Source organism: Aethalodelphis obliquidens, unplaced genomic scaffold, assembly GCF_003676395.1.
Source record: "Aethalodelphis obliquidens isolate GAN/ISIS:26980383/991018 unplaced genomic scaffold, ASM367639v1 scaffold19, whole genome shotgun sequence".
Lineage (NCBI taxonomy): Eukaryota > Metazoa > Chordata > Mammalia > Artiodactyla > Delphinidae > Aethalodelphis > Aethalodelphis obliquidens.
The window spans coordinates 818,905-890,993 of NW_020837963.1; the positions used below are offsets into that span (position 1 = coordinate 818,905).

At 36.1% G+C, this 72,089-nt stretch overlaps 1 long non-coding RNA gene across 2 annotated transcripts; it reads right to left on the reverse strand.

The window, feature by feature from the left end:
- Positions 1 to 16,512: 16,512 nt before the first annotated feature.
- On the reverse strand, positions 16,513 to 36,913 carry LOC113626879 (uncharacterized). Of its 2 annotated transcripts, none has more exons than XR_003435323.1 (3): positions 36,902 to 36,913; positions 30,075 to 30,090; positions 16,513 to 16,649 (listed from the first exon to the last, which is right to left on the reverse strand). It is a non-coding gene; the product is annotated as an uncharacterized LOC113626879 (long non-coding RNA). The 2 variants fall into 2 exon arrangements; XR_003435322.1 differs by lacking the exons at positions 30,075 to 30,090; positions 36,902 to 36,913 and adding exons at positions 23,604 to 23,607; positions 25,829 to 25,839.
- Positions 36,914 to 72,089: the final 35,176 nt, after the last annotated feature.

A 72,089-nucleotide genomic window follows, 5' to 3' on the forward strand; every position in this document is an offset into this window, starting at 1 on the left:
CATGCAGCCTAATGTTCATAGCAGCATTATTTACAATATCTAAGATATGGAAGCAACCTAAGTGTCCATCAACAGATGGATGGATAAAGAAGATGTGAGATATATATAAATATATATAATATAAAATAAGTAAGCCACAAGGATATACTGTACAGCACAGGTAAATATAGCCATTGTTTTTTTTAATAATTTTAAATTCAGCATAATCCATAAAAATGTTCAACCATTATGTTGTACACCTGAAACTAATACAATGTGGTGAATCAACAAACTTCAATTTAAATAAAGAGTAAAATAATTGGTTCTTTGAAATGATTAACAAAATTTTAAAAAGATCAAGTGATCAAGAAAAAAATAAATTGCAAATGATATCAGGAATAAGAAAAATAATGTAACTGATTTTACACATATTATGGATAAGAAGTTACTATGAACAGCCTTATGTCATTAAGTTTGATAGTTTGGATAAAATCAACAAATTTCTCAATGACATAACCACTGCAAAATCACAGGAGAAGAAACAAAATTATAATAACCTATTATTCATTAAAGAAACTAAAATCACTCTTTAAAACTTCCCAAGAAGATCCCAGGCACAGATAAGTCTAATGATGAAAATCTCTGAACATTTTAGGAAAAAAAATTCTCACATATTACATAATTTTTTCCAGAGCATGGGGGAATACACCTTAACTCTTTTTATGACACAAAACCATATAGAAACACTAAAAGAAAGAAAAATTACAGAACATTCTTCCATAGTCATAGGCTCAAACACTGTAAAGATATCTAAAGATAATATAAACATAACAAATTTAGAGCTATATTAAATAGATAATACATAATCATCAATTAAGTTTTATTCAAGAAATACAAGGGTGTTTTAGAATTTCAAATTAAAGTAATTCAGACAGTAATGTAGAATGGAGAATAATTATGATCATCTCTATGGACTCATTTTAAAGATATTTAGTTAAAACATACCTATTAGTTATTAAAAAAAAAAACTTCAGTAAACTAAAAATAGGGAATTTGATAAATAGTATAAAGATCTACAGTAGATACCATATTTAATGGTAAAATATTGATTAATTTCATCCTAAGATTGTGACTGTGACATGAATACAAATCATCGCTTGTATGAAGTCTCCAAACATGGACATAGAAAAGGAAAAACAAATGAAAGTCAATGATTGGAAAGAAAATTTTTTTAAAGTTGACAATTTGAACAAGGTGATTGTGTATGTAAAATATTCAAGGAAATAATATTAAATTATTAGAATTAATTATTGAATTTAGCAAGGCTGCTAGATAAAAAGAGGAATTACATTTCTGTATATCAACAACAAACAAAAGAAAGCTAAATTTAATCCAAAAAGATACAATTTATAATTACAGAAAAATGTAATATTTGTCTTCTGAAGACTATACAATATTAATGATCAAATCAAAGAAGACAATAAATGGATAAATACCATATACATTTATTGGATGACTCAGTATGATAAAGTTGTCAGTCTGGGCCAATTGATCTATAGCTTTAATGCAATCTCAATACAAATAAAGGAACAGAAAAACATTTTTAGAGGGAATTCATATGGAATTACAAAGGCCAAGAATAGATAAAGCAATCTTAAAGAAGAACAAACCTGGATGAATTAAATATCAATATATATCAAGACCTATTATAAAAATATATTAACCTTGGTAGTATTAATCTTTTGATAAATAGTGTTAGTTAATCGACTATCCATACAGGAAAAAATATATCTTGATCCTTACCTATACCCAAAAAATCTTTTGCAGTTAAATTTTAAATATAATTGTAAGAGGTAAATCAAGAAATTTTTAGAAGAATACATAGAGAACATCATTTTGACATTAGTAGAATAAGTTTTCCTTAAAAAACACAAAATCTGCTAACCATAGTGGAAAATAAAAATTAGCTGTGCTACATCAAAATTAAAAACTTTTGATCATTAAAATACATTATGATTATAACATAGTGTGCCACAGCGTGTGAGAAAATATTCAGATGTATATATAACAAAGAATTTGGATTTAGTATATTTAGTCCACTTATCAATAAGAAAAAGACAACCAAATAAAGTAGTGGTGGGGAGATCTTATATAAATGCTTCACAAAAGAAGACATTCAAATGGCCAACAATCAATAAAAAGTTGCTCAACTCCATTATTCTTCAGGGAAATGCAGATCAACACCACAGTGAAATGCTCCTTATATATGTACAGAATGATTAAACTGAAAAAAGGCAATTCCCAGTAGTTTTTAAGTAGGAAGCAGTCAGAAATCACATACACAGCTGGTGAAAGAGTAAATTGGTACAACCAGTTTAGAAAACTCTTTCACAGCATTTACTAAATATACATATTTTTTTATAACACTACAGTTCAATTTCTGGGTATATGTCCAACAGAACTATGAACATTTGCTCTACAAAATTTTCATAGCAATGCTATTTACAATAACAACAATGAACAAAAACTGGAAACTACCAAATGCCCTTCAATATCAAAATGGATAAGCATATTTTAGCATATATCTACAACTGTAAAGTGATATATGGATAAATCTCAAAAGCATATAGTTTAACAAAGACACACACCATAGATAATATGTACAATATGATTCATTTTATATAAAATGCAGTAAATAGGAAAAACTATGGTATCAAACTAAGGATATTGGTTATCCTGAGAGGGATACTGACTTGAAACATGCTCAAGGGGTTCTTGTGGGCTGCTGGTAATGTTTTGTTTACCAGCTAGTTGATCTAAGGGCCAGTTTTTATGGACTTGTTCAGTTTGGAGAATTATATTTACTCTTTGCTATATCCATTTTATACTTGAATAAGTCTTAAAAATAAGGTACACAAAAAGACAAAATGATATGAGCAAAGACCAAACAAGAAAGTAAATGGATAGAAATTATATACTGTGCAATTAGAGGCATAAGAATGTGGAATATATTTCCATATATTTCTAACAGCCAAGTATGAGCAAGTATGAGCAAAGATAAAAAGTGATATTGCTTAATGTTAGGTCAATTCATCAAACTCACATAACTATTATAAATAGGTATATGCCTAATAACTGAGGCTCAAAATACATAAAGCAAAACCAAAGAAAATAGACAAATCCATAATTATAGATGAAGACTTTAGTATGGCTCAGTTGTTTATATAATTTCTAGACAAATCAGATTAAAATTGTCTGAATAACACTAGCAGCTCCTTTGACAAAACTGACATTTATAGAACAGCAGATCTTATAAGTGCAGAATACATATTGTTTTTAGTAGCATGTGTAAAATTAACTGAGAGAGACAATCTTCTGGGCTATAGAACAACTATCAACAAATTTCAAAGATTGTAATATACAGAGTTGCTTCCTTAAAAATAATAAATTTAACTTATAAATATAAAAATAAATGAATAAAAATTTATATGTTGGAATTTTTAAATAATTGACTTCCAAATTATATGAGTCAAAGAAGAAATTAAAATGCAAATTTGAAAATATTTTAAACTGAATTATATGAACTCACAAAATATCAAAATTTGTAGAATCCAGCTTTACAGTACTTATAGGTACATTTGTAGCAATGCTGATATTAGAAAAATAAGACATGTCTTATTGATTTTCTATGTTTACATCTTAAAACAATAATAAAAGACAAGCAAATTTAAACCAAAATAAGCAACAGGAAGAAACAAAGACAAAAGTGGAAATTTGTGAAATTAGTGAAAGGAAATAAGATAATTTAAAAAGCCAAAATTTGGTAACTTGAAAGATTTATGTGATTGATAAATATCTAACAAGACATCAATATTGGAATATAAGATAACATACTCAAAAGATCCTAGAGGTAAATCCTAGAGGATTATTATGAGTCATTTTATTATAATAAGTAGTCAACTTACATGAAATTAACAAGTCCCTTCAACTAACCTAAACTGACATAAAACATAAAGAAATTTGAATAAGCCTACATTTATTAAAGAAATTTTACTCATTCACAAATAATAACACATAGAAAAATGTAGGCCCCAGTTATTTCATTGGCAAAACCAAGTAAACATTTAAGGAAATAAATGATACCATTTTTACAAGAATGCTTTAAGAAAATACTTCCCCTTTTATAAAGTGAACAATGCCTTGACAAAAAATACCACACACACAAACACAGTACTAAAAGAGAAAACTACACACCATTATCTGCCATGAGAATACACACAAAATTTTAGTAAAATACCAGCAAATAAGATCCAGTAATAAACCTCAAGTGGGGTATATCCCAGGAATATAAGTTTGGTTTAAATTTTTTAAATCAATGTATTTCACCATTATTACAGAATAAAGAAAATTTATATGATGATCTCAATAAATGCAGAAAAATCATTTCACAAAATTCAGTAAGCTCTGAAAGTCTCAGAGAAAGAAAGCAATAATAATAATAAAAGTCTTAAAGATTGAAATGTAAAACTGTCTTTGTATGACTATCAATATAGAAAGTCCTAAATAATGTACAGAAGTTATGCTGCGAGTAATAAGTATATCTTGCTGCATCATAGGATATAAAGTCAATATATAAATATCATAGTTTTATATACTAACAGCAAACAATTGGAAAGTAAAACAATCTATTTGGAATAAATTAAGAAATCCAAGAAACTTCTCTACAGAGAAAACTGCAAAATATTAAAAGAGAAAAAAAATTAAAATTAAAGAAAAATAAAATCAATCTAAAATTTAATACTCAGCAGAAGCTGCTTTGAAAATGTTTATTTTTTAGGAAATATTAAAAGTAAAACAATTTTCTAGTCAAATGAAAACAGTAGGCACATACAGCAACACACAGAGCTCTTAAATATTCAATTTAAATTAATATTTCCTATGAAAATTATAGCAAAGTCCTATTTAATTTAAAATATGCAGAAACATGAAAAAAAGTTGGATATTTGGAGTTAAAATGTTAAAAGTATAATGTCTAGGAAGAGGTTATAGGAACACCAGTTTGGCTCTGTTGAAGAAACAGAATGAGAAGATGAGACAAAGAGGGCACAGGAGACATTGGCAACAGGTAAGTCCCTAGCTCCTGAACAAATGCTCAGTTGCATCCTTTCCCATAGTTGAAGTCTCTTTAAAACATTGTGTCAAGCGGAGTCCCTGTCACCTGAAATAATAGAAAAATCCTTATTATTAGAAGTTTGGACATGATCTTTTGCAATTAATGGAGGTTAGGAGTTACTTAAATTAGTAAAATGAGGATTGTCACACCTACTTTGAAAGATGTCCTTGGGGATTAGAAACAATGTGTGAAAACTATAGTTATTTAACTATCATATAACATCTTTATACGCAGCACAAAATCAGACATAATCGTGACTCACCTTTTCATCAAATAGGGGGAAAGGGGCGGAAAATGAATTTCTGGAAATGATCTAAAATTGTTTTTGTTGACTTGAGTCTCTGGGTATTTTATGACCTTGCCTTCTTGTGAGGTTCAGGATAAAATCTAATGGCAGTTTAGATGACCCTACAAGTTATTTAAACACCACCATGGGATCTCCAGTGAAAAGCTTTAAAGTTTGACTCTTACATATGGAATACAGTTTTTTAGAGCATAAAATTCTCCCTAGGAGGAAAACAGTATGCTCTTAGAAATGTACAAGATGAATAAGGGAATTTTTGTGCTTCACAGTGGTACAAAGAAAAAGAAGTGAAAAATGAATGTTTAGGCAGATGGAGATTCATTTCAGCAATGTAGAATTCCATGCTCAAATTCTTAAATTTGATTTCACCCCAGATTAAAGCAATTGCCCAATTCCCCACTGCCACATCTCTATATCAGTTATTTCGAGTGTGCTTAATAAGAACTTTTAAGCCTTTAAAAGAAATGCAAAAGCATAATTTGAGGTGCTATTTCAGTATATGAAATATTCACATCTAATTATTCCAGAAGTGACAATATTTTAAGAACATCAATAATAAGATTCTTAAATATTTTAGATAGCAGAGCTCTAATCCATCATGTTCAACCACTCTGGATGTGCCAATTGAACTGAAAATCTGTTCAAAGAGAACTGCAAGAAATATCAGGCTTGATCTACAATTGCATGGTTCCATAGCACATCAGAGTTGACTAGATATGACCCTGATGTGCAAGGATATGGATCATCTCCCCCAATGTCATCCAGCCCCATCCACAGAATCTTTAAGTTAGATAAAGTCTTATATGTCATTCATGTCACCCATGCAGTAATATTTTCTCCAACATTCCTGAGAAGTAGTCTTCAGCTTTTGGCTTAAATGCCTTTGGTGACAGGCTGTTCATTTATTTGACAAAGCAAAGTGTTCCTTAGTTAGACAGCTCTAATTGTTGAAAAGTTCCTCCTCAAGTTGCAGCAAAATCAGCCTCCCTGTAATTTCTACCCACTGATCCTTGTGAATACAAAATGAATTGACTTTCGAGTGAATATAGAATAAATTGACACTCCCCCTTCAAATGATAGCCCTCTCCCGAGGCACACTGATTTCTTCAGTTGACTGCTTAGTGTAGGGGCTGTGGTTAGGTCTGAAAATGTGGATTCAATTCTATGGTCTCAGTTGTTACTTCTCAATATCAAATGGCTTTTCAGGAGTGTACTGTAAATAAGGATATACATACTACACCTTTCCTTAGGTTTTTGTGTGTATTATATTGAGAAAATCTGTGGAATATACTCTTTTCACTTCAATACACACTGTAAACATGGCATATTGTTAATGAGTCTCAATTCACACTGAATAGTTCACTTTTGAATTTTTTCCTGGAGAACTCTACTTCCATTGTTCTCAAATTTATTAGATTATTTTCAATGTCACATTCCAGTGCTAAAATCAAGTCCTCCCTAATTGCCACTGCTCTGTGTAATACAGCTAGATTTATTTTCCTATAGAGAACATGGGCAGCTAAGTTACATCAAGCCAAGTGAGAAATTGAAGTCTTTTCTCAATTATTTTGTTCCTTCCTCTAAAGCTGAGTGTGTACAAATTATAGAAGGTATTACATTTTCCTCATTCCTCGACCCTATTAAAGATTATTTTCAATGTAAATGAGTTCATAGTGTTAAGGTGTGAAATTTAGACAAAAGTAACAATTTCTAAGGATTAAAAGAATATGTGATTAGTGATTATTTTCTCTAAATTTCCCTGAAATGATTTATACATGGAGAGACATGCCTGTATCTTAAACAAAAAAGAAGTCTGCTTAAGCAATAGAGTAAGCTACAGTTTCAAAGTCAAATGATTTTCTTACGGTAAATGACACAGGACAGTAATTTAATAACACAGGATTCACTTAAAATACATGTGGCTTTATTCATCATTTCTAGGGAAATGTGATTATTAAATCTGAAAACATTTGCATATGTAAACTACTATAATTTGGTGGAAATTTTATCTTTCTAATTCTAAAGGGCATTCATCAAAAGTGCTGAGGAAGGTGAAACTGTCAGATGTAAGATACATGGCATGATATACGTAAATGAAAATGTGCAGCATTCTATTTTGATATTTAACAAGTAGTAGATTGCTAATGTTAAGCATAGGACACACAGGAAAAAATATTAATAGAGAGAAAGAGAAAGAAGTGATACATTTTTTAAAAAAGGAAAAGATAAATGTGAAAGAGGCAACACTAAGGTAAAAAAAAAAATACACATTAAGAGCTCAAAGTTGAATATGAGAATTGTCAATGGAATGTCCCTAGTAGACCAACAGGATCCAGGGGTCAAGGTTATGTGTGTTACCTGGTGACATACGTTACAAGCAGAATAGAACATGGATAAAAACCAGACAGATAAGCATAAATGATGACAGACTAGAAGTCAGGCTAACTTGGTAAGAAATAAAAGAACCAGCAGAAAGAAGAGTAATATCCTAACACAAAAACATTCCATATTGGCAAAAGCCAAAATAAGTACCCTAGGAAATAGGGACATGTAGAAATTGAACAACAAAATAAATAATGCCAGAAGCTCAGATAAGCAGGTAGGGAAGCAAGGATTAGAGAAAGCTAAATTTATCAGTTAGTATTCAACTGCATAGAATAAAAGAATGAAATAATTTTTAAAAAGTAACAAACATAATAAAAAACGTACTTTCACATTTTTTATAATCCAAATATAGGCAATTCAGGACAACTATGGGAATCCATTTTATTCCATCTCACCTTCCCTAGGAGAAGATCTTGTCTTAGTGGTCAAAAATGACTGCTGGAGCATCTGCTATCATACAAGTGTTTATGTAAGCAAGATGAAGAAGGGGGAAAAGAACAGTGTTCCTCCTCTATTTAAGGGACCATCCCAGAAACTACATAAACATGTCCATTTTTATTTCATTATATAAATACAGTTATATGGCCACACATTTGCAAAATAACTTAGGAAATGTGCTCAGGTAAACTCAGCAGAAAATGGACATTAATGAAAAATGGAAATTAATTTCTGCTGTACATTATTACATACGAATAGGGAAACATAATATTAACTAACATATATTGTGTTCATCATGTAGCCAAACCCTGTTTAAAATATTTTGTATCTATTATTTAACAATGATCCTAAGAATTAAAAACAAATATGTTCCCCACTTTATACATCAGGAACTAACAACAAAGGGTTTAAAATCTAGTTCAAAGTCATAGACTCAGTAAAGGGAAAAATAATTTAAAGCCTGGGTCTGCCACATCCTGGGGATGAGGGAAGACTCCCCATAGAACTGTTTCTGTGAGTATGTGGAAGAGTAAAAGACTGACGTTCCCAAAAGGATGTCTTTTCTAACTTGGGCAATAATCCTTCCCAGCCAAGTAACATATAAACATGTCCTGTTAAGCAGAGGGTTAATTTTAAAATAGGAACATCTTAAAACTTACAGGAGAGAGAATTTATATGAAAGAGAACAATGGATAGATATACAAATACCCAACTCTAGAGAGAAGAAAGAGAAGGAATTAGTGAGGGACAAATGTAGAGAGGTAAAATAGGAAAGAAGAAATGAGTGAGAAAAAATAGAAGAGAGTCAAAGAATTAAGAAGAGTTAATGAATATGGAAGAGGGGAAAGAAAGGAAAGTGAAAAAATATGTGTGCCTGTTTGCTTGTGAAGGATAGCTGCTTAAGTTCATTCTCTGTAACTATCAAAATGGCTAGAAATATTCTTCTATAGGCAATGCATGAGTTTACATGGACAAAAGATTTTAAAACGGAAATGATAATGGAAATTTTGTGATCCATTTGGAAGAGAAATTTCAAGCATTTCATTTCTTATGAAAAGTAACACTCCAGCTTCACTGTCTTATGACCAATGTCTTTGTGTGCTGGGTCTGACCTGACAGTCAAACTGGAAGGTCTAAATTATGCAGTGAGGGAGGGGAAAAGAAAGAATGAAAGAAATGGAGCAATTACATTTTTATCTAATGTAAAATCTGTAATAATTGCTGTAATCTAAAAGCTTTTATGTTCAACTTTTGTTTGATAGTTGGATTTGCACTGACACTTGTAAAGAAATGATAAGTAACATATCCTCCTTCATGTAATGGCTGGATGTAGAATAAAATTCTAAGACAATTCCAGCATTTCTGGTGTGTGGGCCTTGGTTAAATTAGTTGCAACATCTTAAACCATTAGAATGATTACAGTGGACTATAATACAGAGTAATAGCAGCCTGAAGGCAGTAAAAACTCCTTGATAATGTGCCACACTGTAGTACCTAGAAATAATTAAGGGAGTTAGTGAGTAAGGATGACTCTCAGTGGTTAGCTATCTCTACTTCAATAAATCAGAGATAGGGTGGATATCAACAAATGACAGTGGTCTTAAGGCTTACTATTGTGGAACTATCAAGAAAAACTCATAAGCAACCTTCTTTAGTTGACATTGTCCTTAGAAGGGTAGGAATGAGCAGTTTTAATGAAACTTGTATTCAGATACTAACTAAACAAAGCTTTCTGTATCTGGATGACATAAAAATTACAGCCCATCAACACTTCATTTAAAGTGGTACTTTCAATAAACATGTGTTAGTCTGTTCAGGCTGCTATAACAAAATACCATAGACTGGGGGGCTTATAAACAAAAGCAATTTAATTCTCACAGTTCTGGAGGCTGGAAGTCTAAGATCAGCATGCTAGCATGGGCAGGTAAGGGCCTGTCTCCTACAGTTGTGGACCTTTTGTTGTATCCTCAAGTGGCAGAAGGGTCTAGAAAGCTCTGTGGAATCTTTATTATAAGGTACTAATCTCATTAATGAGGGCTCCATCCTCATGACCTAATCACCTCCAAAAAGTCCCTCCTTTTAAAACCATCACATTGGGTGTTGGGATTCTAACAAGTGAATTTTAGGGGGACACAAACATTCAGACCATAGCAAAAGGGTTAAACATACAGGAAAAATGCTTGCAGCATTGCAAAACCCTTGTATATGAAGTCCTACTCCCTGGCTTATATACCAGTATTGACTTTGGATGGAATTGTTGAGAATATGTGGTTTTGTCCTCAAGCAATCAAATAAAATGTATAGGAAAATAGAGGTCACTGTCATTCAAAATTTAAAGGGAAGGAGAAATGAGATCAAGATGGCAGAGTAGGACGATATGGAGCTCACCTCTACCCCACAAACACATCGAAAATACATCTACATTAGAGCAATTTTCACTAAAAACAAACTAGAGCTTGGAAGAAAGACTCTTATACAACCAAAGCTATAAGAAAAATTCACAAGTGATCAAGTAGGAAAGGAAGAGAAGCAATCAAGTCAGGACCTGTCCCCCTGGGAGGGGACACAAAAGAAAAGGGGAATTACATGGACTTGGAGATCCTCCTGGGAGAGTGAATGGTTCAAACCACATATTGGATGGCCCAGGCCTGAAGTCTGACACCAGGAGGACAAGTCCCATTAGCTGGTTTGTAAACCAGTGGGACCGACAGCAAGGCTGTAAGAAACCTAGCCTCTACTGGTGAAGAGCATGCACATGCTTGCTTACTCCCAAAACAAGCAGAGGAAGAAGATTGAAATTCCTGGGACTCTGGTCAGTTTCCTGCAACTGCACCAGCATGTGCTTCAGCCTGAGATGTGCACCTGCTCTGGCCTCACTTGCTCCCTGGTACAACTCCACACTAGGGCAAGTGTGGTCATGGCCAAGGAGACTGCACAGTTGTGAGGGATGGAGCCAGCTCAAACCTGGCACAGAATCTGAAAGGGGTGAGGGCAGTGGATAAGGAGCAGTCTGGGACTCTGGCTTGTGCTGGGACCACACAGCCCATGCCCTGACCAATGCTGAGTGCCTGCTCAGGCCCCTCTTTTTTCATGGTGCAGCTCCACACTAGGACAAGAGCTGTCACAGCCAAGGGTGTTACATAGTTGTGAGGGATGGAGCCAGACCTAGCACAGCATCTAAAAGGGGCTTGAGCAAACATTGGTATTGCTTATGGAGGCAGTGGATCAGAACTCTAACTGGTGGTGGGACTGCCAAAGCCCATACCCTAACCCACACCAAGCACACACCCCAGCCCTTCTTGCTCTAACACTGCTCCCCTTTGGGCTGAGGGTGCTGATGCAAGAAGGGGAGAGTGCACACTCTTAGAGGAAATGGAGACAGCTCAAACCTGACAATCAGGGTTTCTGTTCCAGCATCTTGGGAACCAGCACTTCCCCCAATAGGGTGCTACTGGCCACTGAGCATAGGTGAAGCCCTGGTTAACACCTGGCTCTGGCTCATTTCCTTGATCTCTAGCCCCACCACCTACAAAGGTGATAGCTGTTAGCACACTCTGGGAAAGACATGATTTGTGCTCACATCAGATCCAGCTCTTCCACCAAAGTCACTGGGTACACACATACTGTATAGGGTTGCTCCCACAAAAGTACACCCCTTCAAGACTGGAAAAGGTAACTGTTTCACCTAATTTCACAGAGAAAGTTAAGCAAAATGAGAAGACAAGAATTTATTTCAAATGAAAAAAACAAGAGAAAATCCCTGAAAATAAAACAAGTAATGAAACAAATAATTTACAAGATAGAGTTCAAAGTACTAATAACAAGAATACTAAACAAATTAGGAAAAAGAATAGGTGAACACAGAGAGATTTTAACAAGGATCTGGAAAATATGAAAAAAAAAAAGAAAAGTGAGACCAAACAATACAATAATTGAAATTGAAATGAAACACTAAAAGGAATTAAGAGCAGACTAGGTGATACAGAGGAACACATAAGTGACCTGGGAAATAGAATAATGGAAATCACCCTATCAAAACAGTGAAAAGAAAAACATACAAAAAATGAGAACAGTTTGAGAGACCTCTGAAAAAAATCAAGTGTACCAACACTTGCATTAAGAGAGAAAAGGGTAAAAAATATATTTGGTCTATCCACCTCATTACAAATAGCTCAGTTTCGTTTCTTTTCGTGGCTGCATAATATTCCATTGTATAGTGAAGTAAGTCAGAAAGAAAAAGACAAATACCGTATGCTAACACATATATATGGAATTTAAGAAAAAAAAATGTCATGAAGAACCTAGGGGTAAAGCAGGAATAAAGACACAGACCTCCTAGAGAACGGACTTGAGGTTATGGGGAGGGGGAAGGGTGAGCTGTGACAGGGCGAGAGAGAGTCATGGGCATATACACACTAACAAACGTAGTAAGGTAGATAGCTAGTGGGAAGCAGCCGCATGGCACAGGGATATTGGCTCGGTGCTTTGTGACAGCCTGGAGGGGTGGGATAGGGAGGGTGGGACGGAGGGAGACGCAACAGGGAAGACATATGGGAACATATGTTTATGTATGACTGATTCACTTTGTTATAAAGCAGAAACTAACACACCATTGTAAAGCAATTATACTCCAATAAAGATGTTAAAAAATATATATATATATTTGGTAAAATTATGGCTGAAAACTTCCCAAACTTAAAGAAGGAAACAGAATCAAGGTACAGGAAGCACAGAGAGTCCCAAACAAGATGAACCCATAGAGACCCACACCAAGAAATATCATAATTAAAATGTAAAAAATTTAAAGATAAAGAGATAATATTAAAGACAGCAAGAGAACAACAAAGAGTCATATATAGGGAAACCCCAATAAGGCTATAAGCTAATTTTTCTGCAAAAACTTTGCAGGCCAGGAGGGAGTGTCCTGGTATATTCAAATTGCTGAAAGGGAAAACCCAGCACTCCAGGATACTCTACCCAGAAAGATTATCATTTAGAATTGAATGAGAGATTTAAAAAAAAAAAAGCTTCTCAGATGTGCAAACACTAAAATAATTCATCAATACTAAACTTACCCAAAAATAAATGTTAAAGGAACTTCTTTAAGTGAAAAAGAAAAAGCTATAACAGGAATTAAAAATCCATAGGAAAGGAAAAATCCATTAGTAAAGACAGATATATGATAAAGCATGTGAATCAGTCAGTTAAATACTCTAGTATAAAGATTAAAATACAAAATCAATTATAACTACAATAAACTGTGAAGGGATAAACATGAAGTGGTAAAAAATGACATCAAAAACACAAAACATGGTGTGGAGTCAAAAATGTAGATCCTTTAGAATCATCAGACACAAGGGAAGAAACTAAAAGAAGAAAAAAGAACAAAGAACTGCAAAAACAACCAGAGAACAAGTAACAAAATGAAAGTGAGTATATACCTATCAATAATTTAATAATTTAGGGCTTCCCTGGTGGTGCAGTGGTTGAGAGTCCGCCTGCCGATGCAGGGGACGTGGGTTCATGCCCCGGTCCGGGAAGATCCCACATGCCATGGAGCGGCTGGGCCCGTGAGCCATGGCCGCTGAGCCTGCACGTCCGGAGCCTGTGTTCCGCAACGGGAGAGGCCACAGCAGTGAGAGGCCCGTGTACCGCAAAATAAATAAATAAATAAATAATTTAATAATTTAAATGTAAATGGACTAAGTGCTCAAATCAAGACAGAGGGTGGCTGAACAGATAAAAAAACAAGACCCACCTATATGCTGAATATGAGGGAATCAGTTCAGAGCCAGGGACACACACAGAGTGAAAGTGAGAGGATGGAAAATATATTTCCTGCAAATGGAAATGACAAGAAAGCTGGTGTAGCAGACAAAATAGACTTTAAAACAAGGCTATAGGCTTCCCAGTGGTTGAGAGTCTGCCTGCCGATGCAGGGGACGCGGGTTCGTGCCCCGGTCTAGGAGGATCTCATGTGCCGTGGAGTGGCTAGGCCCGTGGGCCATGGCCACTGGACCTGCACGTCCACAGCCTGTGCTCCATGGTGGGAGAGGCCGCAGCAGTGAGAGGCCCGTGTACCACAAAAAAAAAAAAAAAAGAAAAAGAAAAAAAAAAGGTTATAATGAAAGACAAAGAAAGTCATATTATAATGATAAATGGATCAATAAAAGAAGAGGATAAAACACTTTTTAACATATATATCCCTAATGTAGGAGCAACTAAATATATAAAGCAAATATTAACTGACATAAAGGGAGAAATTGGCAATAATACAGTAAGAGCGGGGGCTTTAACATACCTCTCACTTCAATGTACAGTTCACCAGAAAGAAAATCAGTAAGGAAATTGTCCTTAAATGACACATTAAACAAGTTGGATTTTGCAGATCTACAGAGGACTGCATTTCAAATACACTTTCATTCCAAGTACATATGGAACATTCTCCAGGATAAAACACATGCTAGACCACAAAACAAGTCTTAACAAATTTAAAAGGATAGAAATTATGTGAAGCATATTTTCTGAATACAACAGTATGAAAATAGAAATCAATTACAGGAAGAAAAATTGTAAAAACACAAACACATGCTAAAGAACATGTTACTAAAAAACCAATGGGTCAATAAAGAAATCAAATAGTAAATCAGAAAGTACCTCAAGACAAATGAAAATAAAAACACAAATTTCCAAAATCTATGAGAAGAAACAAAAGCAGTTCTAAGAGGGAATTTTATAACAATATGGGCCTACCTCAAGAAATTTTAAAACTCTTAAATAAACAACCTAACTTACCATGTAAAGTAATTAGAAAATGAAGAACAAACCCCAGAGTCAGTAGAAGGAAGGTATTAATTAAGATCAGAGAGAAAATAAATAAAATGATGATCAAAGAAAAGATTCATAAGATCAATAAAACCAAGAGCTGATCTTTTCTGAAAAGATAAACAAAATTTATAAGGCTTTATCCAGGCTCATCAAGAAAAAAATAGAGGAGGCCCAAATAAAAAAATCAGAAATGAAAGAGGAGAAGATACAACTGATATCACAGAGATATCAATACAAAATACCATAAGAGAATACTTCAAACAGTTCTATGCCAAAACATTGGACAAACTAGAAGAAACGGATAAATTTCTAGACATGTACATCTTCCATGACTGAATCAGGATGAAAAAGACAATCTGAACAAATTGATTGCTGGCAGTGAAATTGAATTTATAATTTTAAAAAACTACCATCAAACAAAAGTCCAGGACTAGATGGTTTCACAGGGGAATTCCACAAAACATATGAAGAAGAGTTAATACCTATCCTTCTCAAACTATTCCTAAAAATTGAAGTGGATGGAACACTCCCCAAGTCATTCAACTAGGGCACCATTACCCTGATATCTAAACGAGACAAAGACACTGCAAAAAAAAAAATTACAGGCCAATATCTCTGATGAATGTAGAAATAAACAAAATATTAAGGAACTGAATTCAACAATACATAGAAAGAATCATAATCATGATAGAGTGGGGCTTATTCTAGGGATGTGAGGATGCTTCAACATTCACAAATCAGTCAATGTGGTACACCATAATAACAAAACAAATGATAAAAATCACATGATCATCTCAGATGCAGAAAAAGAATTTGACAAAATTCAATATCCATTGATAATAAAAACTCTTAACAAAGTTGGTATAGAGGGAACATATCTCAACATAATAAAGGTCATTTATAGCAAACCCACAGCTAACATCATACTCAATGGTGAAAAGATGATAGCTTTTCTTTTAAAATCAGGAACAAGACAAGGATGTCCACTCTCACCACTTCTATTTAACATAACATTAGAAGACATAGTCTTGGCAACTGGACAGAAAAATAAATAAAAGGCATCCAAATAGAAAGAGAAGTAAAACTGTCATTGTATGCAGGTGACATGGTACTATATAGAGAAAACCCTGAAGTCTCTATCAAAAAAAATAAATAAATTTAGAACTAAGTGAATTCAGTAAAGTTGCAGGATACAATATTACTATAAAGAAATTTATTGCTTTTCTATACACTAAAAGTGAACTATCAGAAAAAGAAATCAAGAAAACGATCCCTTTTTAAATTACATCAAAAAATTAAAATACCTAGGAATAAATTTAATGAATGAGGTAAAAATAAAAACGTACGCTCTGAGAAGTGTAAGGTAGTTCATGAATTTATGAAGGAAATTTAAGATGATACAAATGAATGTAATGATACCCAGTGTTCATGGATTAGAAGAATTAATATTTTTAAAATGTTCATACCGCCCAAAGCAATCTATAGATTTAATGCAATCACTATCTAAATACCCATGACATTATTCAAAGGACTAGAATAATCCTATAACCAAAGCAATCTTGAAAAAAGGAAAAAAGCTGGAGGTATCAACCACCCTGACTTCAGACTATACTAAAAACTACAGTAAAGAAAACAACATGGTAATGGCACAACAATAGACACAAAGATAAGTGGAACAGAATAGAGAGGCCAGAAATAAACTCACACACTTACAATAAATTAATTTATGACAAAGGAGGTAAGAATATACAATGGAAAAAAGACAATTTCTTAAATAAGTGGTTCTGGGAAAACTGGACGGGTACTGTAAAAGAATGAAAACTGTAAAAGAATGAAGTTAGAACATTTTTCTCACATCATATACAAAAATAAACTCAAAGTGGATTAAAACCTAAATGTAAGACCTGAAGCCATATAAAACTCCTAGAAGAAAATATGGGCAGAACAATCTTAGACATAAATTGTAGCCATATATTTTCAGTAAGGCAAAGTAAACAAAAGTAGAAACAAACAACTGGGACCTAATTAAACTTAAAGTTTTTGCATAGCAAAGGAAGCTATCAACAAAATGAAAAGACATCCTCCTAAATGAGAGAAATACTTGCAAATGATATGACTGATAAGGGGTTAATATCCAAAATATATAAACAGCTTATACAATTCAATATCCAGAAAACAAAAACCTAATTAAAAAATGAGCAGAAAACCTGAATAGACATTTTTCTAAAGAAGATATATAGATGATTAACAGGCACATGTAAAGATACTCAGTATCACTCATCATCATATAAATGCAAATCAAAACATCAATGAGATATCACCGCACACCTGTCAGAATGGCTATCATCAAAAATTCTGCAAATAACAAATGTTGTCAAGGCTGTGGAGAAAAGAGAACAGTAGTACACTGTTGGTGGGACTATAAATTGGTGCATCCACTACAGAATACAATAGTATGGAGATACCTCAGAAAACTAAAAATAGGACTGTTTTATGATCCAGCAATTCCACTCCTGGGTACATTCTGAAGAAAACAAATGCACTAATTCAAAAAGATGCATGCACCTCAATGTTCATAGCAGCATTATTTATGATAGTCAAGATATGGAAGCATCCTAAGTGTCCATCCACAGATGAATGAATAAAGACATGGTATTTACCTATTAATGTTAATGTATTCTTTAACTTCATTCATTTTTTATGGCTGAATAGTATTCCATTGTGTATGTATATATGTATGTGTATATAGGTAGCTTCATCTGTGGATGAATTTACCTATATACACATACCAGAACTTCTATTTAATTTTAGAGACCATTTCTAAAATATAATTTTCTTCAACTTATTCTCTATAATACGTAAGATTTAACCAAATTAAAGGGCTATCTCTATTCCAAAAATATCTCATATTGCAAAGCTTTTGAAGAAGCAAGTAACAGAATTTTGGATAGTCTAAATTTGAGAATAATATCTTGGACTTAACTGAGGTTATTTGTGATTGGTTTCACTATATTTCAACCAGCAAGTAATGCAAGTGGTATTCTGGCGATCCAGGATACATTACTGCACAAGTGGATGGCTCCCCATTGCTCTCTTTCCCCTCAAAGAGGGAAGCCCAACCATTTGAGACCTTTTTAACCTGTAGTAAGGAAGGAATGCACCAAGTCAATGCAAATAGTGGGCTCATTTCCATTTATGTAGTTTTAAGATGAGGGCAAAAGGAAGAGAATAAGCACCTCAGCCCAGATCATGCAGACCTGATATCCAGGTTAGGAATTCATAATTTCTTGTTAAACTAATTTATATAGCATACTTTTATTTCAAAAATCAGAATCACAGTTTCAGCGTATCAGGTTCAACCATGACTTACCACAATGTACCCCTAGCTAGAAGTCATAAATAGGGATCATCTCTTAATCTCAACACATTTCTAACATGTTCCAGTGATATATATTGGCATTACCTCTTCAAAATGATAGCATCACACTTGTATTATGTATTCTAGAGTATTAAAATGCCAAAAATAAAACAACAGATAATATTATTAATGTAAATGTAAGTTCCCCTACTGCCAAAATCAACAACAGAAACTCAACAAATCATCCAGAAATATTCTGTTTGGTATAAATCTCCCCAGATGAACCTATCAGTTGGTTTCAGCCAGTGTTTAGTTGCAAATGGCTCCTGAAAAAAGTGTTATTGATCTTTCAATTCTTAAGTCTACTGGAGAACATAAATGCATTTCACTGTTTACTCCTCAGTTTAAGTTATTTGTATTTGGACTGTCCCCTGCAGGCAATTTTTAAAGCATACACAGTTCACTAAACTCACTGTGAAGAACAAACTGTTAAGCATTTCAAGCCACCTATGGGGACTATCACCACAAATCTCAGGTTGAAAATTCTAGCTGATCAACAACACTACCACCCAGAATAGCAGCATTTAGCCAGGGTAACCACACAATTAATTCTTCTGTTTCAGCCAGGCAATATCATATTCTCTAGAGAAATAGAATTTGCCAAAGTATTTTACCCACTTTTCAGCAATTTTTACTCCTTCTATCTCTCTTACACATTTTGTGTTTCTGGTTCCTTTGAAATCCCTTTTCCTGTTATTCCACATCTCTCAACTCCTGATGTCTTACTATTGTTGTGATGACAGCTCACAGTTGTTTAAAGCTATCTTCTGCAACAGAATATAGAAAATTAATTTGAAATCCCTATTAATTCTGAGAAAATCCCCATTTGATATAGGAGATAAATGAAGCAGGAGCTGAAGTGACTGACTCAAGTTGGTGCCATAAGAAGCACAAGCTACCCTGGTCCCAAAAGATCTTTGATGAGGAGGAGACAACCAAGGCACAGGGTCTCAGGGAACCAGATCCCAATATTGCCTCACTACCTATTTAATCTCCCTGAGGTTTTTTTCTCTTAAGAAAAATGGTACTAATTCTTGCCTGCCCACTTCATACAAATATATTTAAATATAATAAGTGTAAATAGAAAAAAAATTTGGAGACCTTACTATTTGTAGGCATAACACACAAGAAAGTTAAAATGATTTTCAAAGTGTTTTTCTATGTTCAGGATAAAATCTCAGAGCATTTGCAAGCAGAAACATACTAAAGAACAAGGAGAGTCCATTGTCTCCTTCACATGTATCCACTTTGTGACACAATTAATTGGAAATATACATATTTTTAATGCAAAAAAGCAACTATCCTTTCAAAAAAATTTGCTTAAAAAAAAAAAAAGCACAATTTTCTTGCTGTTGAAACCAATTACCTGTAACAATTTGTCCTCTGGCTGGACAGAGCCTTGCAGAGGAAGCAGACCAACTTCTTTCTTTTTTAGGAGCATAGATATAAGAAATGATTTGGAATGTATAAATGGTACAAAGGTCTTATAATGTGTCCCATCTGAGCACCTATGGGTCTGTTCAGAAATACTTTATTTCTTTGTCTAATATTGTTTCCCTTCCTAGTCACAGACACAAAAGGAAGCCTATCTTGAACCTTCATCTCATATTTTTGAGAAAAATGAAAACTTCATTCATGAGCCTAGATGTTTGCATCTATACCAAATCTGAAACACTGTATGAAATAGAAAATGTAGGTAAGGAAACACAAAGATAACCACATGTCTTCCTCATTTATTATCATGTTATTAGCTATTTAATAATAATCAAACTTTTTTCTAAGTCTCCTTTCAATAATTTATTTGGAAAAACACTGCCTATACCAAGCCCTAAGTATGTCCTTAGCCCTAAATATTATCACAACTTCTAACTTAAGAGAAACATAACTATGACTACCAAAAAAAAAAAGCAAATACAATGTTGACACTCTAAATATCCCTAAGATTATACAGATATTATGTAAAGAAGTTTTTCTTAATATCAGTGTAATTAATTAAAGCCTTAAAGTCACTTGGTGCACTAAAATGTCATATAACAATAACTACTGCCCCAGGGCTTCCCTGGTGGCTCAGTGGTTGAGAGTCCGCCTGCCGATGCAGGGGACAAAGGTTCATGTCCGGTCCGGGAAGATCCTACATGCTGCGGAGCGGTTAAGCCCGTGACACATGGTCGCTGAGCCTGAGCATCCGGTGCCTGTGCTCTGCAACGGGAGAGGCCACAACAGTGAGAGGCCAGCATACCACAAAAAAAAAAAAAAAAAAAAACTACTGCCCCAAATGAAAACAAAATAATACAAAGCTAAATAGATGTCTTTATTAACAGAAATAAATTAGTTTATAGAAATAAGTATGGGTAATCTTTCCAAATGAAATGAAGATCTAATAGAATATTGCCGAAAACAGTACTTGTTACAATGAAGCTTAAGGGTAAGGAAACTCATCAGCAACATGAGGGAAAGATCTGGCATACCAAGGCAGACTACAAAGCCTGTTAGTCTGATGCCTACCAGAAGCATGGTAAGAGTGAATCCTCCCTGATATGTTTTTTTGAACCCTACGTTTCCTAATCATTGGAGGCTGTTTGATACAGGTTGGAGAATAGTTGATATGATCTAACTTAATGGAGAGCAGGCCAAGAGAAAGAAGAAGAATGTCTATATTAGCTGTAGGAAAATAAAATCAACAGACTCCCAGTGATTTCAGATTATTCAAAGAGGCTTTGAGCCGAAGGTCTATAGACAGAAGAAATCCCAGGTCTCATTCAAGACTTAGAAAACATTCACTTAAGTTGATGATGGTTGTCCATCTGTCTAATAAACATTCTGATTTTGAAAAATGGCAAATTGGAAAAGAAAAAGAATCAATTTCTAACCTCAGTAAAAGCAAAGTAAGCTCAACAACAGCAAAAAACTAAGTTATTGACTGTAAAATGTACTTCTTAAAATATAAAGTCCTGTATATTTGAAGTTTTAGTGTTGAAGTGAATAATAAAATACACCTTACAAGTGGAAAACTATTTTGTAACTTATTTTTAAGAGAAATGTGGTTGGGCTAAGTGTGTTATTAACCACAGCTTTTTAAAAAAACAGCTCACACTTTTTCTCTTAGCTTTCAAGACATTCTTTTTTTTTATGTCTTCACATAAAAAATGTACTTCTTGTGTTTTAACCTTCTGGGGGAGGAAATCTAGTTTGAAGAAGTTCAGACTCAATCTTCTAGAGTAGTGTGTTTACTATAGAGCAATTGCCCACCATTTGCATGGACAAACTATATAGTTACTTTCTCCTCTAAAAGTTTTAACATCTTGATGCGGGTGTCATGAAACATGTTTGAAGAATTCAGCTCAAGAAAAATATTTAGAATCAAAACCACAATGAACTATAACTAAATCTCCTATGGGCCCAATATGACATATGTTGAGTCTTACTGACATTGTTAGAAATTTGGGGAAATGTTTTCTTCCTCTTTTCTTAAAAGACTTAAATATTTCAGGGCTGTAAGAGACCTCAAAATTAAATTGTTACAGATGACAAACTTGAGAGTCACAGAGTTGCAGTGACTTCCACAAAATTACATGTCTACCAACTGGGCTTGAGTCCAGCCTTCTGATTTCCTGGCCAAAGCATTTCCACTAAACCATACCAACACTACTACCACATTTTAACCATGTTTTTTTTTCCTTTTAGTATACTATGTGTATGTATGTGAATGTTGTGTGTTGTATATGCATAATACATTAATGTTTTTAGATCCCAGATGGATTTTACAGATATTACAGTCTACCACTTAATTCTGCCTGCCATATTGAACAACAGGTAGAAGGTAATTCAAGTTTGAGAACTAATTCTAAGTTTAGGAACAAATCAGGAGACTATCCAGATCCAGAAATTTTCTGGTAGTTAGGTCATAAGGACTTAAGGCAGCAGCAGTAAAATAACAAAGCAAAAAATTGGTCAAAGCCCACAGAAGGTAGAGAAGATCAAGTCCAGTAAAAGAAGTGCAAAGAGCAAAACTTGAGTCAGAGTACACCTTACAGATATACACTTTACAGTAGTATATTTGCTTTATATTTTAAGGCATTCCAAATTCACTTCTAGTAATATTTGCACAGATTCTCTGTAAGATAAATTGGTAGTTACTAGTGTCCTTATTTTATAGGTGAAATAAAATGAGAGCATAGCATATCTAGGTTTTGTCTGTGGTCACACAATGAGCTTGTGCTGGCAATCCAACTGTCGTGACTCCTGGCTTAAGGTGCTTTTCAGTCCAGTACATTATCTTCCTTATTAAATGAAACCAAGCTAGAAAGTACTGAAACTAATGTGCCATAATAAATCAGGAAGTCAATGATGAAAACCCTTGAGCTTACAAAATGCTTTTATTCCATTAAGCTGACCTAAGAGTAGAGGGAGAAATACCTCTTTTAAAAAAAAAAGAAAAGAAAAAGAATGAAAGAAATCCTTAGAACCAGTTTTCATGAAAATCCACAGAAGTGTTGTGTTGTGTCTCCATTCTCTCTTTTCTAGACACTTCCCTCACCATAGTCTTCAGATAACTCTGGTATCAAATACTCTGCTTCTCTCTCACAAAAGGTGGAGGAAGTAATTTCCTTCTAGGGCAGGACAACTGCAAGATAAGCCTAATATATTATTGTCTGTGAAAGCGATGAGTCATGCAAAGTATGGGTCTATTGGTCAAAAGACACAGAAATTGACTTACAGGGACCCTCACTGGCCAAATGTGGGACAATAGATCCATCAAAATAATAATAACAATAACACCAAGAACTCCAATGAATTGGAACACATCAAAAAATGAAAAATTTATGAATTCATGATTAGGAAAAAAGCTTATTTGTCAATGTTGTAGTTTTCTCAGACACCAACTTATTATTCTGAAAAAATTTTTTAAAGGAAAAAATGCATGTACCTTGTATAGATTTTATTTCACTACAACCAAAGAGGTGATAAGGGCAAGTTTTTGTTTGAAGGAGAAATATATCTTATACATGAAGGATTGATAAATCATTTGTTCATCCCTAATGAAACAATGGATCCATGTAACAATCATGAAAGTCTACTAAACTCCTTGAGTGAAAGTATTATTGGGAACTTCATAAAAAGTGGATTGTGCTTATATCATTTGAACACCTTGATCAATCTTAATGTTACCAAAGGTAGGACCATCAGACATTTTGCATCTCTTGATACAATGAAATAAGAAGCACACAGTACCACTTACATCTTATTCTTGCTAGAAAGATAAATAACCTTTAACCTGACTAAGCCTTTAGATTTAACTGACAGTTTTCAGGAAAGCCAGACACTAGAGAAACATGTGAATTGATACCACAAGGATAAAGTTAGTCAAATGTTAAATGGAAAATCTTATAGGACAAATGACCCAGATTTTCAAATGAATAAATAGCATCAGAAAGAAAAGAATAAAGAGAGTCTGTTTTAGCTCATTACAGACTAAAATGGACTTCAGAGGGATATCAAACAATTACAATGCATAAAATTTATTTGGACTAAGATTCAAAGACATTTTCATGAGAACACGGAAAAATTTAACACAGAATTTTATTGGGTGATTTTAAGGTATTATTTTTAAATGTCTTAATTTTATTTTATTTATTAAGATAAGATATTTAAGTTGAGTTTTTTTTTAAACCTAATCTGAGGATCAAGATGGCAGAGAAGGAAAATGCTGAGCTCACCTCGCCCCATGAATATATCAAAACTACAGCTACATATAGAGCAACTCTCATTGAGAATGACCTGAAGACAAGCAGAACAATCTCTTCTACAATTAAGGCTATGAAGAAAGAACCACATGGAGTCTGATACGAGGAGAGGATGCATACCTCTAGCGAACGACCCAGAAGGGGTGGAGGTATAACAGTTTCAAGGATTCTTCTTAAAGAGCAAGCAGTTCAAGCTCCATATTAGCCACCACAGCCCTGGGGTACAGCACAGGGAAGACAAAGCCTCCATAGCAGGTTTTAAAACCAGTGGGGCTTACTAAAGAGCTGTAAGAAACTGAGACTCTGCTCTTGAAGAACACAGGCACAGATATAATTCTTCCTAGTTCCAGCACAGAGGCAGCATATTGAAAACTGCCTGGTGCTCTGCCTGGCCTGCCAAGACCAACTCAGCATACACCCCAGCCTACAATGGACTCCTGCTCTGCATTGCTCCTTGCTAAGGTGGAGACTGCCATTGAAAATGCAAGGGTGCACACCAGGGAAAGACTGGAGTCAATGTGGGCCCCAGCCCTGCCTCTAGACAGGGTGGAGCCCTGAAGCCATCTCAGAAATGGAACCCTAACTTCTTGAGTTTGGCCATGCCCCCAACCAAGGTGGAGACTGCTACTGTGCAAGGGGGAAGCCTGCCTTCTTCAGGGCTCCTGCTCCAATCCTTTTGATACCAGTCTCACCTCTCAATAGGTCAGTGACTTCCATTGAGCCTAGGAGAAGCTCCCACTTGCACCTGGCTCTAGCTGTAGCCCCTCTGATTCCAGCTGTAACTCCCACCAAGGTGGCTGCTGCAAGCAAACCTTGGGAGAAGATACAACCCATGCTCACATCAGACCTAGCTTTCCCACCAAAGCCACTAGGCACATGCAGACTGCATAAGGATGCTCCCACACAAGATCACACCTTAAAGACCAGGAGAGGTAACTTTTGCCTAATTTCATAGAGACAAAGAGAGTAAAACAAAATGAAAAGACAGAAGAATATGTTTCAAATGAAAGAACAAGAATGAAAAAAACCTAATGAAATGGATAATTTACTTGATAAGAGTTCAAAGCAACAGTAATAAATATGCCAACTGAAATCAGGGAAAGAATAGAGGAACACAGTGAAAACATCAACAAAGACCTAAAAAGTTAAAAGAATGAATCAGAACTGAAGAACACAGTAATTAAAATGAAAAATACACTAGAACGAATTCACAACAGATTAGGTGTTAGAGAAGAAGACATGAGTGATCTGGAAATAGAATAGTGAAAATCACCCAATCAGAACTACAAAAAGAAAAATAAATTTTAAAAAATGAGGATAGTTTAAGGGACTTCTGAGACAACATCAATCACACTAATATTTATGTTATAAGGGTCTCAGGAGAAGAGAGAAAGAAAGGGGTAGAAAACATATTTGATAAAATTATGGCTGAAAATGTCTCTAACCTGAAAAATGAGACCCATATCCAGATCCATAAATCACAAAGAGTATCAAACAAGATGAATTCAAAGAGAACAACATCAAGCCATATCATAATTAAAACGGCAAAAGTTAAAGACAATTTTAAAGGCATCAAGAGAAAAAACAAAGAGTGACATACCCTCATAAGGCTATCAACCAATTTTTGAGCAAAAAAAATTGCATGTCAGAAGGGAAAGGCATAATATATTTAGAGTGAAGAGGGAAAACCCTGCAACCTAGGATACTCTATCTGGCAAGGTTATCATACAGAATTGAAGGAGTGATAGAGCTTCCCAGACAAGCTAAAACTAAAAGAGTTCATCACCACTAAACTGACCTTATAAGAAATGTTAATTGGTCTTCTAAAATTGAAAAGAAAAGGCTATAAAAAGAAATAAGAAAATATAGGAAGAGAAAAATCTCACTGGTAAAGGCAAAAATATAGTAAAGGTAGTGGATCAACCACTTAAATAAGCTAGCATGAAGGTTAAAAAACGAAAACTGTAGAATCAACTATAACTGCAATAAGCAGTTAAGTGATAGACATGAAGATATAAAATATGCCATCAGGGCTTCCCTGGTGGCTCAGTGGTTGAGAGTCCACCTGCCGATGCCGGGGACACAGGTTTGCGCCCTGGTCCAGGAAGATCCCACATGCCGCAGAGCAGCTGGGCCCGTGAGCCATGGCCACTGAGCCTGCATGTCTGGAGCCTGTGCTCTGCAGCAGGAGAGGCCACAACAGTGAGAGACCCGCATACCACAAAAAAAAAATAAAAAGACATCAAAATGTGGCAATGAGAGGAGCAAAAACACGTAGATCGGGCTTCCCTGGTGGTGCAGTGGTTGAGAGTCCGCCTGCCGATGCAGGGGATATGGGCTCATGCCCCGGTCCGGGAAGATCCCACGTGCCATGGAGCAGCTGGGCCTGTGAGCCATGGCCGCTGAGCCTGCGCATCCAGAGCCTATGCTCTGCAACGGGAGAGGCCACAACAGTGAGAGGCCTGCATACAGCAAAAAAAACAAAACAAAACAAAACAAAAACACGTAGATCTTTTAGAATGCCTTTGGACATAAATGACTATCAGTTTAAAACAAGCAAGTATATAGTTTGACATATATGAACTTCATGGTAACTACAAATCAAAAACTTACAATAGGAGGACCAGTGTGGAAGTGGAGAGGCAGCTTCTGGAGTGTGATGTTCTGGAGTTTGGAGATACACCAGAAATACATCTACACGTGGAACAACTCCTGCAGAACACCTACTGAACACTGGCAGAAGACCACAGACCTCCCAAAAGGCAAGAAACTCCCCACGTACCTGGGCAGGGCAAAAGAAAAAAGAATAAACAGAGACAAAAGGATAAGGATGGGACCTGCACCAGTGGGAGGGAGCTGTGAAGGAGGAAAGGTTTCCACACACTAGGAAGCCCCTTTGCAGGTGGAGACTGTGGGTGGTGGAGGGGGGGAAGCTTCGGAGCTGCGGAGGAGAGCACAGCAACAGGGGTGCAGAGGGCAAAGCAGAGAGATTCTCGCACAGAGGATAGGTGCCAACCGACACTCACCAGCCCGAGAGGCTTGTCTGCTCACACGCTGGGGCAGGCAGGGGCTGGGAGCTGAGGCTCAGGGTTCGGTCGGAGCACAGGGAGAGGACAGGGGTTGGCGGGTGTGAACACAGCCTGAAGGGGGTTATTGCACGACGGCTAGCCGGGAGGAGTCTGGGGAAAAGTCTGGAATTGACAAAGAGGCAAGAGACTTTTTCTTCCCTCTTTGTTTCCTGGTACATGAGGAGAGGGGATTAAGAGTGCTGCTTAAAGGAGTTCCAGAGACGGGCACAAGCTGCGGCTAAAAGCACGGACACCAGAGACGTGCATGAGACGCTAAGACTGCTGCTGCCGCCACCAAGAAGCCTGTGTGCGAGCACATGTCACTATCCACACCCGCCTTCCGGGGAACATGTGCAATCCGCCACTGCCAGGATCCCGGGATCCAGGGACAACTTCCCTGGGAGAACGCATGGCTCGCCTTAGGCTGGGGAAACGTCCCGCCAGCCTCTGCCGCTGCAGGCTCACCCTGCACTACATGTCCCTCCCTCCACCCAGCCTGAGTGAGCCAGAGTCCCCGAAGTAGCTGCTCCTTTAACCCCGTCCTGTCTGAGCGAAGAGCAGACGCTCTCAGGTGACCTACACACAGAGGCGGGGCCAAATCCAAAGCTGAGCCCCTGGGAGCTGTGAGAACAAAGAAGAGAAAGGGAAATCTCTCCCAGCAGCCTCAGAAGCAGCAGATTAAAGATCCACAGTCAACTTGATGTACCTTGCATCTGTGGAATACCTGAATAGACAACGAATCATCCCAAACTGAGGGGGTGGACTTTGACAGCAGGATTTATGACTTTTTCCCCTTTCCTCTTTTTGTGAATGTGTATGTGTATGCTTCTGGGTGAGATTTTGTCTGTATAGCTTTGCTTCCACTATTTGTCCTTGGCTTCTATTTGTCCGTTTTTGTTTTTAAAAAATTTTTTTTCTTAATAATTACTTTTTATTTTAATAACTTTACTTTACTTTATCTTCTTTCTTTCCTTCCTTCCCTGCTTTAGACAACGAATCATCCCAAATTGAGGAGGACTTTGAGAGCAAGATTTACGATTCATTCCCCTTTTCCTCTTTTTGTGAGTGTGTATGTGTATGCTTCTGTGTGAGATTTTGTCTGTATAGTTTTGCTTCCACCATTTGTCCTAGGGTTCTATCCATCCGGTTTTTTTTTTCTTAATAATTTTTTATTTTAATAACTTTATTATATTTTATTTTACTTTATCTCCTTTCTATCTTTTTTCCTTCCTTCCCTTCATACTTCCTCCCTCTCTCACTCCCTCCATTCTTTCTTTCCTTCTTTCTTACTTATTTTCTTTCTTTCTTCCTTTCTTTTCACTTTTTCTCCCTTTTATTCTGAGCCATGAGGATGAAACGTTCTTGGTGCTGCAGCCAGGAGTCAGTGCTGTGCCTCTGAGGTGGGAGAGCCAACTTCAGGACACTGTTCAACAAGAGATCTCCCAGCTACACATAATATCAAATGGTGAAAATCTCCCAGATATCTCCATCTCAACATCAGCACCCAGCTTCACTCAAAGACCAGCAAGCTATAGTGCTGGACAACCTATGCCAAACAAATAGCAAGACAGGAACACAACACCACCCATTAGCAGAGAGGCAGCGTAAAATCATAATAAGTCCACAGACACCCCAAAACACACCAACAAACGTGGACCTGCCCACCAGAAATACAAGATCCAGCCTCATCCACCAGAACACAGGCACTAGTCCCCTCCACCAGGAAGCCTACACAACCCACTGAAACAACCATAGCCACTGGGGACAGATACCAAAAACAACAGGAACTATGAACCTGCAGCCTGCAAAAAGGAGACCCCAAACACAATAAGATAAGCAAAATGAGAAGACAGAAAAACACACCGCAGATGAAGGAGCAAGATAAAAACCCACCAGACCTAAAAAATGAAGAGGAAATAGGCAGTCTACCTGGAATAGATTTCAGAATAATGATAGTAAAGATGGTCCAAAATCTTGGAAATAGAATAGACAAAATGCAAGAAACATTTACCAAGGACCTAGAAGAACTAAAGATGAAACAAACAACGATGAACAACACAATAAATGAAATTAAAAATACTCTAGATGGGATCAATAGCAGAATAACTGAGGCAGAAGAATGGATAAGTGACCTGGAAGATAAAATAGTGGAAATAACTACTGAAGAGCAGAATAAAGAAAAAAAGAATGAAAAGTACTGAAGACAGTCTCAGAGACTTCTGGGACAATATTAAATGCACCAACATTAGAATTATAGGGGTTCCAGAAGAAGAAGAGAAAAAGAAAGGGACTGAGAAAATATTTGAAGCGATTATAATTGAAAACTTCCCTAATATGGGAAAGGAAATAGTGAATCAAGTCCAGGAAGCACAGAGATCCCCATACAGGATGAATCCAGGGAGAAATACGTCAAGACATTTATTAATCAAACTGTGAAAAATTAAATACAAAGACAACATATTTAAAGCAGCAAGGGAAAAACAACAAATAACACACAAGGGAAAACCTGCAACCAAGATTACTCTAAATAACAAGGAACTCATTCAGATTTCATGGAGAAATTAAAAACTTTACAAACAAGCAAAAGCTGAGAGAATTCAGCACCACCAAACCAGCTTTACAATAAATGCTAAAGGAACTTCTCTAGGCAAGAAACACAAGAGAAGGAAAAGACCTACAATAACGAATCCAAAACAATTAAGAAAATGGGAATAGGAACATACATATCGATAATTACCTTAAATGTAAATGGACTAAATGCTCCCACCAAAAGACACAGATTGGCTGAATGGATACAAAAACAAGACCCATATATATGCTGTCTACAAGAGACCCACTTCAGAGCTAGAGACACATACAGACTGAAAGGATTGGGATGGAAAAAGATATTCCATGCAAATGGAAACCAAAAGAAAGCTGGAGTAGCAATTCTCATATTAGACAAAATAGACTTTAAAATAAAGACTATTAGAAATGACAAAGAAGGACACTACATAAAGATCAAGGGATCAATCCAAGAAGAAGATGTAACAATTGTATATAGTTATTCACCCAACATAGGAGCACCTCAATACAGAAGGCAAATGCTAACAGCCATAAAAGGTTAAATCGACAGCAAAACAAACATAGTATGGGACTTTAACACCCCACTTTCACTAATAGACAGATCATCCAAAATGAAAATAAATAAGGAATCACAAGTTTTAAATGACACATTAAACAAGAAGGACTTAATTGATATTTATAGGACAGTCCATCCAAAAACAATAGTACACACATTTTTCTCAAGTGCTCATGGAACATTCTTCAGGATAGATCATATCTTGGGTCACAAATCAAGCCTTGGTAAATTTAAGAAAATTGAAATTGTATCAAGTGTCTTACCGACCACAACGCTATGAGACTAGATATCAATTACAGGAAAAGATCTGTAAAAAATACAAACACATGGAGGCTAAACAATACACTACTTAATAACGAAGTGATCACTGAATAAATCAAAGAGGAAATAAAAAAATACCTAGAAACAAATGACAATGGAGACATGACAACCCAAAACCTATGGGATGCAGCAAAAGCAGTTTTAAGAGAGAAGTTTATAGCAATACAATTCTACCTTAAGAAACAGGAAACATCTCAAATAAACAACCTAACCTTGCACCTCAAGCAATTAGAGAAAGAAGAACAAAAAAAACCCCAAAGTTAGCAGAAGGAAAGAAATCATAAAAATCAGATCAGAAATAAATGAAAAACAAATGAGGGAAAAGATAGCAAAGATCAATAACACTTAAAGCTGGTTCTTTGAGAAGATAAACCAGGTTGATAAACCATTAGCCAGACTCACCAAGAAAAAAAGGGAGAAGACTCAAATCAATAGAATTAGAAATGAAAAAGGAGAAATAACAACTGACACTGGAGAAATACAAAAGATCATGAGAGATTACTACAAGCAACTCTATGCCAATAAAATGAACAACCTGGAAGAAATGGACAAATTCTTAACAATGCACAACCTGCCAAGACTGAATCAGGAAGAAATAGAAAATATGAGCAGACCAATCACAAGCACTGAAATTGAAACTGTGATTAAAAATCTTCCAACAAACAAAAGCCCAGGACCAGATGGCTTCACAGGTGAATTCTATCAAACACTTAGAGAAGAGCTAACACCTATCCTTCTCAAACTCTTCCAAAATATAGCAGAGGGAGGAACACTCCAAAACTAATTCTACGAGGCCACTATCACCTTGATACCAAAACCAGACAAGGATTTCACAAGAAAGAAAACTACAGGCCAATATTACTGATGAACATACATGGAAAAATTCTCAACAAAATACCCGCAAACAGAATCCAACAGCACATTAAAAGGATCATACACCATGATCAAGTGGGGTTTATTCCCGGAATGCAAGGATTCTTCAATATATGCAAATCAATCAATGTGATAAACCATACTAACAAACTGAAGGAGAAAAAACATATGATCATCTCAATAGATGGAGAGATAGCTTTTGACAAAATTCAACACGGATTTATGTTAAAAATCCTGCAGAAAGTAGACATAGAGGGATCTTTCCTCAACATAATAAAGGCCATATATGACAAACCCACAGCCAACATTGTCCTCAATGGTGAAAAACTGAAACCATTTCCACTAAGATCAGGAACAAGACAAGGTTGCCCACTCTCACCACTCTTATTCAACATAGTTTTGGAAGTGTTAGCCACAGCAATTAGAGAAGAAAGGAAATAAAAGGAATCCAAGTTGGAAAAGAAGTAAAGCTGTCACTCTTTGCAGATGACATGACACTATACATAGAGAATCCTAAAGGTGCTATCAGAAAACTACTAGAGCTAATCAACGAATTTGGTAAAGTAGCAGGATACAAAATTAATGCACAGAATTCTCTGGCATTCCTCTGCGCTAATGATGAAAAATCTGAAATTGAAATCAAGAAAACACTCCCATTTACCATTGCAATAAAAAGAATGAAATATCTAGGAATAAACCTACCTAAGGAGACAAAAGACCTGTATGCAGAAAATTATAAGACACTGATGAAAGAAATTAAAGATGATACAAATAAATGGAGAGATATACCATGTTCTTGAATTGGAAGATCAATATTGTGAAAATGACTCTACTACCCAAAGCAACCTACAGATTCAATGCAATCCCTATCAAACTACAACTGGCATTTTTCACAGAACTAGAACAAAAAATTTCACAATTTGTATGTAAACACAAAAGACCCCAAAGGGCCAAAGCAATCTTGAGAATGAAAAACGGAGCTGGAAGAATTAGGCTCCCTGACTTCAGACTATACTACAAAGCTACAGTAATCAAGACAGTAAGGTACTGGCACAAAAACAGAAAGATAGATCAGTGGAACAGGATAGAAAACCCAGAGACAAACTGATGCACATTTGGTCACCTTATCTTTGATAATGGAGGCAAGAATGTACAGTGGAGAAGGGACAGCCTCTTCAATAAGTGGTGCTGGGAAAACTGGACAGGTACATGTAAAAGTATGAGATTAGATCACTCCCTAACACCATACACAAAAATAAGCTCAAAATGGATTAAAGACCTAAATGTAAGGCCAGAAACTATCTAACTCTTAGAGGAAAACATAGGCAGAACACTCTATGACCTAAATCACAGCAAGATCCTTTTTGACCCACCTCCTAGAGAAATGGAAATAAAAACAAAAATAAACAAATGTGACCTAATGAAACTCAAAGCCTTTGCACAGCAAAGGAAACCATAAACAAGACCAAAAGACAACCCTCAGAATGGGAGAAAATATTTGCAAATGAAGCAACTGACAAAGGATTAATCTCCAAAATTTACAGGCAGCTCAGGCAGCTCAATAACAAAAAAACAAACAACCCATTCCAAAATGGGCAGAAGACATAAATAGAAATTTCTCCAAAGAAGATATACAGACTGCCAACAAACACATGAAAGAATGCTCAACATCATTAATCATCAGAGAAATGCAAATCAAAACTACAATGAAATATCATCTCACACCAGTCAGAATGGCCATCATCAGAAAGTTAGAAACAATAAATGCTGGAGAGGGTGTGGAGAAAAGGGAACACTCTTGCACTGCTGGTGGGAATGTGAATTGATACAGCCACTATGCAGAACAGTATGGAGGTTCCTTAAAAAGCTACAAATAGAACTACCATATGACCCAGCGATCCCACTACTGGGCATATACCCTAAGAATACCATAGTTCAAAAAGAGTCATGTACCAAAATGTTCATTGCATCTCTATTCACAATAGCATGGAGTTGGAAACAACCTAAGTGTCCATCATCAGATGAATGGATAAAGAAGATGTGGCACATATATACAATGGAGTATTACTCAGCCATAAAAAGAAACGAAATTGAGCTATTTGTAATGAGGTGGATAGACCTAGAGTCTGTCATACAGAGTGAACTAAGTCAGAAAGAGACAGAAAAATACCGTATGCTAACACATATATATGGTATTTAAGGAAAAAAATGTCATGAAGAACCTAGGGGTAAGACAGGAATAAAGACACAGACCTACTAGAGAATGGACTTGTGGATATGGGGAGGGGAATGGGTAAGCTGTGACAAAGCAAGAGAGTGGCATGGACATATATACACTATCAAATGTAATGTAGATAGTAATGGGAAGCAGCCACATAGCACAGCGAGATCAGCTTGGTGCTTTGTGACCACCTGTAGGGGTGGGATAAGGAGGGTGGGAGGGAGGGAGAAGCAAGAGGGAAGAGATATGGGAACATATGTATATGTATAACTGATTCACTTTGATAGAAAGCAGAAACGAACACACCATTTTAAAGCAATTATACTCTAATAAAGAAGTAAAAGAAAAAACTTACAATAGATAAACAAAATTAAAATAAAATCAAACATAACACTAAAAAGAATTTATCAAACTACAAGGGAAGCATTAAAGGAAAAGAAAAGAATGGAGATGAACAACATGAACAACGAGGAAACAAGTAGCAAAAAGGCAGTAAGTGCATATCTATCAATAATAACTTTACATGTTAATGGACCAAATGCTCCAATCAAAAGATATAGAGTGGCTAGTTGAATTAAAAAACAAGACTGTTCTCTATGTTGCCTTCAAGAGACTCAATTCAGATCTTAAGATACACACATACTAAAAGAGAGGATAGAAAAATATATTCCATGCAAATAGAAATTAAAAGAAAGCTGGAGTAGCAATATTCATATTAGACATAGTAGACTTTAAAAAAAGTCTATAATAAAAGAAAAGGAAGCACATTATATAATAATAAAGGGGACAATCTAAGAAGAAGATATAATATTCATAAACATATATGCACCTGATATAGGAGCACCTAAATATATAGAGCAAATATTAACAGACATAAAGGGAGAAATTGACAATAACACAATAGTAGTAGGGGCCTCTAATACCCCACTTAGGGCAATTAATAAATCATCAAGAAAGAAGATCACTAAGGAAACACTGACCTTAACTGACACATTAGACTAGATGTAGTTAATAGATATCCGCTGATCATTCCATCCAAAAATATAAGAATACACATTCTTTTCAAGTGCTCATGTACCATTCTCAAGGACAGATCACATGTTATGCCACAGAACAAATCTCAATAAAGTTAAGAAGACTGAAATCTTATCAAGCTTCTTTTCTGAACACAATAATATGAATTTAGAAGCCAATTACAGGAAGAAAAATGAGAAAAACACAAATACATGGAGAGTAAACAACTTGCTACTAAAATACAAATGAGTCAATGAAGAGATCATAGAGGAAATCAGAAAATACCTTGAGACAAATGAAAATAAAAACTCTACTTTCCAAAACCTAAGGAATGCAGCAGAAGCAGCTCTAAGGGGAAATATATAATGATAAAGACCTACCTCAAGAAACAAGAAAAACCTCAAGCAACCTAGCTTTCCATCTAAAGGTATTAGAAGAAGAAGAACAAACAAAGTCCAAAGTCAGCAAAAGGAAGGGAATAATAAAAAATTAGAGTGTAAAGAAAATAGACACCGAAGGGGAAAAAAAGAAAAAGAAAAGATCAATGAAACCAAGAGCTGGCTTTTGAAAAGATAAACAAACTTGATAAACCTTTAGCCAGGCTCATTAAGAAAAAAAGAAGACCCAAATAAACAAAAGTAGAGATAAAAGAGAAATAACAACCAATATCACACCAATACAAACAATTATAAAATAATGCAACAACCTGTTATACACCATCAAATTGGACAACCTAGAAGAAATAGATGAATTCCCAGAGCACACATTTTTTCTTTCTTCCAAGACTGAAAGGAAGAAATAGATAATCTGAACAGACAAATTACTAGCACTGAAATTGAATCAGTAATCAAAAAACTCCCCCCAAAAAAAGTTCAGGACTGGAAAGTACACAGTGGAATTCTACCAAACATTTAAAGAAGAGTTAATGCCTAGCTCTTTCAAACTATTCCAAAAATTAAAAAGGAGGGAACACTCCCAAACTTATTCTACAAGGCCAGCATTACACTGATACCAAAATCAGAGAAAAACACTACAAAAAAAAAAATTACAGGCCAATATCTCTGATGATAGATGCAAAAATCCTCAACAAAATAGTATCAAACTGAATTCAACAATACATAAAAAGGATCATACATCATGTTGAAGTAGGATTTATTCCAGGGATGTAATGATGATCCAATATTTGCAAATCAATCAATGCAATACATCACATTAACAAACTAAAAAATAATCACATTAACAAAACCACATGATCATCTCAGATGCAGAAATAATATCTGACAAAATTTAATATCCATTCATGGTAAAAACATCTCAACAAAGTTAGTATAGAGGGAACATATCTCAACATAATAAAGGCCATTTAATGACAAGCCCACAGCTAATATCATACTCAATGGTGAAAAGCTGAAAGCTTTTCTTTTAAGATCAGGAAAAAGACAAGTATACACACTCTTGCCATTTCTATTTTATGCAGTATTATAAATCCTGGCCAAAACAATCAGACCAGAAAAAGAAATAAATGACATCCAAATTAAAACAGGTAAAGGAAAACTGTCACTATTCACAGATGACATGATACTATATATAGAAAACCCTAAACACTACACCAAAAAACTATTGGAACTAGTAAATCAATTCAGTACAGTTGCAGGATACAAGATTAAGATACAAAAATATTTTGCTTTTCTATAAACTAATAATGAGCTATCTGAAAGAGAAATCAAGAAAACAATTCCATTTATAATCACATCAAAAAGAATAAAATACCTAGGAATAAACTTAATCAAGGTGGTGAAAAAATTACACTCTGAAAACTATGAGATATTGATGAATGAAATTGAAGATCATACAAATAAATAAAAAGATACCCCATGTTCAGTGGTTGGAAAATTAATATTTTTTAAATGTTTATACTACCAGAGCAATCTATAGGTTTAATGCAATCCCTATCAAAAGACCCACGACATTTTCCACAAAACTAAAACAAATGATACTAAAATTTGTATGGTACCACAAAAGACCCTGAATATCCAAAGCAATCTTGGGAAAAAAGGAACAAAGCCAGATATATCATGCTTCCTGACTTCAGACTATACTACAAAGCTACAGTAATCAAAACAAATATAACAAAACAGAAACTGACTCACATATACAAACTAGTGGTTACTAGTGGAGAGACAGGTGGGAGAGGGGCAACATAGGTGAAGGAGATTAAGAAGCACAAATTACTGGGTATAAAATAAATAAGATACAGGGAGAGATTGGTGCAAGATGGCAGAGTATAGGACGTGCTCTCATTCCCTCTTGCAAGAACACTGGAATCATGACTAACTGCTGAACTATCATCAACAGGGAGACACTGGAACACACCAGAAAAGATACCCCAATCCAAAGACAAAGGAGAAGCCACAATGAGACAGTAGGAGAGGCACAATAACAATAAAATCAAATTCCATAACTGCTGGGTAGGTGACCCACAAACTGGAGAACACTTACACCACAGAAATCCACCCACTGGAGTGAAGATTCTGAGCCCCACATCAGGCTTCTGAATCTGGGGGTCTGGCATTGGGAGGAGGAATTCCTAGAGAATCAGACTTTGAAATCTAGCGGGATTTGATGGCAGGACTTTGACAGGAATGTGGGAAACAGACTCTCCACTCTCGTAGGGCACACACAAAGTACTGTGTGCATCGGGACCCAGGGGAAGGAGCAGTGACCCCATAGAGACTGAACCAGACCTACCTGCTAGTGTTGGGGGTTCTATTGCAGAGGCAGAGGGTGGTTCTGTCTCACTGTGAGGACAAGGACACTGGCAGCAGAAGTTCTGGGAAGTACTCCTTGGCATGAGCCCTCCCAGAGTCTGCCATTAGCACCACCAAAGAGCCAGGGTAGGCTCCAGTGTTGGGTTGCCTCAGGCCAAACAACCAACTGGGAGGGAACTCAGCCACACCCATCAAGAGGCAAGTGGAATAAAGTTTTACTGAGCTCTGCCTACCAGAGCAACAGCCAGCTCTACCCACTACCAGTCCCTCCCATCAGGAAACTTGCACAAGCCTCTTAAATAGCCTCATCCACCAGAAGGCAGACAGCAGAAGCAAGAGTAACTACAATCCTGCAGCTTGTGGAACAAAAAACACATTCATAGAAAGATAGACAAGATGAAAATGCAGAGGGCTATGTACCAGATGAAGGAACAAGATAAAACCCCAGAAAAACAACTAAATGAAGTGGAGATTGGCAACCTTCCAGGAAAAGAATTCAGAATAATGATAGTGAACATGATACAGGACCTCAGAAAAAGAATGGAGGCAAAGATCGAGAAGATGCAAGAAATGTTTAACAAAGACCTAGAAGAATTAAAGAACAAAACAAGAGAGATGAACAATATAATACTGCAATGAAAAATACACGAGAAGGAATCAATAGCAGAATAATTGAGGCAGAAGAACAGATAAGTGACCTGGAAGACAGAATGGTGGAATTCATTGCTGCAGAACAAAATAAAGAAAAAAGAATGAAAAGAAATGAAGACAGCCTAAGAGACATCTGGGACAACAGTAAAGGCAACAACATTCGCATTATAGGGGTCCCAGAAGGAGAAGAGAGATAGAAAGGACCCAAGAAAATATTTGAAGAGATTATAGTCGAAAATTTCCCTAACATGGGAAAGGAAATAGCCACCCAAGTGCAGGGAGCACATAGAGTACCATACAGGATAAACCCAAGGAGAAACATGCTGAGACACATAGTAATAAAATTGGCAAAAATTAAAGACAAAGAAAAATTACTGAAATCAGCAAGGGAAAAATGACAAATAACATACAAGAGAAATCCCATAAGGTTAACAACTGATTTCTCAACAGAAACTCTACAAGCCAGACAGAGTGGCATGATATATTTAAAGTGATGAAAGGGAAGAACCTACAACCAAGATTACTCTACCTTGCAAGGATCTCATTCAGATTCGATGGAGAAATCAAAAGCTTTACAGAAAAGCAAAAGGTAAGAGAATTCAGCATCACCAAACCAGCTCTACAACAAAAGCTAAAGGAACTTCTCTAAGTGGGAAACACAAGAGAAGAAAAACACCTACCAAACAAACCCAAAACGATTAAGAAAATGGTAATAGGAACATACATATCAATAATTACCTTAAACGTGAATGGATTAAATGCTCCAACCAAAAGACACATGCTTGCTGAATGGATACGGAAACAAGACCAATATATATGCTGTGTACAGGAGACCCACCTCAGATCTAGGGACACAAACAGACTGAAAGTGAGGGAATGGAAAAAGATATTCCATGCAAATGGAAATCAAAAGAAAGCTGGAGTAGCAATACTCATATCAGATAAAATAGACTTTAAAATAAAGAATGTTACAAGAGACAAGGAAGGACACTACATAATGATCAAGGGATCAATCCAAGAAGAAGATATAACAATTATAAATACATATGCATCCTATGTAGGAGCACCTCAAAACATAAGGTAACTGCTGACAGCTATAAAAGGGGAAATCAACAGTGACACAATAATAGTGGGGGACTTTAACACCTCACTTACACCAATTGAAAGATCATCCAAACAGAAAATTAGTAAGGAAAAAAAAGCTTCAAATTACACAATAGACCAGATAGATTTAATTGATATTTAAAGGACATTCCATCCAAACCCAGCAGATTTAACTTTATTCTTAAGTGTGCACAGAACTTTCTCCAGGATAGATGACATCTTGGGTCACAAATCAAGCCTCAGTAAATGTAAGAAAATTGAAATCATATCATGCATCTTTTCTGATCACAACACTCTGAGATTAGAAATCAATTACAGGGAAAAAACATAAAAAACACAAATACATGGAGGTTAAACAATATGTTACTAAATAAACAAGAGATCACTGAAGAAATCAAAGAGGAAGTCAAAAAATACCTAGAGACAAATGACAATGAAAATATGATGATCAAAAACCTATGGGATACAGCAAAAGCAGTTCTAGGGGGAAGTATATAGCTATACAAACCTACCTCATGAAACAAGAAAAATCTCAAATAAACAATCTAACCTTACACCTAAAGGAATTAGAGAAAGAAGAATAAACAAAACCCAAAGTTAACAGAAGGGAAGAAGTCATAAAGATGTGAGCAGAAATAAATGAAATAGACACAAAGAAAACAATAGCAAAGGTCAATAAAACTAAAAGCTGGCTCTTTGTGAATATAAACAAAATTGATAAACCATTAGCCAGACTCATCAAGAAGAAGAGGGAGAGGACTTAAATCAATAAAATTAGAAATGAAAAAGGAGAAGTTACAACAGACATTGCAGAAATACAAAGCATCTTAAGAGACAACTACAAGTAACTCTATGCCAATAAAATGGACAACCTGGAAGAAATGGACAAATTCTTAGAAATGTATAACCTCCCAAGACTGAACCAGGAAGAAATAGAAAATATGAACAGACCAATCACAAATAATGAAATTAAAACTGTGATTAAAAATATTCCAATAAACAAAAGTCCAGGACCAGAAACCTTCACAGGTGAATTCTATCAAACACTTAGAGAAGAGCTAACACCCATCTTTCTCAAACTCTTCCAAAAAATTGCAGAAGAAGGAACACCCCCAAAATCATTCTATGAGGCCACCATCACCCTGACACAAAAATGAGACAAAGATACTACAAAAAAATAAAAAATTACAGACCAATATCACTGATGAGTATAGACTCAAAATTCCTCAACAAAATACTAGCAAAGAGAATCCAACAACACATTAAAAGGATTGTACACTGTGATCAAGTGGGATTTGTCCCAGGGATGAAAGGATTCTTCAATATACACAAATCAATCAATGTGATACACCATATTAACAAATTGAAGGATAAAAACCATATGATCATCTCAATAGATGCAAAAAAAGATTTTGACAAAATTCAACACACATTTATGATAAAAACTCTCCAGAAAGTGGGCATAGAGGAAACATACCTGAATATAATAAAGGCCATATATGACAAACCCACAGCAAACATCATTTTTAATGGTGAAAAACTGAAAGCATTTCCTCTAAAATGAGGAACAAGACAAGGATGTCCACTCTCACCACTACTATTCAACGTGGTTTTGGAAGTCCTAGCCACAACAATCAGAGAAGAAAAAGGAATAAAAGGAATCCAAATTGGAAAAGAAGAAACAAAACTGTCACTGTTTGCAGATGACATGATACTATACATAGAGAATCCTAAAGATGCCACCAGAAAACTACTAGAGCTAATCAGCTAATCTGGTAAAATTGCAGGATACAAAATTAATGCACAGAAATCTCTTTAATTCCTATACACTAATGATGAAAAATCTGAATGAGAAATTAAGGAAACAGTCCCATTTACCACTGCAAGAAAAGAATAAAATACCTAGAAATAAACCTGCCTAAGGAGACAAAAGACCTGTATGCAGAAAACTATAAGACACTGGTGAAAGAAATTAAAGATGGTACTAACAGATGGAGAGATATACCATGTTCTTGGATTGGAAGAATCAGTATTGTGAAAATGACTATACTACTCAAAGCAATCTACAGATTCAAAGCAATCCTTATCAAATTACCAATGGCATTTTTTATGGAACTCGAACAAAAAGTCTTAAAATTTGTATGGAGACACAAAAGACCCTGAATAGCCAAAGAGGCCTTGAGGGAAAAAAACAGAGGTGGAGGAATCAGACGCTCTGACTTCAGACTATACTACAAAGCTACAGTAATCAAGACAATATGGTACTGACACAAAAACAGAAACATAGATCAATGGAAAAAGATAGAAAGCCCAGAGAGCTTTGGCGGAAGATGGCGGAAGAGTAAGACGTGGAGATCACCTTCCTCCCCACAGATACACCAGAAATACATCTACACGTGGAACAACTCCTACAGAACACCTACTGAAGGCTGGCAGAAGACCTCAGACCTCCCAAAAGGCAAGAAACTCCCCCACGTACCTGGGTAGAGCAAAAGAAAAAAAAAAAAGAAAAAACAGAGACAAAAGAATAGGGACGCCACCTGCACCAGTGGGAGGGAGCTGTGAAGAAGGAAAAGTTTCCTCACACTAGGAAGCCCCTTCACGGGCGGAGACTGCGGGAGGCGGAGGGGGGAGCTTCGAAGCCATGGAGGAGTGCACAGCGATGGGTGCGGAGGGCAAAGCGGGGAGATTCCTGCACAGAGGATCGGTGCCGACCGGCACTCACCAGCCCGAGAGGCTTGTCTGCTCACCTGCCGGGGCGGGCGGGGCTGCGAGCTGAGGCTCTGAGGCTCGGGTTTCGGTTTCGGACGGAGCGTAGGGAGAGGACTGGGATTGGCGGCTTGAACATAGCCGGAAGGGGTTAGTGCACCACGGCTAGCCGGGAGGGAGTCCGGGGAAAAGTCTGCACCTGCTGAAGAGGCAAGAGACTTTTTCTTCCCTCTTTGTTTCCTGGTGCGTGAGGAGAGGGGTTTAAGAACGCTGCTTAAAGGAACTCCAGAGACGGGCGCGAGCCGCGGCTAAAAGCGCGGACCCCAGAGAAGGGCACGAGCCGCGGCTAAAAGCGCGGACCCCAGAGACGGGCGGGAGACATTAAGGCTGCTGCTGCCGCCACCAAGGGGCCTGTGTGCGAGCACAGGTCACTCTCCACACCCCTCTTCCACGGAGCCTGTGCAGCCCGCCACTGCCAGGTTCCCGGGATCCAGGGACAACTTCCCCAGGAGAATGCACGGCAGGCCTCAGGCTGGTGCAAAGTCACGCCGGCCTCTGCCGCCACAGGCCCGGCCCGCACTCCGTGCCGCTCCCTCCCCGCCGGCCTGAGTGTGCCAGAGCCCCCGAATCAGCGGCTCCTTTAACCCCGTCCTGTCTGAGCAAAAAACAGATGACCTCCAGCGACCTACACGCAGAGGCAGGGCCAAATCCAAAGCTGAGCCCCTGGGAGCTGTGAGAACAAAGAAGAGAAAGGGAAATGTCTCCCAGCAGCCTCAGAAGCAGCGGATTAAAGCTCCACAATCAACTTGATATACCCTGCATCTGTGGAATACCTGAATAGACAACCAATCATCCCAAATTAAGGAAGTGGACTTTAGGAGCAAGATCTATGATTTTTTTCCCTATTCCTCTTTTTGTGAATGTGTATGTGTATGCTTCTGTGTGAGATCTTGTCTGTATAGTCTTGCTTCCACCATTTGTCCTAGGGTTCTATCCGTCCATGTTTTTTTTTTAAATTTTTTTTTCTTAATAATCAATTTTAATTTTAATAATGTTATTATACTTTACCTTCATTCATTCTTTCTTTCTTTCTTTCCTTCCTTCCTTCCCTCCTTTAGACAACGAATCATCCCAAATTGAGGAGGTGGTCTCTGACAGCAAGATTTATGATTTTTCCCCCTTTACCTCTTTTAGTGAGGGCGTATGTGTATGCTTCTGTGTAAGATTTTGTCTGTATAGCTTTGCTTCCAACATTTGTCCTAAGGTTCTATCCGTCCCTTTTTTTTTAAATAAGAATTTTTAATTCAATAACTTTATTATACTTTATTTTATTTTTACTCTATCTTCTTTCTTTCTGTCTTTTTTCCTTCTTTCCCTCCTTCCTTCCTTCCTTGCTCCCTCCCTCCCTCCTTTCTTTCCTTCTTGCCTTCTTTCCTTCTTTGCTTCTTTCTTTCTTCCTTCCTTCCTTCCTTCCTTCCTTCCTTCCTTCCTTCCCTCCTTTCCTTCTTTCTTTCCTCATACTTCTACTAATTCCCTCTACTTTTTCTCCCTTTTATTCTGAGCCATGGGATGAAAGGCTCTTGGTGCTCCAGCCAGGAGGCAGGGCTCTGCCTCTGAGGTAGGAGAGCCAACTTCAGGACACTGGTCAACAAGAGACCTCCCAGCTCCACATAAAATCAAATGACGAAAATCTCCCAGAGACCTCCATCTTAACACCAGCACCCAGCTTCACTCAACGACCAGCAAGCCACAGTGCTGGACAACCTATGTCAAAAAACTAGCAAAACAGGAACACAACCCCACCCATTAGCAGAGAGGCTGGCTAAAATCATAATAAGGCCACAGACACCCCAAAACACACCACCAGACGTGAATCTGCCCACTAGAAAGACAAGATCCAGCCTCATCCACCACAACACAGGCACTAGTCCCCTCCACCAGGAAGCCTACACAACCCACTGAACCAACCTTAGCCACTGGAGACAGACATCAAAAACAGCGGGAACTATGAACCTGTAGTCTGCAAAAAAGAGACCCCAAACACAGTAAGATAAGCAAAATGAGAAGACAGAAAAACACACAGCAGATAAAGGAGCAAGTTAAAAATGCACCAGACCTAACAAATGAAGAGGAAATAGCCAGTCTACCTGAAAAAGAATTCAGAATAATGATAATAAGGATGATCCAAAATCTTGGAAATAGAATGGACAAAATGCAAGAAACAGTTAACAAGGACCTAGAAGAAATAAAGATGAAACAAGCAATGATGAACAACACAATAAATGAAATTAAAAGTACCCTAGATGGGATCAATAGCAGAATAACTGAGGCAGAAGAATGGATAAGTGACCTGGAAGATAAAATAGTGGAAATAACTACTGCAGAGCAGAATAAAGAAAAAAGAATGAAAAGAACTGAGGACAGTCTCAGAGACCTCTGGGACAACATTAAATGCACCAACATTCGAATTATAGGGGTTCCAAAAGAAGAAGAGAAAAAGAAAGGGACTGAGAAAATATTTGAAGAGATTTTAGTTGAAAACTTCCCTAATATGGGAAAGGAAATAGTTAATCAAGTCCAGGAAACACAGAGAGTCCCATACAGGATAAATACAAGAAGAAATATGCCAAGGCACATATTAATCAAACTGTCAAAAATTAAATACAAAGAAAGCATATTAAAAGCAGCAAGGGAAAAACAACAAATAACACATAAGGGAATCCCCATAAGGTTAACAGCTGATCTCTCAGCAGAAACCCTACAAGCCAGAAGGGAGTGGCAGGACATACTGAAAGTGATGAAGGAGAAAAACCTGCAGCCAAGACTACTCTACCCAGCAAGGATCTCATTCAGATTTGATGGAGAAATTAAAACCTTTACAAACAAGCAAAAGCTGAGAGAGTTCAGCACCACCAAACCAGCTCTGCAACAAATGCTAAACGATCTTCTCTAGGCAAGAAACACAACAGGAGGAAAAGACCTACAATAACGAACCCAAAACAATTTAGAAAATGGGAATACGAACATACATATCGATAATTACCTTAAATGTAAATGGACTAAATGCTCCCACCAAAAGACACAGATTGGCTGAATGGATACAAAAACAAGACCCATATATATGCTGTCTACAAGACCGACTTCAGACCTAGAGACACATACAGACTGAAAGTAAGGGGATGGAAAAAGATATTCCATGCAAATGGAAACCAAAAGAAAGCTGGAGTAGCAATTCTCATATCAGACAAAATAGACTTTAAAATAAGGACTATTAGAAGAGACAAAGAAGGACACTACATAATGATCAAGGGATTGATCCAAGAAGAAGACATAACAATTGTAAATATTTATGCACTCAACATAGGAGCACCTCAATACATAAGGCAAATACTAACAGCCATGAAAGGGGAAATCGACAGTAACACATTCATAGTAGGGGACTTTAACACCCCACTTTCACCCATGGACAGATCATCCAAAATGAAAATAAATAAGGAAACACAACCTTTAAATGATACATTAAACAAGATGGACTTAATTGATATTTATAGGACACTCCATCCAAAAACAACAGAATACACATTTTTCTCAAGTGCTCATGGAACATTGTCCAGATAGATCATATCTTGGGTCACAAATCAAGCCTTGGTAAATTTAAGAAAATTGAAATTGTATCAAGTATCTTTTCTGACCACAACGCCATGAGAATAGATATCAATTACAGGAAAATCTGTAAAAAATACAAACACATGGAGGCTAAACAATACACTACTTAATAATGAAGTGATCACTGAAGAAATCAAAGAGGAAATCAAAAAATACCTAGAAACAAATGACAATGGAGACACAATGACCCAAAACCTATGGGATGCAGCAAAAGCAGTTCTAAGGGGGAAGTGTATAGCAATACAAGCCCACCTTAAGAAGAGGAAACACCTCGAATAAACAACCTAACCTTGCACCTCAAGCAATTAGAGAAAGAAGAACAAAAAAAACCCCAAAGCTAACAGAAGGAAAGAAATCATAAAAATCAGATCAGAAATAAATGAAAAAGAAATGAAAGAAACAATAGCAAAGATCAATAAAACTAAAAGTGGTTCTTTGAGAAGATAAACAAAATAGATAAACCACTAGCCAGACTCATCAAGAAAAAAAGGGAGAAGACTCAAATCAATAGAATTAGAAATGAAAAAGGAGAGGTAACAACTGACACTGCAGAAATAAAAGAGATCATGAGAGATTACTACAAGCAACTCTATGCCAATAAAATGGACAATCTGGAAGAAATGGACAAATTCTTAGAAATGCACAACCTGCCAAGACTGAATCAGGAAGAAATAGAAAATATGAACAGACCAATCACAAGCACTGAAATTGAAACTGTGATTAAAAATCTTCCCACAAACAAAAGCCCAGGACCAGATGGCTTCACAGGCGAATTCTATCAAACATTTAGAGAAGAGCTAACACCTATCCTTCTCAAACTCTTCCAAAATATAGCAGAGGGAGGAACATTCCCATACTCCTTCTACGAGGCCACCATCACCTTGATACCAAAACCAGACAAGGATGTCACAAAGAAAGAAAACTACAGGCCAATATCACTGATGAATATAGATGCAAAAATCCTCAACAAAATACTAGCAAACAGAATCCAACAGCATATTAAAAGGTTCATACACCATGATCAAATGGGGTTTATTCCAGGAATGCAATGATTCTTCAATATACGCAAATCTATCAATGTGATAAACCATATTAACAAATTGAAGGAGAAAAACCATATGATCATCTCAATAGATGCAGAGAAAGCTTTTGACAAAATTCAACACCAATTTATGATAAAAACCCTGCAGAAAGTAGGCATAGAGGGAACTTTCGTCTATATAATAAAGGCCATATATGACAAGCCCACAGCAAACATCATCCTCAATGGTGAAAAACTGAAATCATTTCCACTAAGATCAGGAACAAGACAAGGTTGCCCACTCTCACCACTCTTATTCAACATAGTTTTGGAAGTTTTAGCCACAGCAATCAGAGAAGATAAGGAAATAAAAGGAATCCAAATCGGAAAAGAAGAATTAAAGCTGTCACTCTTTGCAGATGACATGACACTATACATAGAGAATCCTAAAGATGCTACCTGAAAACTACTAGAGCTAATCAATGAATTTGGTAAAGTGGCAGGATACAAAATTAATGCATAGAAATCTCTGGCATTCCTATATACTAATGATGAAAAATCTGAAAGTGAAATCAAGAAAACACTCCCATTTACCATTGCAACAAAAAGAATAAAATATCTAGGAATAAACCTACCTAAGGAGACAAAAGACCTGTATGCAGAAAATTATAAGACACCGATGAAAGAAATTAAATATGATACAAATAGATGGAAAGATATACCATGTTCTTGGACTGGAAGAATCAACATTGTGAAAAAGACTCTACTACCCAAAGCAATCTATAGATTCAATGCAATCCCTATCAAACTACCACTGGCATTTTTCACAGAACTAGAATAAAAAATTTTACAATTTGTATGGAAACACAAAAGACCCTGAATAGCCAAAGCAATCTTGAGAACGAAAAAAGGAACTGGAGGAATCAGGCTCCCTGACTTCAGACTATACCACAAAGCTACAGTTATCAAGACAGTATGGTACTGGCACAAAAACAGAAAGATAGATCAATGGAACAGGATAGAAAGCCCAGAGATAAACCCATGCACATATGAACACCTTGTCTTTGATAAAGGTGGCAGGAATGTACAGTGGAGAAAGGACAGCCTCTTCAATAAGTGGTGCTGGGAAAACTGGACAGGTACATGTAAAAGTATGAGTTTAGACCACTCTCTAACACCATAAACAAAAATAAGCTCAAAATGGATTAAAGACCTAAATGTAAGGCCAGAAACTATCTAACTCTTAGAGGAAAACATAGGCAGAACACTCTATGACATAAATAACAGCAAGGTCCTTTCTGACCCACCTCCTAGAGTAATGGAAATGAAAACAAAAATAAACAAATGGGACCTAATGAAACTTCAAAGCTTTTGCACAGCAAAGGAAACCATAAACAAGACCAAAAGACAACACTCAGAATGGGAGAAAATATTTGCAAATGAAGCAACCGACAAAGGATTAATCTCCAAAATTTACAAGCAGCACATGCAGCTCAATAACAAAAAAACAAACAACCCAATCCAAAAATGGGCAGAAGACGTAAATAGACATTTCTCCAAAGAAGGTATACAGACTGCCAACAAACACATGAAAGAATGCTCAACATCATTAATCATTAGAGAAATGCAAATCAAAACTACAATGAGATATCATGTCACACCAGTCAGAGTGGCCATCATCAAAAAATCTAGATACAATAAATGCTGGAAAGGGTGTGGAGAAAAGGGAACACTCTTGCACTGCTGGTGGGAATGTGAATTGATACAGCCACTATGCAGAACAGTATGGAGGTTCCTTCAAAAACTACAAATAGAACTGCCATATGACCCAGCAATCCCACTACTGGGCATATACCCTGAGAAAACTAAAATTCAATAAGATTCATGTACCAAAATGTTCATTGCAGCTCTATTTACAATAACCCAGAGATGGAAACAACCTAAGTGCCTCTCGTCGGATGAATGGATAAAGAAGATGTGGCACATATATACAATGGAATATTACTCAGCCATAAAAAGAAACGAAATTGAGCTATTTGTAATGAGGTGGATAGACCTAGAGTCTGTCATACAGAGTGAAGTAAGTCAGGAAGAGAAAGACAAATACCGTATGCTAACACATATATATGGAATTTAAGGGAAAAAATGTCATGAAGAACCTAGGGTAAGACAGGAATAAAGACACAGACCTCCTAGAGAATGGACTTGATGTTATGGGGAGGGGTAGGGTGAGCTGTGACAGGGCGAGAGAGAGTCATGGACATATACACACCAACAAACGTAGTAAGGTAGATAGCTAGTGGGAAGCAGCCGCATGGCACAGGGATATTGGCTTGGTGCTTTGTGGCAGCCTGGAGGGGTGGTATAGGGAGCGTGGGAGGGAGGGAGATGCAAGAGGGAAGACATATGGGAACATATGTTTATGTATGTTTGATTCACTTTGTTATAAAGCAGAAGCTAACACACCATTGTAAAGCAATTATACCCCAATAAAGATGTTAAAAAAAAAAAAAGATAGAAAGCCCAGAGCTAAACCTATGCACCTATGTTCAACTAATCTATGACAAAGGAGGCAAGGATATACAATGGAGAAAACACTGTCTCTTCAATAAGTGGTGCTTGGAAAACTGGACAGTTACATGTAGAGGAATGAAATTGGAACACTTCTTAACACCATACACAAAAATAAACTCAAAATGGATTAGAGACCTAAATGTAAGGCCGGATACTATAAAACTCTTAGAGGAAAACATAGGAAGAACACTCTGTGACATAAATCACAGCAAGATCTTTTTTGATGCACCTCCTAGAGTAATTGAAATAAAAACAAAAATAAACAAATGGGACATTATGAAACTTAAAAGCTTTTGCACAGCAAAGGATAGCATAAACAAGATGAAAAGGCAACCATCAAAATGGGAGAAAATATTTACAAACGAATCAATGGACAAATGATTTATTTCCTAAATATATGAACAGCGCATGGAGTTCAATATTAAAGAAACAAACAACCCAATCCAAAAATGGGCAGAAGACTAAATAGACATTTCTCCAAAGAAGACATACAGATGGCCAAGAAGCACATGAAAAGCTGCTCAACATCACTAATTATTAGAGAAATGCAAATCAAAACTATAATGAGTTATCACCTCAAACTATTTAGAATGGGAATCATCAGAAAATCTACAAGCAACAAATGGTGGAGAGGGTGTGGAGAAAAGGGAACCCTCTTGCACTGTTGGTGGGAATGTAAATTGATACAGTCACTATGGAGAACACTATGGAGGTTCATTAAAAAACTAAAAATAGAATTACCATATGACCCTGCAATCCCACTACTGGACATATACCCAGAGAAAACCATAATTCAAAAAGACACATGCACCCCAATGTTCATTGCAGCACTATTTACAATAGCCAGGTCATAGAAGCAACCTAAATGTCCGTCAACAGACGAATGGATAAAGAAGATATGGTATACAATGGAATATTACTCAGCCATAAAACGGAACTAAATTGGGTCATTTGTAGAGACGTGGATGGATATAGAGACTGTCATACTGAGTGAAGCAAGTCAGAAAGAGAAAAATAAATATCTTATATTAACGCATATATGTGGAACCTAGAAAAATGGTACAGATGAATGTTTGCAGGACAGAAATTGAGACACAGATGTAGAGAACAAACGTATGGACACTAAACGGGGGAAGCAGTGGGGGAGTGGGGGCTGTGGTGTGATGAATTGGGAGATTGGGGTTGACATGTATACACTGATGTGTATAAAATGGATGACTAATAAGAACCTTCTGTATAAAAAATTTAATAAAATAAAATTAAAGATATTTAACTTAAATAAATAAATAAGATACAGGGATATGATGTACAGCATGGAGAATATAGCCAATATTTTATAATAACTTTATATGGAGTATAATCTACAAAAATATCAAATCAGTATATTTTACATCTGATACCAATATAATAAGTCAATCATATTTCAATAAAAAGTAAATAAATAAGGATTTTTAATTTTTATCTTCTAGAGACATACACTGAAGTATTGGGTTGGCCAAACAGTCTGTTCATTGTTTTCCATACTCTCTTACAGAAAAACCTGAGTGAACATTTTGGCCAACCCAATATTTGGACAGAGGAGATATGGAGGAACACAATATCAAAATTTATTTAATATTCCTCTTTTGTTTTCTTATAAGGTATGGTCAGATCTGAGAATATGACCAAAAGGTATGAAAAACATTTACAGTAAATTTACAGTAAATAAATTGCTTTCCAAAAGGGTGGTTATGTATATTACAGATGATATTATTGTTTTCACATTTTTATACAGATAGAGTTTAAGAAAGGTTTTATCACTGGCCTAGTGTCAGACAGTGAATAATCAAATCCAAATCGGAGGTACACATACATATGACTCACAGCTTGAGCTGTTGTCACTATGCAAGACTGTTAAAAAATGTGACTGGACAAAAAATAACTACAAGCTTTATTTTTTGGCAGTGGTTTAGAAAGCATATCATATATTTTCATGAAGGCTATGTTAGAAATAATGGTAAAAATCCTAGACCAGAGTCCAAAACACTAATAACTCAATAGTAACTGAAGTAAAACCAGCCAATATCTCTCCTCAAACCCAAGGATGGCGCACATGGGTAAACCCCAGAGAATGTATAGTAATCCATGAAGATGAGATCAGATCATTTGTTGAAGGTATTTTGCTACAATGGGGTTCATAGAATGTGGTCATTCCCACAGGAAAACAATCCCCTTTTTATGAGAAGAATGGAGGTATCTACATGTTTGTGGGTGCCTGGTTATTCAGTTTCTCATATATTGCTAAATTTGAATTGCTACTATATTATTTGAGAATTTTCCATTTGTGCTTACTTGTGAGATTATTTTAAAATGTCCATTTGGGGTTTCAATGTTTACTATTTTGGTTAATATTTACCTGGTATGTGGGTTTTAATTCCTTTATTTTGTTTCATTGTATTGTTTCTTTGCTTAGTGTATTTTAATAAGCTGTATAGAGCTCTTTTTATTTTTTCTAGACAAACAAGTAATCTATAATATTTTGGAAGTTAATTCATTTACATTCATTTCATTACTACAGTGAATGCATTTCTATCTTGCTTTGCATTTTTAATTTATTATATCTTTCCTTTCTTGCTTTATTTTGAGCTAAGGTTTTATTATAACTCCATTTTTTTCTCTACAGTTTTAGAAATTACAAATTGCAATCCTACTGCTTTAGTAGTCTCCCTTCTTTTATTTAATTTTTAAAAGTTGATATACATACAGAAAAGTAAAAATATATATATACCATTAAAATGTTTATGAATTGTATTTTAAAATATATACATATAGGTCTTCTCTGGTGGCGCAGTGGTTGAGAGTCTGCCTGCCGATGCAGGGAAGATCCCACATGCCGCGGAGTGGCTAGGCCCATGAGCCATGGACCCTGAGCCTGTGTGTCCAGAGCCTGTGCTCCACAACGGGAGAGGCCACATACTGCAAAAAAAAAATATATATGTATATATATATACACACACATATAGAATATTTCATTTTATATTAATATAGCTTCAGCTGCTTCTGCTTTATAATTTGTATATACATATTTTTCCATGTTTTTAAATTTGAATTTTCTGAATTCATGTATTTTAAAGGCAGCTCAAAACCATCAAATAGTTGGATTTTTATTTTCAACTGGAATATTTAATATTTATAATTAATATAACTCATAATGTATTGGGAGTTAATTTTTTGTCTATTTTGTGCTTTCTATTTGTGTGATTTCTATTTACCCTATTTTGTGTTTATTTTTCTCTCATTTATTACATTTTTTGGATTACTTTCCTCATAATTCTATTTTCCCTTAATTAGTTTGAAGGTTACAATACATACACTTAAGAAAAACTTAATCAAAGTCTTTACTATCCTTTAAGAATATATAAGAACCTTAGATCATTTTAAATCCTTTTATCACCTTCTGCCTTACACTATTATTTATCTCTATTTCAATCCTATCCTAGTTTTAGTCCAAAGAAAACAAAATTAATGTTGTCTTATACAGTTAATTTTTGTTTATGTGAACCTTCATATTTGTCCTTTTATGTGTTATTTACAGTTTCTTGCTCCTCAGACCTGACATCTAGGAAACTCTCTGTTTTCCTCTGAAAATATATTCATTTACCCTCATTCTAGAAATACATCATTGCTGAGCATAGAATTTTACATTCTCAGGCACTTTCAGCAAATCAGAAATATGATTCAAATATCTTCTAGTTTCCACTGATAATCTTGAGAGGTAAGCTATCTATCTCAGTGCTATATCTTTAAGGTTTATCTTTTTTCTCTCTTTCTCTAGGTCTCTTCTCCTTATCTTTGAGGTTTTTGAGGTTGACTATAATGATTCTTTTTCCCCTTCTTTCTTATTTGCTTGAGATTTACTAGGCTTCTCTAATATGAATATTGGCATATTTTATCAGTCCTAAAAACATTCTCAATTATTATCCTTTCATAAATGGCCTCTATCCCATTCTCTCTTTCCTTCCTTTTTGGAACTTTTTTTTACATTCTCGTGACTTATTTATTTTATAGCTGGAGGTTTGTACCTTTCAATCCCTTTTACCTAATTCATCACCTTCCACAACCCCCTCCTCTGGCGACAACCAGTTTGTTCTCTGTGAATCTGTTTTCATTTTGGTTTGTTTGTTTGTTTTGTTTTTTAGATTCCACATATAAGTGAGATCATAAGATATTTGTCTTTGTCTGACTTATTTCACTTATAATAATATCCTCTAGATTTGTCCACGTTGTCACAAAATGGCAAGATTTCATATTTTTATGGTTGAATAATATGCCATTGTACATATATACCCCACATCTTTTTTCTCCATTCATCTATTGATGGACATTTAGGTTTCCCATTTTTGGCCTTTCTATACTACATTAAAAATAACTTCTCCTGACTTTTTTCCAGATAAGTCTTTAGCTATGTCTAATGAGCTGTTAAATGCAACTATTGAGTTTTTAAAAAGCTACTTATTGAGTTATACTTTACATTCCACAATATATCTTCATTTTAAATACAGTACAGTAAGGTTTGACAAATGTATTGATATGTGCCCATGTAAATCTACTAAAATTAAGAGACTATTTCCACCACCTCAGAAAGTTTTTTGTGCATTCCTGCAGTCAATCTACCAACTCTCATCTCAGGCCACCACTTACCTGATTATTTTAATGATTCATTTTGTCTTTTCAGGAACTTATAAATAGAATCATTCAGTATTTTCACTTTTTGGTCTAGTTTCTCCTATTTAGCATAATGTTTTTGAGGTTTATCCATAAACTTGTATGTATTAATAGTTTTTATTCATTTTTATTAAGTAGTATAGTACAATTGACCCTTGAACAACCTGGGTTTGAACTGTGTGGGTCCAATTATATAGCAGATTTTTTTCTATAAATAAATACTATAGTATTACACGATATGTGATAGGTTGAATGCAGAATCGAACCACAGATACAGAGGGCCAACTATGGTGTTATACGTGGATTTTTGGTTACACAGGAGTCAGAATCTCTAACTACTGCCTTGTTTAAGGTCATCTGTATTCTATAGTATGACTATAGCATACTTTAAAATGCTTTCTCCTATTGATAGGCATTAGGACTGTGTCCAGTTTGGAGGTATAAGAAATAGTATAAAAATCTTAGTATATGATAAAAACTCAATAGTGGAATTTCTCAGTTATTTAGTAATTATATGTTTAAATCCATAAGGAACTGCTTATACCTTTTTCAAAGTGGATGTTCAACTTTATATTAGCAAAGTATGTTCCACAATGTTGTTCCATCATATCATCTATACTTTGTATTTTCATTATTTTTCATTCTAGCCATACTAATGGGTGTGTAATGTAATGTAACTGTTTGAATTTGCATTTCTCTCATGAGTAATACTGTTGCACATCATTCCATAGTATTATTTAACATTCATTTATCTTCTTTATGAAATATTGGTTCAAATCATTGGCCCATTTTGATTGACCAAAGTACACAAAATTGTTAAAATAAGTTTATCCTTAATGGTCCTATATATTTCATGTAAATACAAATACCAATGACTTTTTTTTTAGCAGTGTCAGTATGATTCTAAAACTTTTCTGGGAATACAAAGGATCTAGAATAACAAAACTATTTTGGAAAAAAATAAAACCTTTCAAAACTCAAGAAGACAATAAACTCACTTTAAAAATGGGCAAAAGACTTGAACAGATACTTCACAAAGATATATGAATGGCAACTAGGTGTGTCAAAGTATCCTTAAATAATGAAGGAAGTGCAAATAAAAACAATAAGGAGCTATCACTACACATGGACTAGAATGGAAAAAATAAAAGCAAAAAAAAAAAAAAAGGTTAATAGTAAGTGCTGAAACATATAGAAATTATGCAGGTGAGACACTGAGAAGAGAGAAACACATAAAGAAAAAGCTTTAGAAATTTGCATGATTCAGCATTCAACAACCTAATAATCACAGCTGGAATTCAAGTAAAAATTAATAAGAATATGAAATCACAGAAAACATTTCCATGACTAGGAGAAAAATTAGTCAATAGAAAAAGACAGAAATGACAGAGATGATAGAATTAACACAGGTAGATGTTAAAACAGCTATAATAGAAAATTGGAAGACAAGATGGCAGAGTAGGACTGCGCTCACATCCTCTCATGTAAACACCAAAATCACAACTAACTGCTGAACAAGCATCTCAAAAAAAGATTGGAACCTACCAAAAAAGATATTCTACATCCAAAGACAAAGAAGAAGCTACAGCAAGGTGGTAAGAGGGGCACTTTTGTGATATAATCAAATCCCATTTCCACTGGGTGGGTGACCCATAAGTTGGAAAATAATTATATCACAGAGATTCTCCAACAGGAGTGAGAGTTCTGAGCCCCATATCAGGCTCCTCAGCCTGGGGGTCTGCCATCAAGAGGAGGAGGCTTCAGAGCACTTGGCTTTGAAGGCCAGTAGGGATTGAATGCAGGAATTCCACAGGACTGGGGAAAACAGAGACTCCACTCTTGGAGGGCACACACAAAGTTTAGTGTACACTGGAATGCACGGCAAAGCAGTGACTCCATAGGGGCCTGGGCCAGCCTGACCTGTGGGTCGTTGAGCATCTTCTGGGGAGTTGGGGGTCAGCTGTGGCTCACTATGAGGAGAATAACACTGGTGGCAGAGACTCCAGATAGTATTCACTAGTGTGAGCGCTCATGGAGGTGGCCATATTGGTACCAAGACCTGGTCCCACCCAACAGCCTGCAGGCTCCAGTGCTGGGATGACTCAGGCCAAACAACCAATAGGGTGGGAACATAGACCAACCTTTAGCAGACAGGCTGCCTAAAGTTGTCCTGAGCCCAGAGATGCCTCTAAACACACCAACTGACACAGTCCTGCCCACCAGAGGGATAAGACCCAGCTCCATCCACCAGGGGGTGGGCATCAGTCCTTCCCACCAGGAAGCCTGCACAAATCCCTGGACCAACCTCACCCATTAGAATGCAAATATCAGAATCAAGAGAAACTACAATTCTGCAGCCTGTGGAATGGAGAACACAAACACAGAAAGTTAGACTAAATGAGGTAGCAGAAAAAGGAATAAGATAAAACCCCAGAAGAACAGCTAAGTGAAGTGTAGACTGGAAATCTACGTGAAAAAGAATTCAGAGTAATGATAGTAAAGATGATCCAAGATCTCAGAAAAAGAATGGAGGCACAGACTGAGAAGATAAAAGAAATGTTTACCAAAGAGCTAGAAGATTTAAAGAACAAAAAAAAAAAAAAAAATTTTAACAAAAAAGGAAAAAAATTAAAAAAAAAAAAAAAAAAAAAAAAGATTTGAACAATACAGGAACTGAAATGAAAAATACACTAGAAAGAATCAATAGCAGAATAAATGAGGCAGGAAAATAAATAAGTGAGCTGGAAGACAGATTGGTGGAAATCAGTGCTGCAGAACAGAATAAAGAAAAAAGAATGAAAAGAAATGAGGACAGTCTAAGGGACTTCTGGGACAACATTAAACACATGGACAATAGCATTATAGGAGTTCCAGAAAAAGAAGAGAAAGAGAAAGTCTTGAGAAAATATTTTAAGAGATAATAGCCAAAAAATTCCCTAACATAGGAAAGGAAACATTCACTCAAGTCCAGGAAGCTCAGAGAGTCCCATACAGGATAAACCCAAGGAGAACTCATCAATGAATTCAGTAAAGTTGCAGAACACAAAATTAATGCACAGAAATCTCTTGCATTTCTATACAGTAACAATGAAAGATCAGAAAGAGAAATTAAGGAAACAATCCCATTTACCATCACATCAAAAATAATAAAATACCTAGGAATACCTCCTACCTAAGGAGGAAAAAGACCTGTACTCTGAAAACTATGACACTGCTGAAAGAAATCGAAGATGACACAAACAGATAGAAAGATATACCATATTCTTGGACTGGAAGAATCAACATTGTCAAAATGAGTATACTACCCAAGGCAATCTACATATTCAATGCAAACCCTATCTAAATACCAATGACCTTTTTCACAGATATAGAACCAAAAAAATCTTAAAATTTGTAAGGAAACACAAAGATGCTGAATAGCCAAAATAATCTTGAGAAAGGAAAATGGAGCTGGAGGAATCAGGCTCCTAACTTCAGACTATACTACAAAGCTACAGTCATCAAAAGAGCAAGATACTGGCACAAAAACAGAAATACAGATCAATGGAACAGGATAGAAAGCCCATAAATAAACCCACACAACTATGGTCAATTAATCTATGACAAAGGAGACAAGGCTTTATAATGGAGACAAGACAGTCTCTTCAACAAGTGATGTTGGGAAAACCAGACAGCTATATGTAAGAAAATGAAATTAGAACATTCTCTAACACCATACAAAAAAATAAACTCAAAATGGATTGAAGACCTAAATGTAATACCAGAAACTATAAAACTCCTAGAGGAAAACATAGGCAGAACGCTCTGACATAAATTGCAACAGTATTTTTTGGACCTGTCTCCTAGAGTAATGAAAATAAAAACAAAAATAAACAAATGGGACATAATTAAACTTAAAAACTTTTGCACAGCAAAGAAAACCATAAACAAAATGAAAAGACAACCCACAGAATGGGAGAAAATATTTGCAAATGAAGTGACTGACAAGGGATTAATCTCCAAAATATACAAACAGCTAATGCAGCTTTATATCAAACAAACAAACACAATCAAAAAAATGGGCAGAAGGCCTAAATAGACATGTATCTAAAGAATACATACAGATGGCCAAAAAGCACATGAAAGGATGCTCAACATCACTAATTCTTAGAGAAATGCAAATAAAAACTACAATGAGGTATCACCTCACACCAGTCAGAATGACCATCATCAAAATGTCTACAAACAATAAATGCTGGAAAGGGTATGGAGGAAAGGGAATCCTCCTACACTGTTGGCGGGAATGTAAATTGGTACAACCACAATGGAGAACACTACAAAGGTTCCTTAAAAAACTAAAAATAGAGCTACCATATGATCCAGCATCCCACTCCTGGAGTATATCAGGAGAAAAACATAATTAGAACAGATACGCATACCCCAGTTTTCATTGCATAACTATTTAGCACTATAGTCAAGACATGGAAACAACCTAAACTTCCATTGACAGATGAATGGATAAAGAAGATGTGGTACATATATACGATGGAATATTACTCAGCCATAAAAAATGAATGAAATTATGCCATTTGCAGGAACATGGATAGACCTAGAGATTATCATACTACATGAAATAAGTCAGACAAAGAAAGACAAATATATAATACAAATGAACTTATTTACAAAACAGAAACAGACTCACAGGCTTTGAAAACAAACTTATGGTTACCAAAGTGGAAAGGTGAGTGGAGGTATAAATTAAGAGTTTGGAATTAACATATACACATTGCTATATATAAAATAGATAATCCAAAAAGACCTACTGTATAGCACAGGGAGCTCTACTCAGTATTCTCTAATAATCTACATGGGAAAAGAATTTGAAAAAGAATGAATATATGTATATGTATAGCTGAACCACTTCGCTCTGCACCTGAAACTAACACAATGTTGTAAATCAACTATACTCCAATATAAAATAAAAATTAAATTAATTGTTTAAAAATAGATATAATAAATATGATCTATGTCCTGTTCTCTCTTCATATTGGATGGTGCTAATCTAGGCACCATAACCATAGTTATGTCCTTCTTGTTCATTAAGAACCAGTTTCCCAAAATGCTCTCAGCATTAGATCATTAAGAGTTTTTTACTCCAGTGTTAAGCACACATAACCCCATATCAACTGCTGGCTTCTAGTAGTGAACATAGTTCCAGTGCTCAGGCTTGTGTGGAATACTTTAGTTTCATTTCCCACAGATGAAAAACTCTTGGTTTTCTCTGTCTGTCTCTATGAACCAGATCCCACCAGGTTCAGAGTTCTAGCCTTGATTACCTCTTCATACTTCTATTGAATTTCTGATACAAGGAAATATTTTTTTTATCTTTGGTTTTCTTTTGCATCTTATCTACACTTGTGATGTGTGTGTGTGTGTGTGTGTGTGTGTGTGTGTGTGTATGTGTGTGTTTGGAAAAAATAAGTGTTATGTTTTGTGCACAGGGAAATGGTTTTTAAAGGTATTCAGTTATACAGTGCCTTTGTACTACAACTCAGTAGACAATTGAAATCATCTACTCCTCCATAATTCACTCCTCCATCACATAATACTTTACATTTTTCAAAACAAGATCAAACCTCTTTTATAAGAAAAAACATCTGAGATTTCTCATGTCAGAAATTATCTTCACCTCCTCTGAAATCTTGTACTTCTTTATGGCACTTATATGAAACTTATTACATTATCATTTGTATTACTACTGTTTATGTAACTCACACTGCATTTTTGCAATATTTTTATTACTAAGAATCATTTCCTTCAATTCATCCTGTGGATCCTAGTTAAAGAACTATGCCCGGAAGTAACAGATCATCAAGTTCTTTTGAAATATGGAGACAATAGTTCTTCCATCATAGAAGCTAATTCATAAGGCTTCTAGCACTAGAATAGGAAGGGCCACGGACAGAGAAAAGAAAACCCACACTTTCCATCTGCAAATTGGAAGAGATAAAAAATAAAGGTGTTGATCAGATGTGAGTCCTAATCTCCCTACCAAATGATTCAAAGCCCAAGAGAAGGAAGGAGAACATTAGATAGATGGTAGAAATTCCAAGAGAAAAGGGTTTTTGCTTAGCTCCCCATATGGTACTATAAGAGGAAACCTCTGCCACAGGCATCCATACACCAACATGGAGAAGTCCTGGCATAATCTAAGCAGATGGAGTAGCATGGCCAGGCTTAGAAGGTAAGTTCATGTTCTGAAGCTTCACCCATCCTCCCATATGGCACCGATGTGGAATTGGGAGACACTATGCTTGCCATTAGTCTAGTCTGAGAATAAGTGTGCAAGGTCATCTGGCAAACAAAATGAACATTGTGCCAGTGATTCAAAAGTATCTGCATTACCACTAAGAGCTGAGAGGAGATGTAGCAGAGTGCTGAATTCAGATACTGCATCTGTCAACAGCAGACACTAGTAGACCATCCAGAGATGTGAGAAAACAAACCACTCCTCAGAGGCTATTAACCTGTATGCATAAAAGGATCAGAAGGCTCCCTTCATCCTCAAGCAATGAAGTCATCCATGTCATTTACCAAAAAATCTCAATGCACTACATTTTATTTTCCACTTCCACCTACGAACTCTAGTTTGTGTGCACATCCATGTGCACGCATACTCACAATACACAGGAAACTCAGAGAAAAGGAGTTATGGAATGCTTTTTTAGAAAAATGAAACCTGCTTTTGAAAAATTATAGCCCTTCAGATCCACTGTTTTTGTTTGCATCTTAGTGTTTATGTAAGTAAATACCTTAGGCTTATCCATGTCTTATTTAACCTACCAGATCATAAACTCCTTGTAGATATCATTTATTTCAGAATTACATATAAAAGTCAAAATTAGAGATACTCAATGAACATTTGCCAAGTGAACATCAGGAATTTTCACCAACCTTTAATCTTCAACCCATGAATTATACACTAATATCATACTTTATATTAATCAGTGATTGAATAGGAGAAAAATTAACAACTACTGAATGTGTCCTATAGGCTACCACTGCTGTGTCCTGTTTTCAAACGTCATCTCCTTTTATCCTCACAGCAATCCAATGATGCACATATCATTACTATTTTTAGAAGAAACAAGTGAGTCCTTACTCCAGTGTGGGATCAAAACACTTTGACAAAATGATCACTTAATTCATATTTCTGATGTCATGAAGAGCAAATAACTAGTAGAAATGATAAAATATATGCTAATATGTACTGAATCTATAGTCACATGTCTTCATATTAACACATTATCTTAGGATGATTTTGAGGATTATATAAAATATTGGTGTAGAGGATTTGTCACAATGACTGATGGGTCATAAGCAACTAAAATTACTACCCATATACATTTTAATGATTCTCCATTTCCTGCTTGTTTAATTTTGACTATTCAACTTAAGTCAGTTACATCCTGGGCTCTTATACCTTTCTGCTACATTTCACCACTAGAATATCTGGAACTTGAGTAGCATCAGAATCTGGAATATAGTCACAACCCTCCTAATTGGCACTTCCTGGCTCTGTAGATGAACACTATATCAGGCAAATTGGGGAGTAGGGAAGCCAAGGTTGAGTAAAAGATGAAAAACCTAGGGAAGAAAAGCTAATTTGCATCTAATTTCTAAAATATTGGCTATAGATTTGTTCAGCTTCATGGGGACAGTAGAGGAATTCAACCATCATGAAATCATTCTTCAGGGAAGATTAGAGATTACTGGAAGATTTTTTTTTTCTGATACTGCTGGAAGAATAGAAACCAAATAAGCCAATAAGTATTTGTCTTGCTGAAGTTTGTTTCACAAATGGAAATGACAGCCTCATAACAAAAAAATAAGAAAAATCACCAAACCAAACAAAAATGTCTGTGGGACTGTCTTCATGAGATACCAGTACTAAGATGGGCAAGAGAACAGGCAAGTCTCCCACTGGACTATCCACCATTCAATGTTGCTATACAGGGAAATCTGGAAACAGTTAATATCAAGGACAGCCATGGAATAAAAAGACATAAAAGGATAATGAGCTACTGAAGTGTGAGTAGGGGTGCCTTACTGTATGGGAATTTTCAATCCACTGGGAACTTCTTTCACTCCATCTTTCCCTTTCCTACCACCGTTTGTTCCCCTACCGGCAGGCACACTCACCTACTTTCTTTAAGGACCCTAAATGCACTGGATGAGTTTCCAATGTCAGAATTTCATGGAAAATGGAAAATCTACTTTGCATTGTCTTTCTTGCGTCAAGCATCTCTCATACTCTGGAGAAATTATTCTGCTCTTTTTGTGCCTAAATATTCCCTTTCCATATCTTTCACTCCATTTCAGACATTCTCCTATGAAAACAATGTTATTGATGCTACCACAATCTATGCATATTTACAAAGAAACTCTCCACAGAGCACTGGAAGGAACTTGAGCGTGTTTCTAGGCTGTGGGTAAAGAGCCAGCAGAGCATTGGAGAAATAGTTTTGATGACATTGTTTTTCATTTCACAGAGGATGACTCATGTTTCTCTCTAAATATACACTGCAAGCCACAAGAGATGACAGCTAATTAAACCCAATAAAGCTTTCTTAAAAATGAGACATGGGGAACCACATCATGTTGTTGTAGAGCTACCCAAATTTCCCTGGAACCCAGAGGGAGCAGTGCACTGTTCAGGAGGGACAGAGCATGAAAATTCAGGGAGACAAAGCAATATTACTGCCATCATCAAACTGGTGGTGTGAAATAATAGAATATACACAATTCATATTTAATGCAAACAAGATAACTTTATAAAACATGCAAAAGAATAACATCATCTACCATTTAAAAGCCACTGATGAAGGCTTTGATAATATACCAAATCCCTTCATAAATTATAAAGATTTAAGGGAACAGTTTATTTTCTCCAACAGGCTTCTCCTGGCATGAGAACCTGGGAAATTGAAACAGGCATATGATTGTTATGTCTAAGGCTTTCAGACAGCTCACACTATCTCCTTCCTTTTCTCCCTTCAATTCCATACAGAGATAATATTGAGCTGAGTTTTAAGTAAAGGACCAAACAAACATGTGTAAATGAACATGGTCCTCAATTTAAGGAATAAGGAGGACTTGACCTTATAAATACTCTCTTCATTGTTTCTCAATTTTATCAACTATTTTCATTGTTTCTAGTACTCTCTACCAACTCTGTGAGAGGTTGTGGCCAAACCTGCTGTTAGTCCAATGATGTAATAAGAAATGGAACATGAAATCTCTTAGTTGTGGTTTGTTATAGAATCCCTACACGGTATGAGTTAGACTCTTTCCCAGTGATGTGACCTCTCCAGACTCCAAAAAAAGAAAAAAAGAAAAGCAGAGAGCCTGGAGCTCTAAGCTCCACCAACCTGGGAAAATTCTCACTTCTGTGAGACTGCTAAACTTCAGTTTAAGCACATGTCTCTGAGAAAAACAGGAAGTATGAGAGATGATATACTCTGATTTATAATCTTATTCATGTATTTCCTTCATATTATTCATTTGCTTGCTAAATAGTAATTCATATGAAAGTAAACCTAAACGTTTTAGAGTCATCGTATATGACAATCTTGGAACCTGTGTTAAAGTTTTTGGTCTTTGTCTATCTCGTCCCTCTAACTAAATGTCCCAATATCCAGCTCAAACTTCATCTTCTAGAAACATTCACTTATCCCTCTCATCCTCACTGGTTGAGCTCTCTTCTAAATTCCAAGAGCTCTTGTCACCTGTATCAGTTGATGTTGTCACTCAATTTTGTTTTCTTCTCATTATTTATATAACTAATTATTTCTTTCAGGTAAGGGTTGTCTCTTCCACTTCTTTTTGTCACTCATAGAATCTGACCTATAGATTGTTATTCTGCAATTCTTATGCCATAGAAAGGAGCTCAGGAAATTTCCTTCAAAGCCAAAACACAAAGTTGAAGATGAACACTTGACTAGCCCCCATGTTGTTCTGTACAAAAGTCTTCAAGAAGGTCTTGGCTGAGGTGAGAATAAATATTGACCTCTGGACATGGGTGTAGCTTTGTACTATAGAGCACCAAAACAAAGACCCAGGCCAGCATTTTGCAAACTGTGTTCTGTAGAATTCTAATTCCATGGTATTATAATTGGTAATACACAGAAAAAATAATTATAAGATCAAATTAGTTCGGAAAAAGGAAGGTTAAACAAAGTTTAACGGGTTATTTTACTGCAGAGCTTGGCAAAACGTTTCATGGCTAAAACGCATGATGAAATTCCAAGTGGGGAAATTGCAGGCAAGAGTTCCCAAACAGTTCATTGTGAACTATTTTTAAAGGAGCTTCATTTGAGGATAGAAGCACAGTTTGTAATATTCAACACTAGATTCAAATTTACCCTTAGAATAATGTCTAATGTTCAGAGTCCCTTAACACTTATAGAATTTATTTGCCAATTGCTACACAAAGTTCCTTAAAATCACTGATACTTGGGCATTTTAAAGTTTTATAATGTTTGGAATCAGTCTGAAATACAACTAGGTATAGATATATGATTATCAACCTACCTAGAAGTAATAAGATAAGAAAAATTGGTAGAAGGCTCATTGTAGCATGGAAGGATCTTAGAGGTCATCAGTTTAATCACTCACCTCATCATGAAAGTAAGAAGTGTTTATGGTTTTCAACTTTCAACTTAGGTCAGTATTTAAACATCCATGTTTTAAATTAACTATCAATATAACAACAAAAATATTTCTTTAAAAAGAACCACTCACATCTCCATAGCTTGTTTAATTTTCCAGGGAATATTTCATTCTGAGAATGTACTTCTAATGCCCTTTTTATTGCCTCTTCTTATCCGTCTGCACATGCACTAAATTTGGCAGTCCCCATAGAGTTGACAGGGATTATGATACACCTACTTAAAGACAAGTCAGTAGATGGCTATCCTTTCAAGATTCTGGAAACAAAAGAATTCAATATATATGATTCTCATGCAAGAAAAGAACAACTCTAGAATTCATGGGTTAATAACAAAAAACAAGAATATATGCAGCTAAGTACCTTCCAAGACTGAATGAGGAAGAAATAGAAATTGTAAACAGACCAATCACAAGTACTGAAATTGAAACTGTGATTAAAAGTCTTCCAACAAAAAAAACCCCAAGACCAGATGGTTTCACAGGTGATTTTTCTTTTTTACATCTTTATTGGAGTATAATTGCTTTACAAAGGTGTGCTAGTTTCTGCTTCATAACAAAGTGAATCAGTCACACACACACACATGTTCCCATATCCCTTCCCCCTCACATCTCCCTCCCTCCCACCCTCCCTATCCCACCCTTCTAGCTGTTCACAAAGCACCAAGCTGATCTCCCTGTGCTATGCGGCTGCTTCCCACTAGCTATCTATTTTACGTTTGGTAGTGTATATATGTCCATACCACTCTCTCACTTTGTCACAGCTTACCCTTCCCCCTCCCCATATCCTCAAGTCCATTCTCTAGTAGGTCTTTGTCTTTATTCCTCACAGATGAACAGTATAAAACATTTAGGGAAGAGATAAAACCTATGTTTCTCAAACTCTTCCCAAAAATAGCAGAGTGAGGAACACTCCCAGACTCATTCTATGAGGCCACCATCACCTTGATACCAAAACCAGCCAAAGATGTCACACACACAAAAAGAAAACTACAGACCAATATCACTGATGAACAAAGATGCAAAAATCCTCAACCAAATACTAGCAAACAGAATCCAACAGCACAATAAAAGGATCATACACCATGATCAAGTGGGGTTTATTCCAGGAATGCAAGGATTTTTCAATATACACAAATAGATCAATGTGATAAACCATATTGACAAATTGAAGGATAAAAATCATAGTATCATCTCAATAGATGCAGAAAAAGCTTTTGACAAAATACAACACCATTTATGATAAAAACTCTAGAGAAAGTAGGCATAAAGGGAACCTACCTCAAATAATAAAGGCTATATATGACAAACACACAGCTAACATCATTCTCAATGGTGAAAAACTGATAGATTTCCTCTAAAATCAGGAACAAGACAAGGATGTCCACTATCAACACTTTCATTCAACATAGTTTTGGAAGTTTTAGCCATAGCAATCAGAGAAAAACCAGAAATAAAAGGAATCCAAATCAAAAAATAAGAAATAAAGCTGTCACTGTTTGCAGACGACATAATACTATACATAAAGAATCCTAAGAATGCTACCACAAAACTAATAGAGCTAATCAATGAATTTGGTAAAGTAGCAGGATAAAAAATTAATGCAGAGAAATCTCTTGTATTCCTATACACTATAGATGAAAAATCTGAAAGAGAAATTAAGGACACACTCCTATTTAGCATTGCAACAAAAAGAATAAAATACCTAGGAATAAACCTACCTAAGGAGACAAAAGACCTCTATGCAGAAAACTGTAACACACTGATGAAAGAAATTAAAGATGATACAAACAGATAGAGTTATAACATGTTCTTGGATTGGAATAATCAACATTGTGAAAATGACTACACTACCCAAAGCAAACTACAGATTCAATGCAATCCTCACCAAACTACCACTGGCATTTTTCACAGAACTAGAACAAAATATTTCACAATTCGTATGGAAACACAAAAGACCCCGAATAGCCAAAGCAATCCTGAGAAAGAAAAACGGAGCTGGAGTAATCAGGCTCCCTGACTTCAGACTATACTACAAAGCTACAGCAATCAAGACAGTATGTACTGGCACAAAAACAGTAATATAGATCAATGGAACAGGATAGAAAGCCCAGAGATAAACCCACACACATATGGTCACTTTATTTTTGATAAAGGAGGCAAGAATATGAAATGGAAGAAAGACAGCCTCTTCAATAGTGGTGCTGGGAAAAGTGGACAGCTACATGGAAAAGAATGAAATTAGAACACTCCCTAACACCAAACACAAAAATAAACACAAAATGGATTCGGGCTTCCCTGGTGGCACAGTGGTTGAGAGTCCACCTGCCGATGCAGGGAACATGGGTTGGTGCCCTGGTCTGAGAAGATCCCACATGCCACGGAGCAGCTAGGCCCGTGAGCCATGGCCACTGAGCCTACACATCTAGAACCTGTGCTCTGCAATGGGAGAAGCTACAACAGTGAGAGGCCCACATACCACAAAAAAAAAAAAAAAGGATTAAAGACCTAAATGTAAGGCCAGACACTATAAAACTCATAGAAGAAAACATAGGCAGAGCTTAAATCACAGCAAGATCTTTTCTGACCCACCTCCTAGAGAAATGGAAGTAAGAACAAAAATAAACAAATGGGACCTAATGAAACTTAAAAGCTTTTGCATAGCAAAGGAAACCATAAGCAAGACAAAAAGACAACCCTCAGAATGGGAGAAAATGTTTGCAAATGAAGCAACTGACAAAGGATTAATCTCCAAAATATATAAGCAGCTCATGCAGGTCAATATCAAAAAAACAAACAACCCAAACAAAAAAATGGGCAGAAAACCTAAATAGACATTTCTCTAAAGAAGATTGCCAACAAAAACATGAAAGGTTGCTCAAAATCACTAATTATTAGAGAAATGCAAATCAGAACTTCAATGAGGTATCACCTCACACCAGTCAGAATGGCCATCATCAAATAATCTACAATGAATGTTGGAGAGGGTGTGGAGAAAAGGGAACACTTTTGCACTGTTGGTGGGAATGTAAATTGATACAGCCACTGTGGAGAACAGTATGGAGTTTCCTTAAAAAACTAAAAATCAAACTACCATATAACCCAGCAATCCCACTTCAGGGCATATACCCTGAGAAAACCATAATTCAAAAAGAGTCATGTACCACAGTGTCCATTGCAGCACTATTTACAATAGCCAGGACATGGAAGCAACCTAATTGTCCATTAACAGATGAATGGATGAAAAAGATGTGGCACATATATACAATGGAATATTACTCAGCCATAAAAAGAAATGAAATTGAATTATTTGTAGTGAGGTGGATGTGCCTAGAGTCTGTCATACAGAGTGAAGTAACTCAGAAAGAGAAAAACAAATACTGTATGCTAACACACATATATGGAATGTAAAAAAAAAATGGTTCTGGTGAACGTAGAGTGAGGACAGGAGTAACGATACAGATGTAGAGAATGGACTTGGGGATATGGAGGGGGGAAGGGTAAGCTGGGATGAAGTGAGAGAGTAGCATTGACATATATACACTACCAAATCTAAAATAGATAGCTATTGGGAAGCAGCTGCATAGCACAGGGAGATCAGCTCAGTGCTTTGTGACCACCTAGAGTGGTGGGATGGGAGGGAGATGCAAGAGGGAGGGGTATGGAATATATATATATATATACATATACATATAGCTAGTTCACTTTGTTATACAAAAACTAACACAACATTGTAAAGCAATTATACTCTAATAAAGATGTTTAAACAAATTTACATGTGGGATTATACAGCTATGCAGGACAGAGCAAGAGAATTTATGCAGAGGTGAGGAAAGGAAAAGGTGTTATTGAAATCAGGGAAGTATCCGTGGAGCAGGTGATACCTGCTGAAAATGAATAGAAGTTAGGCAAAGAATGGGAGAGAATCCCTGGTAGAAGGACAGTAGGTGGCACAGTGCTGGCTGTTTTCATAATACCAAGCTACTGCTAACATGTGAAAGTAAATAATATTACTTTTATATTATCCATATATAAATTTATATATCCATATATTTATATATCCATAAATTTATATATCCACATATAAATTTATCTTTTATCTATTTTGGTGACAGATTTTTTTAACATTCTATAATATTCCTCCCTGAACAAAACTTTAAGTTTTTTTTTTTTAATTGAGGTGTACTTCATTTAAAATATTATATAAGTTTTAGGTGTACAACATATTGATTCACAGTTTTTAAAAGTTATATTTCATTTATAATTATAATAAAATATTGGCTATAATCCCTGTGCCATATGATATATAATTGTAGCTTCTTTATTTTATACATAGTAGTTTGTACCTCTTAATCACCTATCCCAGTCTTGTCCCATCCCCTTACCTCTCCCCATTGATAATCACTAGTTTGTTCTCTACCTCTCTGAGTCTGTTTCTTTTTTGTTATATTTACTAGCAGGTTTTTTTAATTCTATTTTTTTGGCTTATTGGGTCTTTGTTGCTGTACACGGGCTTCTTTCTTCTTGTGGCAGATTTGTTGCGGTGCATGGGCTTCTCATTGCAGTGGCTCCTCTTGTTGCAGAGCATGGGCTCTAGGCATGTGGGCTTCAGTAGTTGTGGTGCATGGATTTAGTTGCTGCATGGCATGTGGGATCTTCCCAGACCAGGGATTGAACCCATGTCCCCTGAATTGACAGGTGGATTCTTAACCACTGCTCCACCAGGGAAGTCCCTACTAGTGGATGATATTTTTTAGAGTCCACAAGTAAGTGATATCAAACAGTATTTGTCTTTCTGCGTCTGACTTATTTCAGCTTTTTACTAGTGAGTGTGATGTTAGCCATGGGCTTATCAAATATGGCCTTTATTATGTTGAGGTAAGCTCCCTCTATACCCACTTTCTGGAGAGTTTTTATCATAAATGGATGTTGAATTTTGCCAAAGCTTTTTTCTGTATCTATTGAAATGATCATATGGGTCTTATACTTCAATTCATTAATGTGATATACCATATTGTTTGATTTGCAGATATTGAAAACTCCTTGCATCCCTGGGGTAAACCCCACTTCATCATGGTTTATGATCCTTTTAATGTATTGTTGGATCCGATGTGCAGATATTTTGTTGAGGATTTTTGCATCTATGTTCATCAGTGATATTGGCCTGTAGTTATTTTGTATATGTGATAACTTTGGTTTTGGTATCAGGGTGATTCTGGCCTCACACATGAGTTTGGAAGCTTTCCTTTCTCTTCAATTTTTGGAATAATTTGAGAAGGATAGGTATTATTTCTTCCATAAATGTTTGGTAGAATTCACATGTGAAGCCATCTGGTCCTGAAATTTGTTCATTGTTAGTTTTTGTATTACTGATTTAATTTCATTATTGGTAATTAGTTTGTTCACATTTTCTATTTCTTCCTTATTCAGTCTTGGGAGATTGTACATTTCTAGGAATTTGTTCACTCTTCTAGGTTGTTCATTTTATTGGCATATAGTTTTTCATAGTAATCTCATGATCCTTTGTATTTCTGTGGTGTTGGTTATAACTTCTTTTTTATTTCTGATTTTATTGATTTGACTCCTCTCTCTTTTTCTTGATGAGTCAGGCTAATGCTTTACCAATTTTGCTTATGGTTTTGAAGAACCAGCTCTTAATTTCAATTACAGTTTCTATGTTTCTTTCAGTTTTTACTTCATTTATTTCTGCTCTGATCTTTATAATTTTGTTCCTTCTAGTAAATTTGAGATTTGTTTATTATGTGTGCTCTCTTCTTCTCACAATTGCTGGTTTTCATATCACATTTGTGCATGGATAGTTTCCTACCTTTACTGTATGTTTGCCTTTACTGGTTAGTTTTTCCATTCATAATTTTATTGTTTCTAGCTATGTCTTTTCCTTTTCCTCCTAGAGATGTTCCTTTAGCATGTGTTGCAAATCTGCTCTGGTGGTGCTGAATTCTTTTAGCTTTTACTTATCTGTAAACCTTTTATTTTCTCCATTGAATGCGGTTGATTATCTTGCTGGGTAGAGCATTCCTGGTTGTAGGTACTTCCCTTTCATCTCTTTAAATATATCATGCCACTCCTTTCTGGCCTGCAGAGTTTCTGCTGAGAAATCAACTGATAATGTTATGGGAATTCCCTTGTAGTTTATTAGTGGCTTTTCCCTTGTTGCTTTTAATATTTTCTCTTTGTCTTTCATTTTTTCAATTTGATTACTATTGTTCCTCTTTGAGTTTATCCTGCTTGGGACTCTCTCCATTTCCTGGACTTATGTGACTGTTTTCTTCCTTATGTTAGGGAAGTTTTCAGCTATTATCTGTTCACATATTTTCTCAGGTCCTTTTTCTCTCTCTTCCCCTTCTGGGACCCCTATCATTTGAATGTTGGTGCATTTAATGTTGTCCCAGAATTCTCTTAGGCTGTCCTCATTTCTTTTCATTCTTTTTTCTTTATTCTGTTCTGTGGCAGTGATTTCCATCATTCAGTCCTCCAGCTCACTTATCTCTTCTTCTGCCTCAGTTATTCTGGTAATGATTCTTTCTAGTGTATTTTTCCTTTCAGTTATTGAATTGTTCATCTCTTTTTTTTTTTTTTCTCATTCTCTTAGGTATCTATTAAACATTTCTTGTATCTTCTGGATCTGTGCCTCTACTCTTTTTCTGAGATCTTGGATCATCTTTACTGTCATTACACTGAATTCTTTTTTGGGTAGATTGCCTATCTCCTGTTGACTTAGTTGTTCTTTTGGGGTTTTATCTTATTCCTTCATCTGGGACATATTTCTCTGCTATCTCATTTTGTCTAACTTTTTGTGATTGTGGTTTCTGTTTTCCTGGCTACATGGTTGTAGTTCTTGCTTCTGCTGTTTGCCCCCTGGTGGATGAGGCTGTCTAAGAGGCTTGTGCAGGCGTACTGGTAAGAGGGACTGATTCCTGTCCACTGGTGTGTGAAGCTAGTTCTTTTCCCTCATATGGGAATGGCCCTGCTTAGGAAAACTTTAAGCAGCCTGTCTGCTGCTGAGTGCAGCTGTGTTCCTTCCCCATTGGTTGTTTGGTCTGAGGTGTCCCACCACTGAAGCCTACAGGCTGTTGAGTTAGGCCAAGTCTTGGGGAGAAAATCACGGCCTCTAGGAGAGCTCACGCCAATGAATATTCCCCAGAACTACAACCACCAGTGTCTTTGTCCCTGCAGTGAGCCACAGCCAACCTCTGCCTCTGTAGGAGACTCTCCAATGCTATTAGGTAGGTATGGCCCCATCTCTTATGAGTTCACTGCTTTCACTGGGTCCTGGT